The sequence below is a fragment of the Peromyscus maniculatus genome, chromosome 12 (genome assembly GCF_049852395.1).
Source record: "Peromyscus maniculatus bairdii isolate BWxNUB_F1_BW_parent chromosome 12, HU_Pman_BW_mat_3.1, whole genome shotgun sequence".
Taxonomy (NCBI): Eukaryota; Metazoa; Chordata; class Mammalia; order Rodentia; family Cricetidae; genus Peromyscus; species Peromyscus maniculatus.
Window position 1 is genome coordinate 55,168,560 of NC_134863.1, and position 72,089 is coordinate 55,240,648.

Genomic DNA, 72,089 nt, shown 5'->3' on the forward strand with positions numbered 1-72,089 from the left:
CTAAAATTAAAAAAAAAAAAAACCTTTCAATAATATTAAGACAAAAAGAAATCTCAGTCCCCAATGTGGCCACAGGCATGTCTTCACAGTGGGTAGATGCTTTTCATTTGAATGAAATTGCATTGCCCTTCTCTGTAGTTTACATGAAGAAATCTCAGTCCCTAGTGTAGCCACAGGCATACTTATGTAGTGGATTGATGCTCCTTATTTAGTTTCCATGCATCCTTGGGGTGAATTTCATCGCTCTGCTCCATAATTTGCATGTGCTCCCAGCCCCTTCATCACAGGCAGCCTCACCAAGATTGCAAATTAAGTCCTCCAGCCACCGGATCATGGATACCCAGTTAAAATGTTTGTGCTTTCTTGTTTGTTTGTTTGTTTGTTTATTTGTTTGTTTGTTTTAATCTTCCTGGGATTTTTGTATCATGTTATGTAAATCTTAGAAGTGACATTTATGGTGGGCCATAATTTAGTTTGCTAGGAGCCCTCTTTCCCAGTTTGTCCAGTTCACACCTGTTGCTCAGTACGGATTTTTATAGTACACACTCCCTTCTAAAGATCGCTCATGTCACATGGATGTGTTACAAGATCACACTAATCAAAGAGGATTATTTTGATAAAAAAGACAAATAGTGGTGAGCATAAAATAAGGATGCATACATGGAAATAATTACCAGGGAACAGGGAAGGTGAGCCCAGGGCAGCCATGTTGGCTTTCACATGAGAAAATATGCATTACTGACAGATATGAAATTGCTTTATGCACTGTGGCCCTTCCCTCATTCTGTTTGAATGTTGAGCTCCTACCCTGAGAACTCTAACTCTTTTTCCCCTTGCCAAAGGCAGTTTGTGTGATGGAAAACTACATTTAATTTATTGAAAGAGAATGCATATTGTGTAAAGGTACGTCTTTCAGTGACATCTATCTTGGTTATTTCTGTGTTTTTAACTGATTTGTCTTCGCTCTGTTTGTGTCTATGTTAACACTTACTCTGTATCTTCCTAAATAGGATTGACTCATTTCTTGCCAAAAGAATTAGCTTCCTATGAAATTATTCATTTCATTTTTCAAACATAATCTTTTAGGTTTGAATACCAAATCTTATTGGTGAAGGTGTAGCTGTCCTTTTTTCAGGCTATGATGTCAGTAAGTGGAGTGACAGAACATTAAAAATAACTATTAAAAATCAGCAGACACAGCTAATGCCCATGTTGGTCTTGTGATTTCTTTGTCAGGGTCCACCAGCTTTCTATGAGAAAACAACAACAAAAACAGATAGTAAGTAAACAGGTAAAATTACTATATCAAAGAAAAAGGCGGCTGGAATAATTGCTTTGGAGAGAGTTCCATGTCAGACGACATAGCAATATTATGGGATATCGATTTCTCTTCATTTTGGGAGACATATTACAATTTTTTTAACCAATTCTACTTCACTTCTATGTCCTAGATTATTTAAATGGATAGTTGTAACATTCAGATATTGCTGAAAGAGGCAGGCAGTATGGATAGAGGAAGCAGTGTTCTGACACATGCAGCCTGAATCGGCTCTGTGTCTCACATCTTTTAATTTTGGTCTAAGCTTGACTACACTCTCTCTGAAGTGTCTTCTCATTCAGTGTTAAATGCCTATCAGCTTGTGAAATGATAAGGCTGAAATTTCACAGTCCATATGAGGAGTGAGTGAAAAACTCATGTTCTTAGCATCCTTAGACTTGTCTATCCCCTCCAAAATAATGAAACAGAGCTGTGTAGCCATAAGAGTATTCCTGTGTGATAGCTACAAATGATTCTGTGCTCAGACCAGGACCATATCTACATGTCTATGTATTGTTCAAAGACAGGTGTCTGAACACCCAGAATGTCTCATATATTTAGTATATAATTTGTTGGCTTGGCGGGGTTTTTTTTTTGTTGTTCATTTGTTTTTATGAGACAGGATTTCACTATAGCAGGTGAGGCAGGCTGCCCTGGGACCTCCTGTGTAGCCCAGGCTGGCCTTGAACCCACATTCTTCCTGCTTCAACCTCCTATGTTCTGGAATTTCTAGTTCAAACCACTAAGAAGAGCATAAATAACTTTTGAAAGTCTATTTTCATTTTTTTCTAAAATCATTTCTTTTGACATAAACTTAACCTGTACCATCACTAATTTAAGAGTTTGTTATTATCACACTTCTATTTTGCTACCATTTCTTACTAATAAAATATTTTGTGGAAATTCCTCCTTCTATTTTTGGCATCTCTAAATACTTTTTAAGTTCCTAAGGAAAGAAAACCACTATTTGGGACTTTTGCAATAACTGATTATGATATAAGTTGACCTATATAAATGTTAAACAGATTAAATTTCTATATCCTTAGGAGCACATTGTTTCAGTATAATGGATGATCAGTCATACTATTATTTTCATTCTATCGCTTTGAGTATTAGTGAATCAAAATTGCTCTGGAATTTTAATGAGTGTTCATATTCTTTCTGGATGCTCCATTCACTGCTTCTTCTCCTCTAACACACTACCGCATAGTCAGAGATCAAGGCCCCATAAGTGGCAAGCTCTATTGGCAACCGTGACACTTTTCAAATGGACAGAGTAGTTGAGATATCTACATTCTCAGGCCCTGATCTCACAGTTGCTGTCCATCTGCCTGATCACTGGGTTTTTTAAATCTTCTTTACCATAAAAAATAAAAATTGCATTAGGGTTGTGTATCAAGTAATAATTCCTGTGTACTCTCCTCCCCTTAGTCCCAAGGTACTGCTGTACAAAAATCATTGTTGTTTTGTACTTTTTTGTTTTACTTGTCTACACATATAAAGATGGCAAAACCATATAGCATCTCCTTAGTGCTTTAAAATTTTACATAAAAAAGTCATGATACATCTCCCCTTCTAAATGTGCCTTTAAGCTTAGCAGCATATTTTTAAAGTTGAATGATGGTTAGATGTTATTCTCCAGTGTCTGATAGGGATTCATCTCAAAATCCTTCTCAAATACCAGGTTGGTTAATTGTGTCAACTTGACACAAGCTAAGGTCATTTGGAAAGAGGGAACCTCAGCTGAGAAAATGCCTCCATCAGATTGGCTGGTACGCAAGTCCATGGCACGTTTTCTTGATCAATGATTTATACAGGCAGTGACAAGAAACCAGTTTTCTTTGCTGTTCCGTAGACTTTTTTTTGCCCATGGTGGTTCTCCCTCACATAGTATGCCAAGTTCAGTTGTGAACAACCTTTTTATTTACTATTTGTGGTGGCTGTAAGTATCCCACACTGTGAATGGGTCTATTTGTGTAATCTCACAAAACAGTTTTGGGGGTTATTTCTTAGACTGAATAAAATTTAAAAAAAAAAAACTTTAAAAAAATTAAATTTATTTATTTATTTTACATTGTGACTAGAATTTCCCCTCCTCCTCTCCTTCTGTTCCCTCCTCCCACCTCCCCTCTGCATCCCCCCACCATCCACTCCTCCTCTATTTCTGTTCAGAAAGGGGAAGGCCTCACATAGGTGTCAACAAAGCATCAAGTTGAGGTAGGACTAAGCTCCTCCCCTCATATTAAGGCTTGGTGTACAGGCATGTAGGCCCTACACTTGCTTCTTTAGTCTTTGTGAGGTCAGAAGAGCTTTATTTAGGTAGCCTTATTCTTCTGGTACCCTTCATACCTCCTGGTTCTCACACATTTTCTGCCTCCTCATCCAAAGGGTTCCCTGACCTCTGAGGGTAGCGATTTGATGGAGTCATCCCATTTAGAGCTGAGTGTTTGAAGAGATTTCTCTCTCTCTCTCTCTCTCTCTCTTTCTCTCTCTTTGAGTAATGTCTGGCTGTGGGTCTCTGTATTTGTATAATATATACATATATATGTAAATATATATAAAACTCAGATGTCATCGTACTTTTATTAAATGAGAGTTTTTGGTAAAGATTTTTAAAAAAAAACTCCTTGTTCCCACATAAATGTCTGCACTGAGACTTGAATGAATAATTTTGAGTTATAGTAACTGGTGAAAAAATTGTAAATATAAAATATTAAAAAGTACCTTATTTCAAAAATATTGAAAAAAGCTTTCACATGATGTTCTTAGGTTAAAATCTTGCCTACTATGACCTATGCTTCGGAGTATTACAAATGACCTTTAACGGTTGCTGGGCATTGCTTTGAATATGCTGATGAAATCAGTTTTTTTGCAAGATGTTCCATAGGAAAAGGAAACCTTAAACTACCAACCGTGTTTGAACAGATGATGTTTTCTGCCTTCTGCATCCATATTCATTAAACAGAGGTACATGCTCAAAGTTCAGGTATAAATATACATGAAATGGGTTTTCTCTGTGCTTACATGTTAATCTCCACTGGGTCATCATTTCTCAGTACTTTTATGCTATTGCTCAATATAAACGGAGCAATTAAAATATTCCAAAGTCGCTGTGAACTCTGATGAACTTCTGTTCTCCTTACCAGTCATTTTCAAACTAGGATTTTGTAGTTTGCTTTACAAGCATGCATTGTTGCCTAATTCTGGGGGCTCATTCTCTTTCTGTTTTTATCCCTCTTATCCCAATTCCCCCCCCCCCAGATTATGGAAAATGAGTACAAATTGGATAGTATTTAAGAAGACGTTGACAAGATTCTTCATCATTTTGTGCTTCCATGTATTTTTCCTTGACATAGGGCACATGTGAACTTTGAACATTCGCTCCTTTTATGCCCATGACACTGTCCTTAGTCACTAGATTTTTCCATTGACCTTTTAGACCCTTGATGCATGGCCAATCTATTGTTTTCAATAGTTCAATTCCTTTCCCCTAATCTTTTGTCTTCTTCCTTTTCTTTCATCTCAGCCTCTAATCTACTGAAGCGCTTGGAAATAAGTAGAGTTAATGTAAGATACAGAAGATGCATGGCAGTGTGCGCTATCACTGCCTGCGTATGCTTATCGTGGGGAAATCTATCTCCCAAAATCTTAGTAGCTATATTTTATATTCTGTAAGTAGTGTTATTTCAGTCACTCATCATTTGTAACTTCTGAATCACTGATTCGCATTTTCATTAGTAAAGTAGCTGTCATAACCAGGACAACATATGATGTATCTCAAAATAATCTTAGTTCACAGAGTGGTTAATTTGGGTAGGATTCAATTTCCATTTCATTATCAGACTTCATAAAAACTCACTTTTAGTGAGTGGATGTATAGCTCAGTGGTAGAATGATTGCCTAGAAAGCACAAGGCCTCAGTTAGGTTCAATTCCAAGCACCCACCAAAAAGTATTAAACAAAAATGTACACTTACCTGAAGTATCCAAAGCATATCCATGACACTGTTATTTTCTATGCAGTTAAAATTATTATCTTCATCATACATTTTTCTAGGCCAGAAGTTATCTGACATGGGTTAACTATCCTTATTTAAAATTCAGAGTTTATCTGGCTTAGTTTAAAATATCTCTGTCAAGCACTTTGTTCGTACCTTGCATGTTCTCTGAGAATCATTGGAATAAGAGTGTTAGCCCTAAAGATAGGTCCTTTCTGTTATATAGCAACAGTGACATTTATTTGCAGGATCAGCTTAATATTAGACAGGTATCTCTACAAGACAAATTCTAATTTTATTTATCTGTCATCAAAATTTCCAAATTTCATAATTGAGTGTTTAGGCTCCCATTAAGAGTAATACAATTATATTTAGTTTACTGAGAACTCAAAGATCTAGACAGCAATTAATCTCATGCATACACACTTTCACACACACATGCATATGCATTCATATGCACACCAATATACGTATATAATATTTCTAGTTTTTAAGGCATCAGGGATTATTTTCTTACAAATTGTCTTATTCTGTTCTCTCCATTTCCCCTTGTGCAGGCAAACATATCCTACCTGTTGAGCTTGACACTCAACGGCAACAATGGTTGCCTAAACAAGACCTAAAAATGGCAACACTAGTTGACATGCCAACATGGTTGAGGGAATTTTTAGGAATCTTATCTACTAGAAAAACTTACAAGTATGAGTCTATTTTCTAAGCGCCTTCTAATGGTTCATCGTGATCTGACCTTCTGGAAAATCTTCTTGCCTTCACTTTTATGACTATTTTAAAGCAATCATTGCTTATTACACAGACATTTTAGCGTGACTCCTTCACTTCAACAATAATAATAGTTGCCTGAACTTTTTTGCTTAAACATATGCCAGGCACTCTTAAAAACAAGACAAGATGCTGGGGCTGTTCCATAGAATCAGATGTACCCTTTGATCTCACTCAGAGGAAATGAAACACCTTTTTCCCCTCCCACTTCGCACCCATTTACCTCAGCTCCCTCTGTAGCCCCCATGTTAGATTATCGTGTGTCAGGAACTAAGCCATCGCCAGATGATTCTAATTAAATAATCTTGTTGCAGTAACTAGAAGAACATTTTGCTTCTTTCATCTTTAAAGATGCCTAAATGAAAACGGTGTCAGACTCGCGAAGGGGACAAACTCACTTGGTACAATATCAACTCATCTGCTGCGCTCTCTGCATTCATCTCTTGCTACACCATATGATATCCTTGTGTTACCCAGTAAGACTACTAAAAAGATAATCGCTTGTTCCTTTTACTTTCCTTAACATTAGGAGTTTAAAGAATAAAGACCTTACTCCTCCATTGAATCTAAATACTAAATACATCACTTGTGAAAGATTTATATACTCTAAAATGTACCTCTACGTCTCCCACATTAATGCTAGGTAATGGAACAGAACAAAGAGGTTCTCCAATTAAATTAACTCAGGTACAGCAGTGTGTTGTTTGGACAAGTCTGGATCAATTTAAGTGAGTGAGACAAATGATAAATCTACCCACCAGCTATAGTGAAGCCGGGATATGGCCCTTGTGGGGGAAGGATTATTCCTAAGTCCGTGTCTCACCTTGACATTTATTTGCTATAAGTTACAAGCTTACCCTTTAGACAGCATTATGGGAACATTCGTCTTCAGCACCATTGCAAAGCTTTGACATTATCTCTTCCCTGGGCAATAAAAAAGCTTGATTTTTGGATATGAAAGAGTTTATGCAAAAATAAACCACATAACATGTATATTCATTGCTGCTTTCACAATCAGAAAACAGCTAAGAATGACATACAGGACCGATAAGTGTTTCAATAACGAGTGCTTCCATTGTGACATAGTCCCCTTTCAAGCCATATGGCTGTGTAATCTTTTCCTTTAAAAACTGCATTGAGTAAAATTCATCATCTTTTCAAAAGTTATGAGTTGTGTAACTACTTCATTTTACTGCCACTTAGGCTAACTGAATACATTAATTTAGATAAGATTCAATTTCGTAACAAATGGGAATCCTACATTTTCATTACTTCCTCTTCCTCATTTTTTTAATATTCAATCTCTCCACAAATAATTGTTAGCAGCAATAGAGCATCACCTAGAATAGAATTGAACTGCTCTGCATTGCCTGTCTATTTCCTACAAGAAATAATCTCCATGTCACTCATGATAATACAGCTCTGTACTGATAACATTACATAGAGAAGCAGGTGCTGGAAAGGGTGCAAGAATATGCCATACTTCACAGAATTAACTTGCTGTATTTTCTTTCTGAAGCTATGAGATAAGCTAAAAGTAGAGATGGGGTGGGGAGATAGAGACAGAGAGAGAGATGGGGAGAGAGAGAGATGGGAAGAGACAGAGACGGAGAGAGAGAAAGGGGGGAGGGAGAGAGAGAACATTATATTTAGGTGAAGATCGATCTAGCTCCTTCATATATAATAGAAGACAGTAGTAAATGTCCTCAGAACTCAAATGTCTGCCATCCCTATCCTAGCATTACCAGATACTGAATGACTTTTGATAAAAACTTTATCTACGTGTGCCTCAGTTACCCAGACTGGAAAGACATCGACCTCACAAGGTTAATGTGAAGATAAATGAGATAAAACATATCAAGACACATGTTATATGAGTATACATGATTGTTATAAAGCTTTAATGACTAGTAATTGCTGACAATTATTGAACATTTATTATCTGCCAGACATTGTTCTAAATGAGGTATTAATTATGACCTCATTAATAGTAAAGAGACCATGAAGCCTGAAACTTCCTTGTTCATCTTTCCATGAAAGTCAATGCTCCAAAGAACGTTGGCTCTAGAATCTAGTGATGCTCTGAGCATTCTAGATAACTACGGAATTATGAGAACATGTGGAAAGATTAAACTGGGCTAATTTGTAATGCCAGCAACTGTGAGAAGATTCAAAACCAGTCTAAGCAAACAAACAAACAACAACAACAAAAAACCAAACAAACAAAAGAATAAAAAAATTAGAGCATTAGAACATACAAGCATAAAAAGTCCTTTAACTCTATCAACTAGAGATAAATAATTTTGAATATTATTTCTTAACAGAATTATTTCTTAGCTTATACTTAAAAATGCGATCAATCTTTCAAAACTTAGTATGTTTTAATTTGAATCTCTCATCTATCATCTATCTATCTATCTATCTATCTATCTATCTATCTATCTATCTATCTATCTATCTATCACCTATCATTTATCTATCTGTCATCTCTCATATAATTATCTATCATCTATATATCTCACCTATCTATCTAATATATATTTGTGATGCCGGGGACCAAACCCACAACATTTTATATGATATGGAAGACATCTACCACCAAGCTACATCCTCAGCATTGATTATTTAGATGATACTAGTTTTTTAAGTTGAGCTTCAATTTTTGTGTTGCTGGAGGGCTTCTCTCCAGGTTCCCCAAGCCCCGCAGTCCCACAATCCACGTAGCCATCTTTATGTGGCTTATTTTTTATATTACCTTGAGCCTATTGCTTTAAACTGCACCATTCTAAGACTGAAAAGGTGCTGTGGCTGCTGGCTCCGCCCACTTCAGCTTCCCAACATGGCAGTGGTACGTTTTCCGCCAGCTCTGGGAGTCATCAAGTCTCAGAAATAGTGGGTCTAAGCTTTTATCAAAGCAGCGTGTAGCCCAGAAACCTCTTTTTTTTTAAAATACTAGTAAAGACTAAATCTACCACATAGCTTAATGTGCTGCTGGCAGACGCCTCATTCCCACCATACTGCCGGTCAAAGGCACACCAGGAACCCGCCAGTGTTGAAACCTGCATTTTGCGGCCTCTAGCTGCCAGTATGAGACAAGAAGCAGGAACCTGTTTTTGGCTCTGTTTAGAATTGGTTATTAAATATTCTCAGGTTTAAGGTGGAAACTCGAGCCGTTGGGCGCCATTTGTTGCTGGAGGGCTTCTCTCCAGGTTCCCCAAGCCCCGCAGTCCCACAATCCACTTATAAAATAATCACCCAGATGCTTATATCACTTATAAACTGTATGGCCATGGCAGGCTGCTTGCTAACTGTTCTTTTATCTTAAATTAACCCATTTTTATAAATCTATACCTTGCCACGTGGCTGGTGGCTTACCAGAGTCTTTACATGCTGCTTGTCCTGGCGGTGGCTGCAGTGTCTCCCTCCTCAGCCTTCTGCTTCCCAGAATTCTCCTCTCTCCTTGTCCCACCTACTTTCTGCCTGGCAACCTACTTCCTGTCTGGTCACTAGCCATCAGTGTTTTATTTATATAGAGCAATATCCACAGCATTTTTGTTATTATTTAAGTATTAAAAATGAGCTCTCAAACTATAATTAAAGCAAAAATGAGCACTCAAACACAATGTGTTAGTGTTAAATGTCAAGAGGAATTTTTTATTTTCTTTATTTTCTTAGACAAGGTCTTAACAAGTACCTTAGGTTGGCCTGAGACTCCTGCTCCTCCTGTGTCTTGCTCCAAATGTTCTGATTACAGGTGGAGACCACAATGTCAGACTTGGGAAAGGAATGTAAAATATTTATGTGTATATTTACTTTTATATTATATATGAGTACTTGTATGTCTGTCTGTATGTATGTGTATCATGTGCTTTCCTGTTGCCTGACATTGCCAATAGAGGGTACGTTGGATTCCTTGGAACTGGAGTTACACACAGTGATGAGCTAGGAAATGAACCTAGTAGTCTGAGGGTAGAATATACTCTTAACCACTGAACCACCACTTAAATACCCAAGTAGAACTTCTTTCAGACTCTTAAATAACAACAAAACCTTTTGAATAACAGATAAAATTAAAATGCTGAATTATTAAGAAATTCACAAAAGAAGAAATAAATATATTTAATTCTAAACTATTATTTATAATGATATCTGGCATAAGTTCAAAAGACAAATAATAAAATAGAAGATGCCTTGATTGGAAAAAGTTTTCAAGAGCAAAGGAAATTTCCAGTTTTAATAAGATTAAGGTTGCATCTCTATGGTAGATCAGTTGGTTAGCACGTATAAGGCTCTAAGTTTGATACACAAAATTAAAAAGCAAATGTGAGTGGAAAATAATGCCAAAAAGTGTTGAATTTAAAAATCTAAAACAGAATCAGCTAACAAAATCATAGATATAAATAGCTACTATAAATCCCAAAAGATAGTGTGTTAGCCACTCAAAATGTGAATTAAAGATCTCAAATTCTCTGGTCTCACCAGATCCATCCAGCATAAGTATTCCTACTTTGTAATAGCATTGAGAATGCAAGGTGATTCTCAGTTGTACACTAAAGGTTTGTGGAGCAGATGGTATTTCTGCATTAGCCATATTTTAGAGCTATTTTTCTAGATGCTGGTGTACCTTTCATTGACTAAATGCCTGCATATTTCCTAAGCAAATTCATCCATCTACAAAGGTAGTTCTTTCTGAGCCACGAATGTGTTTCTTATCTAACCAATAGGACTGGTGAGAAAGAAAACTCTCAGAAATGTAAACTCATAAGCTGGTAGGGGTTCCCTTTGCCTAGTTAAAAACATAAGCCGTAGGACAGCTAATCAACCTAGGCTATTCTGTTGAGTAAAGCCGCACCAAGAGGCAAAGAAAAATAGATAGGAGATTCTGAGAGATGCCAATGGCTTTCTATTTCTTTTTAAAGCTTTCCACGTGCCCTAACTTCCTTTGTAAATTGATCTCTTCATGATATTTGAAACACAATTATGTCATTATTTAATTTTTTTGCTAACTTTTTAAAACATTAAGTGTTCATAAACTTAAATGCAATAATCCTACTTCTTAGAAATCTGTATTACCTTTGGACATTCTAAAAGTCTAACAGGGAAAAAAACATTTTGAGAAAACATGTTGATTGCATTATTGTTTACTAAAGTGAAAAACAGAAAACAATGTAAAGGGAAAACTATAAAAAAATGGTAAAATTTAGCATCTCTATAAAAGTCAATTTTGATTCTGAGGAAATGACTCAGTGATAAAAGCCAGGAATGACAACATACCCTTGTACTTCCAGAACTAAGAAATGGGGACAGAGACATGAGGATCTCAGCAGCTTGCTGACTAGCCATTGTAGCCAATCCCTGAACTCCAGGTCTCTCTTCAGTGAGAGACCCTGTCTTGAAAAATAATGTGAAGAGAAACTGAGGAAGACACCCAATGTTAGCCACTTAAAATGAGACTTAAATATCTCAAATTCTATGGTCTGACCATATCCACGCAGCATAAGTATTCATACTTTGTAATACCATTGAGAATGTAAGGCGATTCTCAGTTGTACAATGATATTTAACTGATTAAGATTCATTTTTAAAAACCCTGAAAACTATATTATCACTTAGTATAATCTTTTAGATGCATCATTTCCTCTGAAAAATCATTTTAAATTTCCTCAGTGTAGTTGCCCTATAAGCCCATTCAACCATCCATCCTTGCCTTTTTCACATCTGGAAAGAACGAATATTATCCAAATTCTGAAAGATTATAAGAAATTATTTTGATTACCAAAAGCTTTCTCCAACTAGAGAAGACTAGCTGTGCTTTCAATCCAGACTGAGAAATATGACATTTTTAAAACCAGTATTTTTCAGGCAATATCTAATATTTAGGCACTTTAATACATTTTTGATCAAGATATCTACTCATTACTGCCAACATGTCCATGATTCTTGAAGTTGTAGTGTTGTCAATATTAATAAGTTTAGCATAAGGCAACCAATTCTAAGTTATTTCAAAACACACCATAGCAAAAGAATTCAGATACTGAGGAAGTGTGGCCCTCATTTTAGTACTGTCAAATACCTGCTTTTACTTCTGTTTTCTATATTACTCTTGTTTACATTCTCTCAACAGGAGTGAGTTCACTCATTGCTGTGGTCTGGATATAAAATGGCCCCATAGGCTGGGTTCTTAACTAGGGCATTGTTTTTGGAGTTGATGGAAATTTTAGGAAGTTGGTTGGAGGAAGTAGGCCTTTTGAGGTGTGCCTTTGAACAGCTCCTTATAGCCTGGCCTTTCATATTTGTCCCTCCCTTATCTTTTTCAGTTAGTGTGCACCATGCTCCAGCACATGCTCTGACCCCAGCAGCATTCTGCTTAAATTCTGTCCAAGCAACAGAGCCAGCCTGACCATGGACTGAAACCTCTGAGTAGACGTTCTTTATAAAAAGTGTTCCCTTCAGGTGTATGCCACAGTGACTAAAAATCCAACATACCATTCATATACAGACATCATCAGAATTAAAATATCTTGAGGCTGATGTTTATGTTGGAATTGATTGTGCATGTGTTTCCTTCTTATAATATGTCAATTTATCTTGTGTGAAGTTTATCCAGTACTAACATGGTTACCTCAGCGTCTTTAGTAGAATAGTCCAAATTTTAGCCTGTGGCTCTGAGTAGCTTATTGGGGGGGGGGGGATGGTACATCACGTATGGAGAAGAAGGTCTATTTGATATAACTGTAGAAAAATGCCATTGAATTCTGTCAGTACTTAGGAAGAACTGTTAGTTCTTAATGAGTACATTGAAATCAAGGGAAATACGGTGTTCCCTCCCGCTTGTCTTCCCTGCACATTATTATGTATATTAAAATCTTCCCACTGTGTACTTACAGGAAAACTTTGAATAGTTCTCTCTCTTTTTTTTTTTCAAAAACATGCACTGTTGAATTTAAACTCACCAGCACATGCATTGTCATATTCCATCTCACATGCTGTCCTAAGTGTCAACTTAAACATTTCATTTCTTTAACAATCATTTCTATTAGTGTGTGTGTTTTCATGATGTATATGTGTGGGCTCATATGCCATGGCATTCAGGTGGAGGGCAGAGGACAGTTTGTGGAGTCAGTTGTCTTCTCTCACCTTTCAACTGGTTCTGGGTACACAACTCATGTCATCAGGCTTGTGTGGCCAGTACCTTGACCACTGAGCCATCTCCCAAGCCCTTAAATGCTCCATTTCTTTAAACTATATAGTATACATTTCCTCAGTTTAATACTACATTGAATGTAATTTAAGAAGTTAGCAAAAAGGAAAACATCTCATATTTAAAACTTTTATTATATTAGAAACCAAAAGACACCTAGTTTTCAATTCATTGTCACTTATATTACTTTGAGAAACAATTTTTCAAAGTTCCTGATTCTTCCCCAAAGGTCTCATTTATTAAAGATGCCAAATAAAGTTTCTGTGTTTGCCTTCCCCTCAATTTGTACCCCACAACCAGGTTCCTCCTTGGGCACAGATAATATTTGGGTTAGAAAGACAGTTTGAGTTGACAAAGCAACACTCCTGGGGGGGGGGGACTATTAACATGTATAAATGGATTTCCTCACAGTATAAATACTAGCCTGCACCCTCCTGGTGCCTCAGAGCCTTCCTGATGTATATATGCAGGTAGCGAGAAGTGAATCGGCCCTTTGATGATACGGTAATATAATAAAAGTGATCTGGCAAGCAGCGGGTCTTATTTTCTACTCTCTCGTGGGAATGAGTTGCCAATCTTTTACTTCGGCTGATACCTTTGTACCTCTGAGTGCTGATGCCTCTGCAGCGCTGCCTCTGATAATGCACCCCAGTGCTGCTGAGTGTCTCCCAGTCTCCAACCATGCCACCAACGTGATGTCGACAGGTACTGACTTCCATGGCCGGGCCTACAGCTTTCAGATTGGATGCGGTGAATCTTTTCAGTTGAATAATCTCTTTGTTCCATTTCCCTCCTTTAATTTGCTGTAGTTAAATATTAAGGATATTATAAAAGTCCAGTTGTCTGAGAATTAAAAAAAAAAATAGTAAATGAAATCATTTATCTATTTATTGGCTTTTGCTTTGCAATCCCGAACTATTTTCTACATAAGCAAATAGCGAGCTTGAGTATTTTTCATTGTGAAAACTATTTTAGTAGAGATGTTTATGGATGTTTATGTATAAAGATCAAAATGAAATATTCTGAAATAGTTAATGTTAATAGGTACTACTACTTTATATTAAAAATGTATTTCATTTTTGAATTATATTTGTTACTACCTTTAAACAAACATAAACCTTATAAAAATAAACCAAAAAATTCCCAACACAAACCATTCATGAAAGTGAGCTTTAATGAATAAAGTAATTAAATGCTTTATTAAACTTGCATTAAAATACATAGTATTAAACTTAGAAAAGAAAGCAAGATAGCATTTAGAGTTGAGAGATTTAAACTTCCTTAAGACTGAGTTTTAGAAATAACTTAAAATTTGTCTTTACTTAACATTCCTAAATGAAAATGGGGATCAAAACATGTTATCTAGGCACAAGCAAATGTATGTTCTTTGCTAATATATTTGCACTTAATGTAATAACAATTGGTCTCAAAGTCAGTTTACAGATGGATGGAGCCTTGGACTAACAATTTCTTCCATGAAACAGCAATCTGGATTCATCTTTCATTTGTTTAAAATGTAATTGACTCACATGGAGAAATGAAACAAAATTTATATTTGTAGAAAGAAAAGTTTGGGCTTATTTTATGATTTAAAACAATTAAATAACTTTTATGATAATTAGGCAGTTTCTAAACATAAGTTAAGCTTTCTCATTCATCTTTGCCTGATTTTAAATAATGAAGAGATTAGATATATGGACTCTACCAACATGACTTAATCTACTAAAGATTCCCATAGTTTAATTTAAAGGTAATTTTGAGAATGTACTGAAATATATTTGATGGAAAATATAATAATAAAGTAATTTAACCCTATAATAATCCCATAAATAGTACCCAAAATAATCTAAAGGATTACAATACAACCATACTTTTAAAACAGCACATTTTATAGATTGAGAATTAGATAAATTTGATCAGTAAGAAAGTAAAATTTAAGATTAAAATAATGATGTAGCAAAATGATGTAGCTTTTAAGTTCTATTGATTTATTTAAAAATATATAACAGAGCATTTAACCTATCTTTTATCCAACTTCCTAAAATCAGAAAACAAATATAACTCTTATAAATAAAAATAATTTCTAAAAGTTTCCTTAATTATTTTTAAATTATTTATAATTTTTCTATAAAATTTTAGTTATATATGCATCTAGTTAAGTAAGGAATTACAAATATATATTTTAATGAAAGCCCTTAAGCATTAAATACAGTTAAAATTCATTTAATGTTTTTAAATGAATACTAAAATTGTTCTATATGACCATTGTATGGGAAAATTACTTCATGTCTCTCTATATCAGTCACAGAGTAGAAACTTATACAGATATTTACAATATTGTTCTATATTTAGACAAAATACATTTATTCTATAAAAAGATCTCATGTCATTATTATATCATGTACTCCCAATTATATACTCTATATACTATTTATCTGAAAAAATTGTATGTTTATTATAATGACCTAATTATTGCATTATCATAATATATTATATTATAAATTATATTTAGGATATGAGAGAAAAATGAGGAAGTAAATACATAAGGAAACTTTTACTGCTAGTTTTATTATTGAAAGTCCTGCTGTTAAAATGTTGATTTGTGTTTAAAACTTCATATATGTTTTATAGTTTATATCTTATTTCTAAATGCACAATAATTTTAGGAAGTATACATGTATGCATAGAATTATGTGTGTATGCACAACCTTCAGCAATAAAGAAACTTATTTTTTGATTGGCTTTATCATTAAAATTTTTCTATCGATGTCATGCATGAGGAAAAACTGCAAGTCCAACATAATTGGACTAAACGCTATCACAGGGTTCTCATAAAACCCTGAAAACAGCAGTATTTTTATGATTGCATCTACACAAGGGAATACTTACTCTGGCATTTTCTCTTTAGTAAAAGGAACAGTAAATTTATCAGCTATGATTATTCAAGAGTCTATTTAGGTATTCACTCTTCCAGAGACACCTTTCTTACAATACTGTGCTACACAATGATGTTCAGACTACTTTTCAATGGCTGTAATGCAATATCTACACTGGATGGAAGCTACAAGAATTGTACAAATCTCAAAAAGCTGGGGTCCAATCTCCTCTTACTTCACTTCATGGGATACTTGTAGCCACAACATAGACCCATACAAGTCTAGTTCGATGACATCAGATCTCATCACTTGAGACAACCTTTGGCTGATTTTATCTGCTCATTAGAAAACTACCAGTGAGGAAGAAAATACATATTGGCATATAATTTAAGACTTGCATAAATGTGTAATTTTTGAAATGAGTTGAATGTGTCTTCAATCCTCATACATTTTCTTACCAGTCCCGTCTATTTTGTCTTTGATCCAAACTCCTAAATGTTTGCACACGTATTTCTCGATGACAACTATGGGAAACGCAGCGACAGGACTTCATTATTCTGTGCCTTCCTGTCATTATGGAAATCAGCCATCCACCTATGGAGTGATGGCAGGTAAGAAAAAAATATCTTCATATGTGGTGTTGAATTGGGGAAAACGGTGTTGGATTTCCTAAACCAGAGGGAATGGTGAAAGAGTATAACATGAAGTTCTGATCTTCCCTCTTTTGGCTTGGAAGTTAATGGTAGATCTGTCACTTGCAGAAGTGTCCCTTGACCAGAAACCTAGAGGTGGGCCTCATGGCCTTACCCTCCACAACTCTATACTCCAGTGTTTCTGTCTCTTGCATGAGCTTTGTACGGTTTTGCTATCATTTGTTTGCTTCTTTAATTTACTACTGCCAAACTGCTAGATGCTACTTGTGATTGCCTCTGTGGGATTCCCTGAAGCTATGCGGTACTGGCAAGTAGAACCCATGTGGTTACTTCAATTTAAATGAAAGTTAATTAAAACAAGAATTGAAAATTCAGTTCCTCTGCTAAGTCAGCTCCATTTCCAGTGGCCAGTACTCTCGTTTGTCTAGTGGCTACTCCATCAGACACCACGATTTATGGAGCATCGCCTTCATCACAGCTCTGCTTTTGTATACTTGTTCCGTAAAAATAAATAGGAGATACAAACTGAAGACTCAGCCTGATGTTCCGGGACTTTAGTCATGGCTATTTCAGGCTGTGGTGGTCCTTCCTAGGTTGCTTCTGAAGCTTGACTGAGATAGGTGAAGTGGCACACTTTTTGGGAGACGTGAAGCATCCTTCTTTCAAGTATAATGCCAACTCTCTGGTATCGGCATAAGTACATTGAAAGCTTGGCTTCCTAGAAATGAGAACACATGCCCTAAGAGGTCCACTCACCACCAAATTCACTATTTAATTTGGGGGCATGACTAAAGAAAATAATTTAGTCGGTTTAAAGACTGTGGATCGTTGTTCACAGATTTTTATTTGTGAGTTTGTTCTGAAGGGAAATCTTTGGTAAGTCAATATTTGTTATTACAGCAGGCAAACAACGCTCATCCGGGGGAAAGAACAAGAACTAGCAGTAAAAGGAGTGGGGAGGAGAAACAGAGACAGAGAGACAGTGGAAATTTGGGATAAAGGAATCAAATATGAAGGAAGTCTTTTGAAATTTACTCATGGTTTTCCTCCAAGTAAGCAATTATATATGGAGAAACCCAGAGATATGCTGAGAATATTTAAGTGAAATGAAACAAGTAATTTAGTTCATTAATCTGTAATTTCTCAGTAAAACATTAAGATTATTTATTTTCAAATAAAACAATGAGGATATTAGCCTTTCTGTATAAATCCACATCTTAACCATTATGGTAAAATGGAGTCTGATTTTTTAAATATTTTATTTAATTTGTTTTCATACAATAAATTTTAATCGTTTTCCCCCTTCTAAGCTCCCCTTCACCTCCCTATCTGCTTACTTCAAAGAGTTGTGTTCTTAATGATTGCCTATAAACCTTGGTTTTTCTTTCTTTAAAAAGATATTATTTTTATTATTTGTATGGGCACTTTGTTTGCATGTATGTCTGTATATCATTTTCATGCATTGTTCACAGAAGCCATAAAAGGCTATCGGATCCCCTGGGACTGGAATTATAAACAGTTGTAAGCCACCATGAGGGAGCTGGGAATCAAATGCAGGCTCTCTAGAAAAGCAGCCAGTGCTCTTAACCCCAGAGCTGTCTCTCTAACCTGGTTTTACTTTTCAATAATTAAGGGGTATCTAACCTGAGTGCTTTTTCCATCCCTTGTAAAAATCCTTCACTCATAAACCATCTACTTAATCAGTATTCGTAAGCAACAAGAACAGCTTCCCCCGAATTCCACGATATTTGCTGTGGAATAGCAGAATATGCTCAATTATCTGTCGGAGTGGAGGTAGAACGCTTTCTTTGGCTTTCACGGGACCTGGAGGAGCTAAACAGAAAGCGACAAGCCTGTGGTCACATGCTGCTCTCTGCTGGAGGAAAGCTCTGTCACAGTGATTTCCAGGAATCCCTGTGCAACCTCAGTTCCTGTATCTCCTCAAAAAGAGGAGGCTTGTGCCCTTTGACTTGAGTTAGTGTGAAAACCAAACCAACCAACATATACACACATTCACATTCACACATTCACATACATGTATACACTTACACACACACACACACACACACACACACACACACACACACACACACTCACACACCAGTCACAGACCAGTGGCTAATTAGCTCTTGTCCTAATTCCTTTGGGCACCACCTCCCTTGTACTGAAGAAAGTGGCCCACAGTTATCTAGACAGTTTATTGCTAGCCTTGGAGTCCGATAATGTAGCCTGCACTCGCACTGGGGCAGCAGGCCAGGGTCCCGTCGAGAGGCAGTTGACTGCTCTCTGAACACCCTCTCTCCCATTCCGTTGTTTTTTTTTTCCTTTCTTTCTTTTGCTTCTTCTTCTTCTTTTTTCTATCTCAACATAGTCACAGGAAAGGGCCTGTGAAAATGACTTTCACCATCCCCAAAGTCTGGTTTAGTGACATCATGAACCCAATTGTCATACCAAGATTTAGAGGTATCATTGTAGCCTTCAAATTGAATTATATTTTGTCACTAAAATGAAGCCTCACCATGGTGCACAGAGACTGTATTTGAATATTTCTGAGAGAGAGATGTCATTAAAATATTATATACTTCATAATTTGTCAGAACGCCTGGTTCTTGGCATGTATTCAGCATCAGCATGCACTTCATTGCAGATTAAATCTTACACAATCTGAATTTTCCTACATTCATTCCCAGGGAAGCTGCACAAATTGAGTCATAAAATACCGCCATTCAAAAATGAGGAAGGCAAGGTATAAAACAGACGACGGTAGAAACCCAATCGTGTCGTTTGAATTTTCTGAAATGTCAGCCACTCCCTCAAGGTCCACCGAAGCATCTTTATGGGCAGGTTTGGTGTGTTTAATCTGTGAGGGGACCGCTGCTAGAATAACTGTTTTCAAAGGGTGTGGAGAATTTTAATACGGCTATTATACTGCCCAAACTCTGATTATTTCATTTTAGTATTTTGTTAAATTAGTTCACAGGAACGGAAGAGATATAGTGATTTTTGTCAGGTTGGTGAGGAGGATTTAAATCCTTAGATGAATTCCCTGTAACAGTCCAGGCACCAGCAAGCTAAAGAGAATGATTGGCTGGGCTGGAAACAGCAAAAAGCGTCACCATGAACTAATGAGACCTCTCTACCAGGTCCCTGTAGAAAGCAGGTTTGTGATAACTCGACATTCTTCTCTTTGCTCTCCTCGTATAGACATGTGGTCATTTACATCTTCCTGTCTACCCCTTAGTATTTAGCTCTAACGTCAGCAGTCCACAGTCCAAACCGCACGAGGGAATTACAAATGTTCTTCACAACCTCTGCTAGAAGATCCGGAGGCGAGCACACTGCCGGCAAAGAATGCTCAGCACTCGGGCTCCTGAGTCTCTTGGGCTGCTTGGCTTCTCAGCTTCTAAAGCAGAGTGAAGTTTAGGAGGCAAGTGTGGAGGCTGTTCTGTCCACCATCCCATGGTAACTCAGCCCACCAGCCTCGTGGCAAAGAACAAGGACCCATCTGGGCATGGGATATAGCAGCTAATCCTCGAGGTGGAGGGAGAGTTCTTATTGAAAAAGTACATGTTACGCAGAATGGAAAAGAAAAGGGTTTCTGTTTGGGAATGAAACAAAGCCATAGAAATCCCTTCATTCATTCCTTTTGTTTTTCCCTTTAACTTCTTGCCTTTTGTTTTTTCTTCCTTCCTCCCTCCCTTCCTCTTTCTCTCTTCTGGGTCACCCTTCCTGTTTTCCTTTTCTTTTGTCCCAGGTTGGTAGGGTTGTCTAGGGAAGAATCACTCTGAAGACATCGGGCTTTTCCCCAGTAAAGGCCTCCCAGCAGGACCATGGTACCTTTGCCTTCTAGATGGTTCACAGCCGTCTTCTGTAAGGAGCTGGAGTGAAGATACCCTGAACTTCCTCTGCTTCAGCTACCTTCTCTGTTCTTGGAGAGCAGTTCCGGGCTGTGTGGAAACATGGACATGGGTGTGTTCCAATTAGACTTATTTTGTCAAACAATGAACCCATGTCTGGCTCAGACAGTCTGTTGAGTCCTCAAAGAAAGGGAAAAAATCAAATTTGAGCATATGATACTCTTGTCCTGTGTTTGTGAAAAGGAAAGAATAAGTAGAAATATTTCAGCGTTCCTGTGCACAGTTACGATGTAGGCATGGATTCCCATGTCTTTCTGTTTCCCTTATTTGTTCTTTTAAGGCCACAGGTTTTTAACCTGAGATGCTCACAGGTAGCCACATACAGGGGAGCAATTTACCCCAACACATGAAAGGCTGAGTCAACAGCTTACAAGGCAATCTCTACTTCTGTCCCACCTTGCCTGCTTTGAAAGATTTATCTGTCTTCTGCCATGTCTACCAAGCAGAAAGACACACAGAACAATTCAGAGGGGCCAAGATGGATCAGTGTGCACTGTGAAAAACTGAGCGTGGAGAGGGCTCCAGCATTTCCAAGCTTTCACAGGGGTCCTTGTCCAGGCTAACAACAGTATTGCTTTACCAAAGTTTTGAGAAACATTTTTGAGATTTCTGCTGCCTGGGCTCACTGTGTACTTCAATAATCTGGGATTGAAAGGTTTTGAAAAATAGCTTGCTACGCATACCATACCACCACTCCCCATGCTCCACAGAGTGAGTCATAGGCTAGGAGCAGAATTCTGTCTGATTGTGATGGTTACTGCTAGAGTGAATTGTTAAGGAAGGCAAGTTCTATCAAAATGATGATCCAATGGATATAATTGTGGAAACTTTATGTAATATTTTTCATTACACAATAAGAAACATGTTCTGTGTTATACCACATATCTCAATCTCACTCTCACTGTGGTTACTAAACCATTTCTTGCTCATTTTTCATGGACTCCATTCAAATACCTTTTCTAGATGTATTCTTTCTGTGAGTGTTTGTAATAAGGAAACAACCCTTGAATTTGCCTGGAGTGACACACTGCTAATGTACTTTTTAAATCATTACAGTTTTGCCTGAAAGAGATTGTGTAGAGGCAACCAAATGTGTTTAGATTCAGGGAAACTTTGAAAGAAAGTTGTTTGATTTACCCGAGTACAGACTGGAAAATAAAGTAGCATTTTTTTTTCTTAGTGGAATGTGGTTCTTGTGACCTCTGCGTAGTTAGGACAGCTACTAATCTGAAAGGGAGTTACTGTTTTCTTTACACAGAGACTGGATAATTCATAAAAGCAGCATGCATTGAAAAAAACAAAACCAAAACCAAATAGTTTCTCTCTTGGGTTGAAGAGATGGCTCGGTGGTTAATAGCATTTGCTGTTCTTGCAAAGGACAGAAGTGTGGTTCCCAGCACCTACATGGTGGTTTACAACTGTCTCTGACCCTAGTTTCAAGAAAGCTTCTCACCATACTTTCATAGAAGCTCTAAACTTACCTTTTGTTTCTCTGGCTCATTAAATCAACTTAACTACATTTATGTGTTTTAATCTAAGTTTTATCTGTCTTTATCAAATTTAAAAGACATGCTTACTTTTTAATGAAAGTTAAGCATTTACCATCAAAACAGTAGTTTTTATAGTGCCGTAAGCTTCATTTCCTAATTACAAGAATTTCTCAGTATAGCATAGAGTCCAAATACTTCACACTTTGGTTATAGCAAACTCTACAGGCCACTTTTTAAATTAATTAAGAAGACAGAGATTACTGCATACAATCTGGTTAGAATCAAGCCTCAGACTCTCAGGAATACATGTCTTTTTACAAGGAACAATGGAATCTTACACCCTGAGAGAGAACTAGAAAATAATGTAGATATTTAAACTTGTCTCTTGGTCCTTTGACATTGACTTTGGTTTTGTTCTTCTGGGGAAGGTGGGAGGTGAATCACCTCATACCAACTAACAGCTCACTCTGGGTCCTGCTTTAGCACACTGAACATATGGGAAGGTGTAAAAGTTAAGACTGAGTCAATGTGGCATTACACATAATCCGAGCATTTGGGAGGCCAAGGTGGCAGGATTGTGTAAGCTCAGGGGCATCCTTGGCTGTACTACAAAGTCCTGCACTGAAAACCAATTGGGAGTTTTTGTGGAAAACAGTGGGTTCTAACAAAGTGATGTTTGTAGAGAAACAGACATCATTACCAACAGTCCTTTCCTCTCTCTTTCTCCACAGGCAGTTTAACCCCTTGTCTTTACAAGTTTCCAGATCACACCTTGAGTCATGGGTTTACTCCCCTGCACCAGCCTCTCCTGGCGGAGGACCCTACAGCCTCTGAATTCAAGCAGGAACTCAGGCGGAAAAGTAAATTGGTTGAAGAGCCAATAGACATGGATTCCCCAGAAATCCGAGAACTTGAGCAATTTGCCAATGAATTTAAAGTGAGAAGAATCAAGTTAGGTATGCCTTTGATTACTGTGATGGGTCCAGCAACTTAATTCTCAAATCCTTACTCTATTTACTGGGAAATATTTTATACTCTGCTTGAAAGCCAAAGACACTTCCCATTCTCTGTCTCTCCTGTACACTTAACTTAGTCAAATTGGGAAAACTAAAACACATCAAAATTCTTTAACTCCTTGTAAATTCTCAATAGGATAAAAGCATGGATTTTTTAAGTTCATGTTATTTCCTAAAATTTAGCCTACCTCAAGAGTAGCTTTCAAGTATCTTCTTTATTTAATATTTTATTTGAAAATTTGGGTGCTTCATTCATATGACTTGGAGTGACGAAAAAGTGTAAATGGCATTACAACATCTGCTTGTCTTTCTTCTTCACCAGTGGTAGTTTCTTGGGTATCTTTCTAGAGATACCTTATACACCTAGAAGCAAGTGCATACATTCTTTCATACAGACATATTTTGGAGATCTTAGAGTTTTTCCAGAGTTGACTTGGGGGTATGTATGAATCTGTTAACTACCCTCCTTATGAATATAAATACACTAGTTTATTTAGCTAGGTCTCTTACATGGTTTTAATCTCTTAGTAATGAAAACAATGCCACAGTTAGAACTCTATAAATGCATTCTTGCATCTATATAAACACATGAACAGAAAATGCTGGAACTAAATTATTGATTAAACAATGTAGGTTGAGAGGTGTCAGATTCATCTGTACAAAACTTTACCATCACAAATATGTCTTCTGTCTCCAGCAGAGGCAAATGACCAGATAATTAAATAAGTAAACAGTGGTTGAAAGATCAGTATGCTCTTTATCTTTGGGACCTTTGAGAAGACAAAGGGGCATGACAGTATAGTGTTAGCTAACATGTTAAACTTCATTTTACATTATTGTTATTCATTACTGTTTGATAATCATCTGTATTTCTTTTCTGTGAACTGTCTATTCCACGCCACTGCTCTTTTTCTATTGAAAAGTGTTTTTAGAATTGAATAACTATAGTAACTAATTGTGGCTCAGATTCATAAAAGAATGTATTTTTTAATGGGTTGAAATGAACTGGTGGAATGAGCCATAGGTAATTTGTAATGACATTTATTGATGCACATCATATGCACTCATATTATACATAAAGGTATATAGCCCTAGGCCCTGAAATAATATGTACTGAATACATGTAATAAACAGCAGGAGACATCATTATCATACTTATTTTTGGTTCTGCTAATATTGCTTTGGATGTTTAAAATTATATGTTGATGGCTTATTTTACCTTATTTTCTAGAAATGTTTGGGGTAATTGATAAGGACCTTTTGCTGGGCGATAGATGCCTTACCAAATAATGCAGTAAATGTGTTTGGAGTTATGCATAAAATGTGGAACAGTAGCCAGCCTTTTTGAATGAAGTGTTTTAGCCTCAATCTTAGTTTTATTTGGTGTAACAATATATTCTTGTAAGTTTTATTCATACATAAAAATATGTTTGATCTATCACTGTACATTTTGTGCTCTACAATTGATGGGTCAAATATTTTGAGCATGTATCATATTTGATAATCATGATAAAAAGATCAAGAATTTCTAAGTTCATTATCAAGCGTTATGACATGCACATGGTATCTGTTCGTGCTACCATTATCTTTACATGTGAGTCCTTTTGACTTTAAGAGAAAAAGTGATTTATTAACTGGAGGACCATCTTAGTGTACTTTACAATTATATGCTAAACCTCAATAATTCTAAATTGTAAAACTACAGAATTTTTAAAGAGTAATTCACTAAGATTCAGTGTGCGTCCTAATGGAGTCACACTGGTCTTCCCCATGAAGCAGAAGCTAAGGCTGCCTCTCACCCTTCTGCAGGATACACCCAGACAAACGTGGGCGAAGCTTTGGCTGCTGTGCATGGCTCTGAATTCAGTCAAACAACCATCTGCCGATTTGAAAACCTGCAGCTCAGTTTCAAAAATGCATGTAAACTGAAAGCAATACTATCCAAGTGGCTGGAGGAAGCTGAGCAAGTTGGAGGTACAGGAGTTGGGGTGGGGGGATGGCAGGGGTGGAGGGGTGACAGGGGTCAGGGGTGGGCAATCCTGTGCAGCCTGTGCTGTGGTGTAGTCACAAAATGACCACTAGGGGCAGCAGGATGTTTGCTGAAGCTGGAGGTTTGAGGGCTTTTTAATCTCTTTGAAATGGAAAATAAATTTGGTGGATAAAGGAGGGCGGGAAACCAATGTAATACAAGTGTAGAAATAAATTTACTGAGGACAGCAGGAGCTGCAAGGGGAAGCTTTTTAGAAAACAAAGTATCAGCGTCAAGTACTGAATATTCTTTAGCATCCACATTTCTTGGCCTTTACGCTATCCTGGAGTAACTTACAGGAACTACTTTTATAACCCAATATTAGTGTTCACACCAGTCTGTTAAATAAATACCATCGAAAAATCTTGGTATTTTAATACACACACACACACACACACACACACACACACACACACACACATTGAAATTAAGACTTGGAAGCATTTACAAGGAATATTCTAACAAAAATGGAACGTAGAGTTTGTAAAAATCATCTTTATGAGATTTACATTTATTTCGTTTTAATCCTTTTTTTAATCGAATGCACTTTAAAATTGCGTAGCTCACCAATATTTAAGACAGAAATGGGTAGCAATTATAGTTTGCATTATTTCATATGGAAAAATTGAAAGCTGAGAGTGCTAGTCTAAGATGACTTTCTCTTTTATTCTCTTTCCCACATTCCAGCTTTGTACAGTGAAAAGGTGGGAGCAAATGAGAGGAAACGGAAACGGAGAACAACGATCAGGTATTCTGTCGAGATAACACATTTACTAGAAAAAGAAAAGCACACTGTTCACGTGGAGTCAACATGGAAGTGTAGTGTAAGAACAACATAACCCATGAGGTGAATGGAAGGAACTGAAGAAACAAAAATGTTTTAAATTGATGAGAAATGAAGTTAGAATTTTTCAACATTTGATGGATAAATACGTATTGTTTGATCGGCTGTATTGACACAGGCATTTTGGCTAAAAATGGGAAGCAAACAATTCACAGATGTCCTTGTAGATACAAGTTCTTGCTCTGCTAATGCAGTATCTTAACTAACAATAGCAAAAGGAGTCACCAGTGTGTCAGACTAGGGTCTGTCCTGACTCCTTTAATGACAACCATGAAGTATAATTTAGTGATACTTTCGCTTCTGTGAGGTACTAACAGGAACTAGCAAAAGGCTTTATCTCCAGCAGTTGTGGACTACACATTTCCTGTATTATAAATGATGGGGATGACCAGGCCGTGATGAGGAGGCAGGGAGCAGTTGTCTTTTGAAAGGCCCACAATTCCTTTTCTTTGTCAAGAACCTGGTGCCCCCTTGTGGCATACAGTGAGAGAACCTGGGTTCTCTACTTTTTGCCTTTGATTTTGGGTAAGGTTATCTGGACTAAGACATGCCTCTGCGGAAAAAAGTCAGATTTGTCCTTCACGAGTTTTTTGTTTTGTTTTTAGAATCTATAAGTTATTCCTTTGTGGTAATATTTAGAAAGATAAGCTTCATTTTATTTTTCCGAAAACTTCATTGAAAGACACACAATTTCATCCCCAACTCTATCCTCTCTCCACCTCCCACCCCCAACTCTCTCCACCCCAGTATTGCAGCTAAGGATGCTTTGGAGAGGCACTTTGGGCAACAGAACAAGCCTTCCTCCCAGGAGATCATGCGGATGGCTGAAGAACTGAATCTCGAGAAAGAAGTCGTAAGAGTTTGGTTTTGCAACCGAAGGCAGCGGGAAAAACGGGTGAAAACCAGTCTGAACCAAAGTCTCTTCTCTATTTCGAAGGAGCATCTTGAGTGCCGATAAGACGTGTGTGTGTGTGTGTGTGTGTGTGTGTGTGTGTGTGTGTGTGTGTGTGTTAGCCATTTGTGTAGCAGTTTTCCAGCAAAATCAGGAGTTACTCACTTGGTTAGCTTCAGGAACTAGATTAAATCACCAACTTCTGCAGTCTTTTAAAGACCCAATGACTTAAATTGAGATATTTAATTGTTCTTAGAATTCAGTGTTCATGTTAATCCTAAGACTATAACAGCTAGGAAACTCTCCCCCCAATACCTCGTCCATCCTGTCTCTGCACAGAACACACACAGAGAGACTGGGTGGGGGTGACAGCAGTGTATGTGTGAATCTTTGTTTTAGTTTAAAATTTCCTTTCTAAGCCAATTTATTTTGTTTTTAATTTTTTAACAAATAAGGACAGATATTTACAGATTATTAACCATGGAAAGTCCAAGCTGAGAATGTACTGATGTGCCTGGAGAGCTGGCTCAGTGGTGAAGGGCATTTGTGCCTCTCCCAGATAACCTGGGTTTGATACCCAGCACCCACATGGCTCACAATTGTCTGTAACACCATTTCCAGGGGGAGTCCAATGACTCTGCTAGCCTCCATGGGCACCAGGCTTGCATGTGGTGCACAAATATACATGTAGGCAAAAAACTCATACACATGCCACTAGCGCTAAAGATTTTTTGAGTAAGGTTTGAAGAGCCAGAGGCAACTAAGGATTTTACCATTGCCTTCAGAAATAATCTTCATTCAGATTCTATTGATGTCTTTGAAGTTAACATTTAGGACTGGTTCTTAAACAAATGGCTTTTTATTTTTTTGAAGATTTATAGGAACATTTAGGCATGATGTCTGTATTCTTTCATAAACATGAGCTTTCTGCTGTTCTGCTATGGAAAACAAAAGTTTCCAGCTTCTGCTTAGTGGCAGAGAAATCCCTAATATGCTTCAGATACTAGGTTCAATCCTGAGCACAACTGAAATAGAAAAACAAAAAATATATACTTTAGGGATTCCTGACCTCTGTCACTAATCTATCTGTCTGTAAGCTGTAACAGGGCAAAGCTACCTGTCTTGCTTGCTGTTATTTCTCCAGTGACTAGAAAAGTGCTTGCTTATAGTAGGTATCTACAAACTGGGCCAAAGGGATGGGTGTTACAGTGGACAACTGGTACAATCAGGAAGGGTGCCAGCCAACTTAAAAAATCTGAGTGAGTTTTGAAGTCCCGGTGTAGAAACTCACTTGAGGTCCCCTAACAGTGTGTCAATTTGGGTATGGGTCAATTTTGGTCTGAATGGTTACATGATTTCTTATTAATAAAAGTTGGAAACAATGACTTTTCAGTTCTCCAGATTATAATGAAGATATTTATTGAATCTGAAAATGAACTCTGAAACTTGTAAGTAGAAGCAATCTATAATGTGATGTAAATCTGGAACAGCAACTTTGCCATTTTGAATGTCAGTCTGCTGGCAATATTCATCTAACCTATTCTGCATAACACAAGCTGAAATTAGAAGAGGATTTAATAGTTAAGTACACTATCTAAATAAACTATATCATCCAGTGTCACATAAATTTTTTAATTTTATTTATTTATTTATTTGTTTGTTTGTTTATTTTGGTTTTTTGAGACAGGGTTTCTCTGTGTAGCTTTGTGCCTTTCCTGGAACTGGCTCTGTAGACCAGGCTGGCCTCGAACTCACAGAGATCCCCCTGCCTCTGCCTCCCGAGTGCTGGGATTAAAGGCGTGCGCCACCACCGCCCGGCTTAATTTTATTTTTTAATCACATTTATTCATTTATTTTACATCCTAGCCACCGTTTCCCCTCTCTCGTCTCCTCTCATTCCCTCCCCCCACAGTACTAAAGCAGGGCCTGGTGACAGCCAGTTTGTGGTCTCAGCCACTATCACGGTCATCATGGAGGACAAATTCAAAGTCGGCCTGGCTACAGAGTGAACTTGACTCAGTAAGACTGTATCTGAAAATAAAAAGAGAAGAGGGCCAGGGGCATACCTAAGTCTAGCACACACATGTATTTTCCAAACAAATTATCCAAACCGAGGCACAGGTGCCCTGTCTCATCTGTGTGGGATGCATCTCAAGAGTTCCAAATGATTGTTGTGCAGATGTAAGTTTCTCTGGATAATTATTATTTTTTAAAACTGCCTAAAATACACATTAGTTTGCAAATGGCAGTATCAATGCAGACATGTGCACACATACATATGCAAAAATCTCACATTGCACTTTGAAACCTTAAATAGAAGCAAAATTCAATGCAATATAAACGTAGACCAGTTGCCATTTTATATTTTAAATATGGATCGGATGGTAATATTTAATATGACAAAAGTGTATGATTAGAACATAACTATGTGTTTATAATGTCATTTTTCAAGTTTAGACACCATCAGTAGACTCATTTACATCAATTTATTTTGAGACTACTTTCTAGCCATATTTAATATTCTATTGGATTTTAACCTTTAAAACAGAGAGTCCTGCCGGGCGGTGGTGGCGCACGCCTTTAATCCCAGCACTCGGGAGGCAGAGGCAGGCGGATCTCTGTGAGTTCGAGGCCAGCCTGGTCTCCAAAGCGAGTTCCAGGAAAGGCGCAAAGCTACACAGAGAAACCCTGTCTCGAAAAACCAAAAAAAAAAAAAAAAAAAAAAAAAAAAAAAAAAAAAAAAAAAACAGAGAGTCCTGTCGTATGGAGTCCTAAACTGTTATTAAGGAAATGACAAATACAATTTACTGATCAGATTCTGAGGAAGAAATATCAAAGGCTGACTTCATCTACACAGACTTTCTATTTCATGTCCTGTGGGTAGCGCAGTGTATAGCTCTAGGAATCCAGCAGGAAATCATTAAAATGGAAGGATCGGTTCATCGCTTATACCAACATTAAACGGTACCTAACAGAAATGGCTGAGAAACACACTCATACAATGTACCTTCTATCTCTAATGGTGGAAAGGATTTTTTTTAAAAGTATTTTCAGAGTTTGGGGATGGGAAAGTGTGTGCCTTCAAGGTCTGAAGCAAAAGAGAGGATTTGTGTTGGTACTTCATAATCTTTAGGCTTCACAATCCTTAGGCTTCTTATACTTCTTTTAAAGGAATTAAGTTGTTAAAAGAATCATTTTACTCAGCTTTTACAAAGACAAAATGGGAAAATTCAGCTATTTCTGCTGCCAAGAAACCTTTTTGTAAAAAGGCGAAAATTATAGATCTCTTTTCAGACCTGGACAAATTTGCTAAACTTAAATCGGAGTAATTTTAACTTAAGTACATAGAAATCAGGCCAGAAATGTAGACATTGGGCTTGTGGGGAGCATGTATCTGACCAAAGGAAGGCTGTTTCTATGGACATTCAAAGGGAAATAAAATATAAATGACTGTGAAAAGTCAAGTAACATAATGCCACAGACAGCTGGACTCTTCCCTCTGGTTCATATAATTCAGTTCTGAGCCGCTTTAACCCAGGCCCTGCCCACCAGGCACTCCCTTCAAGCATCAACTAACTGCACTCTGTGTAACACAACCTGCCTGCCACGTGGTCATTTCATGCTTCCTAACACCAAGTGTCATCATTTGTAATGGCATGTTGTTGGGGGGCCCTGTTGGTCAGAGGCCGCAGTCTACCATGTCCTGGCAGCTTTCTCCAAGCTCAGCAACATGAAGGACTCCCTCCCCAGCTAGGTTTCCTTCTTTCTACCTGCCCTTATTTGGAGGATGTCTCTAGGCCTGGATGCTCGACTTATCTCTAGCGTGATATTGGCATAGTTCCCTGCTAGACGTTTTCCCCACTGCTGCTTATATATTCCATATCCTTGAGTTGTCTTGCTGAAGGCATCTTCCGGAGGCTTCTTCGTTGTATCCACAGCCATCTCCGAACCCCGTTCCCAGCTTCTGCTCCCTCCACTCCTGTGGACCGGTGGCCAACGATCCCCAAGGAAGAAGGAGAACCCCAGCATGTCCATACTATATGACATTCCTCTGGCACTCTGAAGTCTCCTCCATCCATGACCTGGGATGGACCCCTTTTTGAAGCAGCGACACTGCTATATTACTCTGGTCCTTTTCCACTGGCAAGCCCATGCTAAACAAATCCTACTAAAAAACAAAGATTTTAAAAAATGATTTCTGGTTTGTTCAACCAATAAAAATCACCATTTCTAAAGGAGAACAAAGTTACTGACAGATTTACTATGATAGTAATGTGCCCCCAAAAAACATTTATTAATTCAGTCAAGTCAGAATAATTTCACTATCAATTTTGGGTCCAAAGGTCTCTATCTGTATTTGACAAAATAGAAGTAAGTATTTGATACTTGTACATTTGTAAATATAACTCTGAAATGCTCAGGTCTTGGAAACTGCAGGAAAGAAATTATCAGGTCCATTTCATTGGAAACTACTAGTTGTTGGGCTTGCCCCATTGGCAAACACCAATCCTGTTACAACTTTCAGTTCTTAAAAAAAAGGCATTTTCTGTGATTTTATAAAATTTAAGTAGTACAGCTACCTAATCTTCCTTATAGAAAAATAGCAAAAATTATTCTGTTTAAACTACTAGATATATGCAAAATTTCTAGTCTTAACAGCAATAAAAAACAAAGTAAAGGAGTTAAGAAAAAATGGGTAAGAGCAATAAATCTTTATTGAGTTTTTTTTTTTTTCCCAGACAAAATAATCTTAAAACTCAAAGCTCCCACATGTAAACAAGAAAGTAAATTAGGTTAGACAGCATTACTATGTACATCCAAAACATGTTTGGGTGCAACACCCGATGATACAGTACGATGATGTCTGGACTCATTCCCGCTCAGGGATACCGTGAATTGTGCACCTCAGACCGTCAGGACTGAGGCCTACTCTCCGATGGTTGTGGGTTCTGAAGCAGAGGGTGGAGCTTCTACCCCTTGCACATATCCGTGTCGAGGATAAAGTTGCAGTATGTATCTGCCTTTGTTATCCAACAGTCCAAAGGGCCATCCCTAGGGATTAGCCAGCTTACACTGATTGGAGTTCCTACAGTTTCTGTGTTGGGATGTGTCAGAATCCATATATTACAACATCATTCTTCAAGACAACCTAAGTCTACTTCTACTTCTACCTCTGTGGCATCCTCCCCTTTCTCCTGCTCTCCATATCACACAGCTAACTTACTTTTGAAAGTACTGCTAAAACAATGATGCACTTTAGGCAGTAATTTCTGACAAAGTTGCAGTTTATTTACCAAAAACAAAACAAAACAAAGATGTTTTTACTTTAGAAATCTAAGTCAAGTATCGTCATAGTAGTAGTACTTCATTTAGAAGAATGGCTTCAATTTAGAGGGTTTAATGTGTATATTAATACAATTCAAAATTCAACACAGACTAAGTTATAATTTATATGGAGAAAGTCTCAGTTCTTGGAAGAAAGGGTGGTTTCATTACTATAAAATGTTATTAATTCAGTGTCTTCTTTCTTCATTTTGCTAATTATACCCACTTCGCTTTTATAAGCTTTACAAGACAGCTTGAGTAACTGTTCTAAGTCTCAACTTTACTTTAAAATGTAATTCTTTTTTTGCCAGTTAAAATAATTTAAAGATGTGCACAATATGTTTGTGCTATTTAAGGCAGGTGCCAAGCACATTTTGAAAGGTAATAAACTTACCAACTAGAATGTTCTCCCAAAGGGGGAAAAATGGAAGAAAAGTAAAAGCTCATGACGGTTTTTAAGACAGATGTTTAAATAGCACTCTTCTTTAGATGTTTAAAAATAAGTTGGCAGCTGCACCACCTGTGGTCTTAACATAACTGTCTACAAAGGACAAGCAACAGATACAGAATTAACGATATACCTTTAATATGTTTTACAAGTCTCTTTAAGTTGGCGCCTACTGGCACTGAAAAGAGAACTCTGGTTTCGGTGTGAAAGATTTAGCACACACCCTGACACTAAGTAATGACACCGTTTCTCTAGGCCATGCAGAAAAGAACTCAGTTTGCACACATCATCGACCTTAGCGGTTCTAGTCAACCCAACTGTTCCCATTTTCTCATCACTGGCATTCTTTGGCAAAAGATTCAAAATAGCCATGGGTCAGGACACAACTGTTCACTCATGGTCTTCCTTGTAGCAAAATGACTATGGTTTGTAAAGGGAATCGACACCGGACCCACTTTAGATCAAATAATTGTAAGAGAGTGAAATAGTATGGCTTCTTGATCTAATCCACCCCTAGAGCTTTGAGTTGCCGTTCAATCTCTTCATCGGAGATTGTAGCCTTTGAAGTGGAGGCAGATGGTAAGCTTCTGGCAGCTGACGGAGCTTTGGCCATCTATATCCCAAACAAAATGAGAGAAAAAAAAGTTAGCAAGCATCTGAATGAGGACAGAGAATGCACTTTCTGCTGACACACACCAAAACCACGCAGGTAGCATTAATGGGCCAAGCAAAGCAACTGACCACAGTGGCAACAGCCGTTCTCATTATGAAAAGAAGCTGTTCTCACCTTTCCAGAGATTTCAATTCCAATTTCATCAAGAACTTGATTCACAATGTCCTGGCTTTCTTCTTCATCATCAGAACCGTCAAAGATGTCATCAAGGGTGTCATTGACTAGGAGGGAAAAGAAAGGGGAACCAAGCGATTATTTTCAAATGTGTTACAAGGTTAATTTACATTTGTGAGCTATAACCAATATATACATATTTTTGATGATGAAAAAGCAAATTTAGTGGGACCAACAAACTAGAGAACTTTGTTAACCCATATACTGATAAATACCTTTCTGAGCCAATACATTAGGAACAATGCCATTTTTAACACGCAATCCCGTGAATAAACAAACCTGAGCAACACTGGGATCACTGCACAGGGCCCTGAGTTCGAGCTCTAACACCAGAAAAAAAAAGGATAAAGTGATTTATAAAACTAGATCTTGAATAAATAAAACCCACGTGACAGTTACAGCTCCAGGCTCATATTTTTTTAAATATGATTCCACAAATGGTATCCACTGAGCTATAAACCTAACCAAGAAAGAATTTGCAAGAATCAAGGTGTTTGCTAATATTTGCATTATTTCTTATGTTAACATTCAAGATATATGTAGAATATTTTAATAAAAAGTATGGTTGAATATTCTATTAAATTTGTCCTAAGAATAATCAATTTTGCCCTGCAAGTTTATTAATGCTATCACAATCTTTCCTTCCTTTCCTACTCAAAATGTGCACTGAAAGAGTCTGAGTACGTTAAGTGATAGAGGCTATTTTTGGTTTTGGGAAAAGCTGGGATTATATATTTATTTTGAATATGGGCACACATGTGTCTGCCATTCAGCACACACACAATGGAAGAACAGTTGATAAATGAAGACTTCTTCTTTATTCTCAAATGGAAAACAAAAAGCAATAGATTGTATATGGAATAAACATTCAATAACTTCAGCAAAAAGAGAGCACATCCCACCAGAAGCCACCTGTAAGACAGACCTGGAGGAAAGAACAAAGATCCGACCCAACAGAAATATACACAGAAGCAACAGGGACAATACAAGGAAGAGGAATCTCTTCTGCTTGCTTGGTAATCAAAGGTAGGATTTTGAAAAGGACAAGAAAGGGGTGTGTGTGGGGGGGGGGGAGTGACCTACGACAGGAATAACCCAAAATATTCAGAGAAAATGAAAGGGAAAATAAGACAGGTAACCTACTTTGATCTCCTTGTAATCAAACTGGCAAGTGGAATTCCAGCTACAGACTGAGCATCTGTTAGTGAGACAGTATAGTATCTACAGGGAGTTCTTGGCATATCCTAGCTTACTATTGCAATAGCTCACAACCTACATCATGGGCTTATGAGCTATGGCTCCCAGGGGATATCACATGAAGTAGTGGAGCATCTGGGGAATGACCACAGCACAAACATTTTCAACCTTAATGTGCTGTGGGATATTCTGTATGTCAAATGTGTTTCTCTGATTGGTTAGTAAATAAAACATTGATTGGCCAGTAGCCAGGCAGGAAATATAGGTAGGACAAGCAGAGAGAAAAATTCTGAGAAGTAGAAGGCAGGGGGAGAGACTGCAGCTGCCGCCAGGACAAGGAAGATGTAAGGTACCAATAAGCCACGAGCCACGTGGCAAAGTATAGATTAATAGAAGTGGGCTGAATATAAGAGTAAGAGCTAGACAATGATAGGCCTGAGCTAATGGCCAAGCAGTTTAAATAATATAAGTGTCTGTATGTTTATAAGTGGGCTAAGGGACTGCCTGGGCTTGGCGGGACCCAGAGAGAAAACTCCAGCTACATTAATGTTCCTTTCAACAGAAGATGGAAAGCAATGTTATGAGACATCTCATGTAATACCTGAAATCACAGGTCTTAAATCCAACACTGGAAGAAAAGTTAGACTTATCTGTGATCTCAGTGCACATTAGCTTTTGGTGGGCCTGATATTAATAACAAAGCTTGATGTTGATTATAATAGTGAAAATTTGGCTTGTTAAACAGTAAAAAGTAAATTTATAAAGGGCTAAAAAGCTTATGATAAACATGGAATATCATAGAATATTATTTCCAAGCATACATTAAGACATAAATTAGATTCAAATTAAGATCTCCCTTCTTGTATTTAGTTCTAAGCAGCTTTGAGAGCAAGTCATTTTGCCTTTCTGTGGCTCTGAATTCATACTGGCCTATCACATCGTTCCTAAAAAAGTGCTTTATTTTTTGTATATGCTTTTCTTGTATTTGTTTTGTTTTGTTCTGGTTACTCCGTGGTAAGCAAGAACCCATTGCAAGAACCTGGTCACGATGCTCCAGATGTAAGCTTCTAGAGTATTACTTCAACAGCATGTAACCTGAATAGTAATGGCAGCAAGGCAGGTGAGAAACCAGGTCTATGAGTGGTTCTCAACCTGTGGGTCACAACCCCTTGGGGGGGGGTCAAAGGACTCTTCCAAGGGGTTGAAAGACCCTTTCACAGGGGCTACATATCAGATATTTACATTTCAATTCATAACAGTAGCAAAATTAGAATTATGAAGTAGCAACAAAATAATTGTACGGATGGGGGTCAGCACACCATGAGGAACTGTGTTAAAGGGTCGCAGGATTAGGAAGGTTGAGAACTACTGGTCTAAATGAAGAAGTTCTACAGAAGAGGTGAAGAGGGACAGAATATGAACGAGCACTGCAGAAGCACAATCAGAAGACAGCAGACACGTGACAAAGATATAAACACTTGCCACATTCCCAAAGCTTGAATGTGGCCAAGTTTGAGCAATGTGGCATGAGCTTGTGGTAGTAACCCACCTATATGATGTGACTTAAGGCCCACTTCACGAAATGGACCCATATTCCAGACTCTTGGGTGACTAAGGACCTGAGACAAATAGCCCAGGGAATTAGGATAAAACCAAATACTAGTGTTACACTAAAAAAAAAAAAAAAAAAAAAGTAGCAATACAATGACTCCTAGTGACCTTCTGCTATATAGGTAAGAGCCTTGCTCAGCCATCATCAGAGAACCTTCCTCCTGCAGCAGATGGAAACAAATAGAGACCCACAGCAAGACAGAATGTAGGGTAAGAGAACTTGGGGCACTCAGCGGTAAATGGGATGTCTCCATCAAATCCCTCCTCTCAGGGCTTAGGGATCCTTGCAGAAGAGGAGGGTTTGATGGTTGGTTGGTTTGTTTTTCAAAGGCATGAAATAGAAAGTCAACAACTCTGAACCATCAATGAAGACACTCACAGTATAATCATCACCAAGAAGAAAAGGAGACACTCTCATATAGAACAGGAGACTATTGGCTAGTGTGCTGATGTAGCAAGTTTAAAAGGTGCTGTTTGCTGCTACATTAGATGACTGAACTAAAATGCTAGCAAGTGAGTGACGTTAAACCAGTAGAGACCCACCCAGACCCACCCAGAAAATGATAGCACGGTGCACAATGCTGACACACAAATGTTTCACTATTGACCAGAGTGTGCTGAAGGGCCACTCAGCCATTATTAGTAAAATAAACAGTGGGGTCATTTTGTTTGGGAAGAAGTTTGGGGTCTCATAAGCAAATCTTAGTTTACAATCTCAGGAGATTTAAAGAATCAACAAAGTAAAACATACTCAGTTTCAAAGAAAACTTGTCAAATAAACTGAAAATTTGGAACAACCCTGTTGATGAAAATAAAGAGCTTAATAAAGATGTATTGATGATAATAGGTGATATACTAAAACGATTTTATTTTTCGGTGCTGGGAAGCAAACCAGGGCCTTAAGCGTGTTAGGGAACCACTGTGTAACTGAGCCCCATCCTCAGCCCGACACTAACACTATTTTCCAGAGAGAGTGCGTGTCTGTGTTATACTGTCATGACTCTGAAAATGAAGAAGGCGTTCATGGCTGCATGTGCTCTCACTTCCACAAATCCAGGAAAGCACAGGGCAGAAATGTGCTATAGCCTCAGTAACAATAGCTGGGTGGAGGCCACTTCCTCTTAGTCACCGTTTTGTTTTTTTTTCTTCACAGTATGTTTGCAATCTAAAACTTAATGATATTTTGAGACATAAAGCACAAGCACGCCTCTCCTCTCACGGGGCAGGTCTCCAGTGTGACAAATACATTGAGACTGTGAAAACTACTATTTTATACTACCCAGAAAAATTAAAAACTGGTAAGGCCATTCGCTGATGAAATTATGGCCCAGTATTTTTTTTTTTAAACTGAAAACACATTTTTTTTTCATACAATATAGTCTATTCACGGTTTCTCTCCCTCATCCCTCCCAGATCCTTCCCACCTCCCTAGACCTCTCCAACTCCATTCTGTCTTTCTCTCTCTTTAAAAAACAAACAAGCCAATTAACAACAAACAAACAAACAAACAAAAGTAAGTCAGAATGGAACAGAATTGGAAACTATTATATATAAGCAAGAGATGAGTAAGGTAAAAAAAAATGCCCAGACAAAGCATTCTGAGACGAGACCCCTGCAAAATCAGCACTGAGCTCATTCTGAGTTGGCCTTGCACTGCTGGGCTTGGGGGTGGGCTGCCTCTAAGTGCAGTTGGTCTAGGCAGAGACTTCACTGGAGAAAGCAAGTTTTCCTTTGCAGGTGCCTGTCAATGAGATACCTTCTTGGTTGGACAGGGGAGATCATGTCCACTTTCCTTTCCCATACTGGGACCCCACAGCTTGGGCCTGTGGAAGCCCTTGCATGCTGCCATGTCTCTGTGTGTTCACAGGCAGAGCATATTTACACCTCCCCCACCCCCAATTCAGTTAAAACACTGAAGGAATAGTGAGTCATTACACAGATGTCTATCCTGCTGCTGCCACGTCTGGCTTCACTACCTGTGAGCATGGGACTGCTGGGACACGGACTTGGTTAACTAGGGGAGGAGAACACTACACGTTTCTTAAACTTACTCATTTCTTCAGTCATTTCCATTTTCATGTTCTCCTTCTGGAAATTCTGCATCGTTTGTAGTGTCTTCTGTGGATCCATCTTCTTGTTGACTGCTTGCATTGTCTTTAAGAAATGAAAAGAGTCACGGTAGCTACGTAATTAGTTAGGAAAGCCATCTATGGAGTAAGTCTTCAGGCAGCGACATCAAATACAGTCTTCTGACTGAGCCAGGGTTAAGTCAAATTCAAACACTTGTCTGTGGAAGCTAACACCTGAAATCCATTTAACAAGAGAGACTCCTCCTCTACTACAGCTCTGTCAGCACACTGACCTTTATCTCCTGAAAGGTGTGCTCGCCCCTGGCACAGGACTGTCACCCTCAAAAGCGCTCCTCTCTGCTCTAAGCACTTTGCATGCACTAATCTTAAGTCAAGTGACATTTGAAACACAAGAATTTCATGTGGTACTTCCTTGCCTTCCCCCCATTACAAATGGCAAGCAGAGGCACAGGTGGCTCAGTAATTTGCATAAGGTCAAACAATTCTGTGAAATGTCACCTGAGTGTGAGCAAAGTTTTAGAGTCCTGCAGACACTCTATCTCCCATTAGCTACATCTTACAGAGGCGACAGGCTCTGTGCAGGCAAAGTCCTGGCTTAGCCATTTCATCTGAATTGCTTGAGTACTTGAACAAACACTTGCTGACCAAATATGTTCTGAAGACATTTAATTAGAAATTCCAATTCAGATACCCATACGTGGCAAAAGCACATTAGGTATCACTTCTGAGGCTGTCATTTACAGAAAACTACAAGGTAGTTGTTCCCCTCAACACTGGTGCAAAGTTCCCAGTCTAGCTATGTGATCATCATATGACCAAATTACTGAGACTTTTAGTTCTGGCCACTGTAAGACTACAGAGGAGATCAAAACTACTGCTCTTGTGTATTTTCCATCAGTGACAGGAAAGATCAGAGTCCTTGAAACCAACAGTTAAAGCACTGATCACATACACACACACACAGAGTGTATGAATGTATATATATAAACACACACATATAATTAAATTTAAGTTCCTGAAATGCAGAAGTTTCCATTTACAGTATTCATACGTGTGGTTCTGAACATTTACAAAAGTGAATCAAGAAGAAATTATTACTCAAAAAGTAGTCAGAAATTATAATAAAAAAGAAACCCCCAAATTTTTTGACAAGAACTTTGATGCTTCAAGTAATCTTTGGAAAATGTGAATGTCCTTACTTTTTTTTTTCCCCCTTTTGGGTTTTTGAGACAGGATTTCTCTGGGTAGTTTTGGTGCCTGTCCTGATCTCGCTCTGTAGACCAGGCTGGCCTCGAACTCACAGAGATCTGCCTGGCTCTGGCTCCCCAGTGCTGGGATTAAAGGTGTGTGCCACCACTGCCTGGCTGAATGTTCTTACTTTATAACATACTAATAACTAAGCTAGAATCAATTACTTGGATAATCTAGTATTGTAACTCATAATACTATTAACTAAGATTTTTGTACCACAGATGTACAAGAAAGTGCTTTGAAATCTAATTTGAATATCAGTACTTATATATCCCCGATAAAAAGACACCAAAGCTCCCAGTTACCTTTGCAGTGGTAGACATGGCACCGGCCATCTTCATTTGGGAATTCATCACTTTTGTTTGTGTGGACATAGACGTGACTTTTGAGCTGACAGCGAAAGTTCTTGTCTTCTGTTTTCGTAGATGGACAAGCTGCTTAGCTAAAACCCTGCAAGCGTCTTTATTACCTATCTTGGCCATCTTCTTAATTTCTAATTCCTAAGAAGACAAAGAAGATGAGGGAATACAATCAAGGGGTAGTTCTCAGTGATTAGCTTGATGAACATATCTAGTAGGCATAAAGTCATGGAGAGGAAGCATGCTTGAGAGGCTACATCACATGTTCACACAGGAAGAACTGTGACTCTCATTTGTGACCATAGAGCAAGTTTATGAAACAGTACATGCACAGCCCAGGAGAAAATACCAAGTGAACATCCAAAAATAGGTAAGAAAAATAGTATGACAAAGAAAATGCTGAGATAGTAAAGTTAATAATACAGATAACTGCACTGAAAAAAATCTCCACCTTATATACCACTGAAAAAGAAACTTCTGGAATGTATAATAGCAAATCCAGCTATATGCTATCTCAAGAAACCAATCTTAAATGTAAGCACAAAGGTGTCTTAAAAAGAAAATATATATCTACCAAAGTCTGCAAATCTGGATTGGCTATACTAATATCAGATCAAATAAATTTAAGAACAAGAGATATTGCCAGAAGTAAAAAAAAATATCATCTCATAATGATAAAGGGACCAAAACATAAAACTTTCAGGTCAGTCCTAAGTGTGTACACATGTGTTAACTGTGTTTCACAGTATGTTGATTACAATTGATGAGACTGAAAGGAGAAATAGTCAAATATAAAATGCACCTGAGTCACAGATATCAACCCTTCTCTTAAACAGACTGCTAGAGTCATTTCAACTACAGTTGTTTTCTCTTAACCGCAGCCATGTGTCAATTCCCAGAGAGGCCTGAAACTGCACTATTACTGTACTATGATGTATATAAACACAAACACACACTCACACACACACACACACACACACACACACACACACACACACACACACACACACACATATATATACACATGTATATATCATAGTCTGCAGTTTCTATGTATATGTGTGTGTGTATGATATCTTCTGCCTTCCCTTTAAGGAAAATAATGTACATTCTTTCCTCTGCTATATGTGAACTCTCAGCATCATCACTCTTAACAGTTTGGAACTGTTCTAAAGTAACATTAGGATTACTTGGCCGCAAGCACCACAGCAACTGATCTGATAACTAGTGATCAGTGGGTGGGCAGTGTATACAGTGTGGACAAAGAAAGAGTAGATTCAGTTCTTGGGTGGGACAGAGGTGGGTGGTATGAGATAGCATCAAAAAAGATAGCAACTTGTAGGTAACTAGGGGACATAAAGTAGAGGCAGGGGCAATCTGGGAGGAGTCAGGGGGATGAATACAATCAAACCACATTGGATGAAATTTTCAAAGACTTCATAAATGTATATTATAAAAACGATTCCAAGACAGGAAATGAAGACATAAAGCCTTCCTTATTCATGATGCTATGATCCACTGATGTAGGACTCTCATGCATGTATAAAAGGCTACAAGAATAAACAATCCGAGGAGGCTTGTAGGATCCAAGATACACATAAAAAACTTGGTACACCTCTAAGTATACCAGTCAAGAGAGAAATATAAAAACTCACGGACAGTAAGACTTACTGTTACAATGTTAATTCTTTCCAATAATTTACACATGTAATGTAACACCAATCAAAATCTAGTCATTTCTGTAGAAGTGGCAGGTTTGTTCTAAAGTGCCCTGGAAACATGAAACACCTGAAATACCCTAAAGGATTCTGAGAAAAAGGAAGCCTCGAGGTGAATGGTGAAGTTTTTTCTAACTCTAAGTCTACTATGAAATGACAGTAAGGACAGCAGCACGGCCCTGGGCTTGAGAAAAGTCCTATCAGTCCAGGAAGAGCCACACTTGGGAGTCTGGCTCACTACCAGTAAGGCAAGGAAAGCTGCTACCCAGGTTACACATCTCCATGTACGCGAAGTGCACCCCTTTAGCTAGCACCAGAGAAACCAGGCTCTCACAGCACCGATCTCAAGAAAAAAAATGTAATGGCTATATTTTAAGTGTTCTAGGAGAAAACATAAGAGAATTTACTATTGCTTTTTTCTTATATATTAAAAGTTAATAGCCACAGGAGAAAATTGTAATTGTCTTCATCTTAATAACTAACTTTTGTGTATCAAAAGACGTTTAGGAAAATGAAAGACAAGGTCAAGAAGCTGCGGAGCATATCTGCGAAGCGAACTCTTAATGAGGAAGCACTTGTACCCAAGCACACACAGCTATTGATCAAAGAGTCAGGAAAGGTGGTAAGGGCAGGAGAGACGGCTCAGAGGCTATGAGCACTTGTTTGTGCTTGGTTCCCAGTATCCGTGTGTGTGTGTGTGTGTGTGTGTGTGTGTGTGTGTGTGTGTGTGTGTAGAATCACAACTGTTATAATTTTACCTACAAAGTTATTCCACTCTCTTCTGACCTCACAGCAGAAGAGACCACACACACGTACACACACACACACACACACACACACACACACACACACACACGCGCGCGCGCACACACACACAAATAAAAAATGAAACTTTACAAACTAGTCTGATGAAGGAACATGAGTAAAACTAGGCATTTTGGCAAAGAGTATCTGTAAATGGGCATGAGACTCATTAAAAGAGAAGCTCAGCATCACTAATGATGAGCGAGGTGCGATTCAGGGTCACCATCCACCTCCACAGAATGGTTCAAATGAAGGACTGCACTCCAGCTGCAATCCAGCCATTGCCAGTGCGAAGAGAAAACAATGCAGACGCTTTGCAAACTGTTTAGCACTACTTTCTTATATCAGGTAAAATATGTACCTCACTTCCAGTAATTAACTAGAAGAGATGAAAATGTACAAGAAATTCATTTGAATACAAACAGAAACTTCAATTAATGAAAAAATCTGGAAAAAAACATTTGCATGCTTGAGTAGCAAACAGATAAACTAGGAAACATGCATAAAACAGAACAATACCTATCATATATGTGGAGGCAATGATTAACCTCAAAGTTAACTGTGCTTAAAGAAACAAAAAGGAGTTCCTTGTGATTACATCTTTATACAATTTTAGAAACACAAATGAATTTAGGGACACCAGTATTATTCTCACTGAATAAAGGGAGACAGTAAGGACAGACAGGAGGGATTTCATAAGGCATCAGAAGTTTTGGGGAACAATGCCTGTGTTTATTGCTTTCTCTTTCAGGGAATATACTTAAAGTATCAATGGTATACTCTAAATATGTACAACTTATTGCATGTATCTTACAGCTCAGTAAAGCTGCTTTAAGATCGGGGCAACATGCATGTAAAGATATAGCATAAAGAAAATTTTAAGATGAGCCATAACCATCGAATTAAAAATAAGCTGTCATGGAACAATCATCTTTAAAAGACCATGTAAGACACCTATTATTATTTATTACATGTTTTCTGTGACTTTTTATTTTTAATGTCATCAAGGAGGTAGATCCATTTTAAGAAATACTTATTCCTAGACATTCATAATCTTCATGAAATGGAATAATTTGATTCTATATCAACAGAAAACAGAATTCTGATAAAAGCCAACAAATGACACAATAACAAAAGCAGAACACTCAGCAAGGGATGAAGTGTGGCTGATTTCCCACAGGTGAATCCCTTACCTCTTGTTCACTGCCTGTTCTGAGTTAGGTAATTATTCAACACTAATTCCCCAGTGTGTTTTAGAGTTTTCCTGAACTTCAGTGTTCTACTCACCAGCTGTTTTTCTTGTTTCTCCAAAGCTGCTCGATCTCTGATTATAGCCCTCTGCGTGCCCCGCAACTCTCGATTCTGTTCCTTTATCACATCTAGAACCACAAAAGAAAGTTACAACTGTAAGAATGTCCTCAATACCGCTTAAAATGCTGGACTAAGGGAATGTAACAAAAAAGGAAACTTTTACTAGATGCTAATTTTTTCTTTCAATTTAATATACTGCAAACTAATCAAATATTGAAATATCTATTATAACCATAGATTATATAAAGAATAGAAAAATCTGTTCAAATATGCAGTGCTTAAAAATTTATCTTAGAAAATTATTATACAATTTCATATTGCACATGTAACAACCTCCCCCAACACACACACACACACACACACACACACACACACACACACACACACAACCTTTATACCTCTCTACTCCAGCACTATATGGATTTCAGAAAAGAACACACATTATATTGAATCCTTTTTTGTATAGTTAAGTCTTATTGGTATGAAACAACAGATTTTCAATGAAGCAAATGCCAATTTTAACTACAACTTACAGAGTGAGAGACTTACAAAGACTTAGAGAGAATATTCTCAAGCTATACATATGACAGAGGATTGATATCCAGAATGCATATGGACCTCACTAGCCAATAAACAAAATTCTCGACACTAGTTATCAGGGGGATACATATATAAGATGGAAGTGGACTGTGAGGATGACTATTAAGGAAAAGGGGAGGGGCCAGTGAGGGTGTGAAGAACTCTCACACACTGCTGGTAGAAATGTAAATCAGTACAGACATCATCAAAAACAGAATTGAAATTTCAAAAAAATTAAAACTTTAGCTACCAAATGATTTAACAGGTCATTTCCAGTTATATAGTCAAAGTAAATGAAATCAGTGTAAGAGAGACATCTGCACTCACATTTTTAATGCAACACTATTCATAATAGTCAAGAAATGGAAGTAAACTAAGTATCCATTACCTGATGATGTAGAAGGAAAATGTGGTATGCATTCCTAATGGAATATTATTTACATGAATAAAATTCTGTCATTTGTGACAACCTGGATGGAGCTGGAGTCCTTTGGAACTGACGATCATTAGGTAAAATAAGATGGGTAAAGAAAGAAAAGTAGCACCTGATTGCACTAATACGCAAAATCTAAAAAATGCTTCCACAGATCTGAGACTAGTATGGAGGTTTCCAAAGGCTGGGGACTGAAGGAAGGCAGGAAGAGGTGGAGACTGCATTCTATCGTGATTTGAGTGGAAAAGTCCCCAAAGGCTCATGTGTTTGAAGAGTTGTCTCCAGCTAGTGGCACTATTTTAGGAGGTTTGGAATCTTTAAGAAACGGGTCATGCCGGGTGGTGGTGGCGCACGCCTTTAATCCCAGCACTCGGGAGGCAGAGGCAAGTGGATCTCTATGAGTTCCAGGCCAGCCTGGTCTACAGAGCAAGTTCCAGGCCAGGCACCAAAACTACACAGAGAAACCCTTTCTCGAAAAACCAAAAAAAAAAAAAAAAGAAAGAAAGAAAGAACAAAAGAAATGGGTCTGGCTAGAGCAGTGGTTCTCAACCTGTGGGTTGTAACCCCTTGGGGATTGCACAGATATCCTGCCTATCAGATACTCACATTAAAATTCATAACAATAGCAATATTACAGTTATGATGTAGCAATGAAATAATTTTATGGTTGGGGTCATCACAACATGAGGAACTGTATTAAAGGCTCTCAGTGTTAGGAAGGTTGAGACTCCCTGGACTAGAGGAAGAATGCTTAGGGGTCTATTAGGTTATGGCGCAGCATGCTTCTGGTATGAGCTCAGTACTTCCTAACTACCAAAGGGATGTGACCAGCCACTGCACACCCCTGCTGTTCCAGTGCCAAGGAACTCCTTCTGCATCCCTTTCCTGCCACACAAACAAAGAGCCAAAATGTTCCCCTTCTAAGCGGCTCCTCCCAGGTATTTGATGCTTTCACAATACAGTTCTAAGTCAAATTGGATGTGAGCAATAGTTTCGGTGTGCCACTATACTGCAGAGAGCCGTGGGAGAGTGCCCATTTGAAAAAGCTAAAGGAAAGAAGTAGGAAGGGTCTTACCATCTGAGTAGACAGGCACATTTAACCAAGCTTAAACATTACACAATGTATGTATGTATTGAAATGACATCTCATTTACCATGAATCAACAAGAATTTTAACAGGAAATCAGTAAGTTTATCTACTGATAGCTACAGTGTGAGGGATGGACGCCAACCCCCTCCCTGGACGCCAACCCCCTCCCTAGAACTCAGCGGTGGAGGATTCTATCAACTGGACTATCAAGGCTTATCAGGGAGGAAAGCAAGCCAATGTTTTCCAACTGGGGACCACACTGTTGTGCTCCCAGGATGGTAGAGTACCCAGAGCAGCTGTAGAAACACTATGCCCTGTCTTCCACCTAAGAGTCTCTTCACGTCCCTCCCCCCATGTGATATTCTTCCCAATAGATCATAGGAAGCAAGGAAGACACTTCCCTGAGCTCTGAGAGCGGTCCCAGGAAACTATCAGCATGAAGGGCAAGCTGTAGACTATGTGGTCAGAAAGAGTCAGGCCCTGGGCACATGACTCCATCTACAGCAGAGCCGTCTCTGAAGAGTCCTTATATCACATGTGTGTTCTAAGGCTGTTTAATCAGTGTCCACACTAAAATGTTGAGACAGACACTCACTTGCTGTCTAAGAATCAGAGTCCAGGCTAGATAAGGACATCTTCGATTAAAAAAAAATATTATAATGAAACCCAACAGTTTAATGAAAGATAATTCAATTTTACTTTAATTTTATGTAACTATGCATACATTAACTGACACTGTATATCATAAAAAGAAAAAAATAAAGAAAATTAACTACTGCATATTCCACAGCCTTAGAGTTGTTAATAGACCTATTAATATTTAAACAGTGCTAAGCTATAAACTCAGAGCATCTAATGTTACATACTAAAACATAATCATAACACTTTAAAACATATTATGGTAAGTAGGAAAAGACAGTAAAATGTCTTTTCATGTGAGGCAACAGCAGCAGTCTATAAAACAAACAAATTACTCCGCCATTTTCTTATGTACTCCATATGTGAAACACACATTTAATGGTTCGGTCTTCTGGATAATTCAGAAGGAATAACATAAAAAGGTTGAGATATTTTTAATGTTTTAAAGGTCAACTTTATTTTTCACTTGATTTACTTCTTAGATTGGATTTCATTCTAAGACACAAGTTCTTTAAGAGTAGGAGATACATACAGTGAGAAAAAAAATCCTGAGATGTCTAAGCTTAATTTCAGGGGTGGAAGATGAAAGAAGGAAAGATGGGGTAGATTAAGTATCAGCAGTAACGAAAACTGCTTCATATATGGGAATGTGTTAAAATTGTGTGTGTGTGTGTGTGTGTGTGTGTGTGTGTGTGTGTGTGTGTACGTGCACATGTAGAGGCAAAGTCAGCCTCACTGGTTCTTTCTGAGGTGCCATCCACCTTGTCATCTGAGCAGGGTTTCTCCCTCGCCTGGGGATCCCTAAAAGAGCTTCCCAGGTAGGCAGGCTGGCCAGTGAACCCCAGGAATCTCTCTGCCTGGTCTCCTCCTCTCCAGCACTGCCATTACAAGCGCTGCCACCAGGTCTGGCTTTTATGTGGGTTCTCGATCGAATTTCCTTTCTTCACACACTTTACTCCACAGTCCTATGTGTTAAAACATGAAGTTCCATCATTAAGCTCTAGGCAGCATGTGTCCTGCTTGTGGCCCCAACCACTTCAAAGGTAACAATTACTTATTACAGGATGTGCTATACCTGAACTTTGCCCAAGTCAACACCACCCAATGCAGGGCTCATGTAAACAGTCATGCTTTCCTTCCTTAGATGTTTCAGTTCAAAATACAGCAGCTCTAGGCCTGTGGACAGTGTCCAACTGCTCTCCAGCTTTGCAACAGGAAGTTGCAGAATCCTGTCTCAGGATGTGGTCCTTTCTGTCTAGCTCAATAGCCCTTTTATTTCAGAGATTCCTCAGGCTCAAGAGTTTTGGTTTCAGCACATATAGTGGTATGTTTATGTCTGTATTGCCACAATGCCATGTCAATATATTATCTAAGAGTGATCTTATGATACTCAAAACTTGTGATATATAAAGGAAAATGTCATCAAGCATATTTAACTTACTACTTTAAGATATAATAAGATCTATTGTTATTGGGAAGGATGACTGGTAGAATTAAAATCTAAACAATGACTGATATCTTTGTACAGTGAAGACATGGATCATTGAAATAACAAGCATCCTGAATGTGGGGCTCCAAACAGTAGCTGCTCTTGGAAGCAATCTCTGTATGGTTATATGCCCTCCCCTTGCCCTTGGCTTCCCTCTACCTCTTGCAAAAACTGCAACCCTAATCTTTCCTGCATTCTCATTTCTAAAGAAAAAAATGGTTATCAGATATGAAATTATCATTCCTCAGAGTTCAGTAGAACCTAACACATGCAATAGCCTTCAGATAAAATGGGACTGTAACCCTTCCTTATGTTCTAATGCTATGTATCAGTTAATTTTAACCACAAGAAAAGCTGTATGTCTATTTAAACAAAATACCAGAGGTCACAGTTGCTTATACTATTCCCACTACAGATTTAAAAAGTCAAAGAGGGGACCCATACTCTGGTTGAAGACAAGCTCACTCAGTATGCTGCTGATGGTCTTCTCCCTCTAAGGCCCCTTTTAAATACTTCCATTCCCCAAGACTGAATTTGGTAACTATTAGCCTCGCCTTCTACCTTCTCGGGGGATCCCTTGCTGACTCTCTCCTTCTAGTACTGTCTTTTGAATGGCAAGCATCCAGATGTAGTCCAATAGAACGTTTCTATTTTTAACCTGTGCCATGACAATGGCAGAATCAAGTGTAGGCCCCTGCTGACATGGAAGAGACACAGTGCTTCCTTCCCATGCATCCCTTGCTTCTTTCTCTAGGCAACAGGCTGTGTCCTGGAGTTCTTAAGAACCACCCCTTCAGCCACCTTGGAAGGCTGTTGTGATGTACTTCACAATGGGTGGCACTTGCAAACTGCAAAAATGTCCGAAGTGTGTAAGTGATACAGTATGCTGCTCCCTGTTACTATTCATTCATTCAGAGCCAGAAAGGGTTGAATGTCACCTAACCCTCTGTCACCCAGGTCAGCTCCATGTTGGGTAGTAAATGCCAATCTCAACCTTGTTAGGATCTTTTCCTAATGAAATGCAAGTACCTACACCTGGGTAGCAAGATCACAGCCAGATACAATCAGAAAAGGTCTTTTTGACTTTTTAGGATCCAAATCAGTTGAGTTTATATGTTTAGAAAATTAAGTCCAAAAAATATAAATTTAAAACAAAAGGGTTGCCAGGAGGTGATAGCACAATCCTTTAATCCCAGCACTGGGGAAGCAGACTGGGGGATCTCTTTGAGTTCAAGGTCAGCCTGGTCTACAGAATGTGTTCCAGCACAGTCAAGGCTACATAGAGAATCCCTGTCTTGAAAAACTAAAAACTAAAAATAAATAAATAAAATAAAAAAGTAAAAAATAAGATAAAAAGGTCTCTCACTATACTTTTCTACTGAGATTTGAAGCCAAGTCCTAACTTGACTTACCGCTCACTTCCAGCACTCTGATCATTTGCATATAATTTGCACATTTGAATATAGAACCAAAAAGTGATAATAAACTATAAATAGAATCATACTAATTTGTGACTAATAGAGAATGAAGTACCCTTTGGGAGGGAAAGGGAAAGGTCTGTTTCAGGCCTAAGGGCAGCTCAGGATTACTGTCAGGAGACACCAGCATATCAAGCCTATCACATCAGCTGGGACTCTACCTGGTCCCTAGAGGGTCATGCTGCGCCATCACACAGCATGCCGTGAGGTCCTCAAAGGCCATAGGGACTTTAGTCTGAAAACAGAATTTTATACTTTGAAATGCATTCCTTTGGGAAAAAATCATTTTATTTCAGCAATTTTACTGCTTATCAGTTATCCTAACTAACTATCACATGAGATGAGGGCAAAACCTAAACAATCTGCCCTGGAAAGCTGACTCATGCTTGTTGCTCTTGTAAAGGATGTGGCTTTCATTTCCAGCAGCACAGCTGTCTGTAACTCTAGTCCCAAGGGTTCCAATGCCCTATTCTGAGCTCTGTGGGCACCAAGTATGCACATGGTACACATACATACATGCAGGTAAAACACTCATACACATAAAGAAATACAATAAATCTTAAAAGAAAAAAATGAAACATCCCTCCATTCTGCTTTATTGGAAGACACTCTTTGAGACTTTTTCTGTAAACTGCAGCAGCTAGAATCAGGAGCAAGAGTGGACACCAGGGCAGTGGTACTAGTGCTGTCCAAACCCAGTAATACCTGGGGATAGATGCCCTGAATGTGAGTTCAGCTAAACATTTGGTAGAATTAGACAAGGAATAGAGGGGAAATTGGTCCTGAGTCTGCAGATATTCTGTCTTCTAGAGTTAGTGAGAGGAAGAAACCTTGAGAAAGTGGTATACACTCACAGGCAAAGAATACAAATGAAGGAAGCATTGGGGAGCAGTTCCTAGAAGGCTCTAAAAACCAGACTGACTCAGGCAGGAGAGAAAAGTGAGGAAGAATCAGAATTTCCCATGTAAGCAAATCAAATATTTCTCAGGCTTTAGGAATAGTGTAAAGCAACAGCTTGGTGGGGAGGTAGTGTCCACTTAATTACGTTCTAATACCCAGTACAGCAAAAGCAGGAATGATGGCAAGATTCAGGACAGGAGCCCGCCATGCCAACAGCTTTACTCCAGCCAGAGAGATAAACAACTCAGGCTCACAGGTTTGAAGAATGGTATGTGAGGAGAATGGGGATGGGTACGATCCAAGCACAATACAGGCATGCATAAAAATATCATAACAAAACCCTATTATTTATAAGATGAATTAACTCAATAAAAGAAATAGGTTGAAGTGAAACAGTAGGACTTGCATGGAAGGAAGAGGTAGACAAAATGAGAGAGACAAGCCCTACGGCAGCATAAGAGGCAAATTTTTATTCCATCTACCACAGTATCAAACATCATCAAAGTCTTAAGAATCCATTCAAGCAAAGTTTTCAAATACCAGCTTCTTTAACTGCTCCGGAAAGCTTCTGGGATGGGCATGTGCCAGCAAACCTAGTCTAATTTGTGCTTGTCATGAAGTGGGGGTTGGGGGGAGATAAAAGGGAAGACATTTTCCTAGAGTGATCTCTTCTGAAAATGCAGAGAACTTCTGTTAAGAAGAGTAAGAAACATCAAAGGCTGGTACTTGATGTTGGTCTAAAACCAGTTAAGAAAAAGTGTATGACAAGCATACTATGCCTTTGAATCCCACATTCAACTCATTGATTTTCTTTGCTATGTCAAGAATGTAGGGAAAATAGAGTGTAAAATGTGAGATCTACAATATTCAGGGTAATAATCACTAAGGGGACACTTAGCATTCTATGCAAGATCTGAATACTGTACATAGCACAATGCTGTTGCTGTCTTTTATCCTAGAAAGAAAGACATTTTTCTGAAAGGGATTCAGTTGCTAGAGGTGGTACTTTCCTTCTTAATGGTTCATAAATGTGGGACCACAACAGACTTCTTGGCAGACTTATTCCAACTTAGTCAAAACCCACCAGTTGTGGATAACCAGCACATATGAGTGATCCAAGAAGGCAGAAGCCAAGAAGCTCTGCTCCTTCTCTATTCAGCATTCTTCAAACTCACTGCAGGGCTCACAGCGAGTAGTAGCACTGATAGACACATCAGCAGGCTCAGGGTCTCAGGGTGATAACATTTTAGGGTTGTGCTCTCTATACTATAAACTACTAGAGAAATATTTTAATATGGCTGAAGACTGAAACCAATATGGAAGGCAGGAAACACTAGAATAAGCCCTCTTTGGTAGTACAAAAGAAGTTTAGTTCCAGTGAAGGATGGTAGGGATGCAGATGTCAAGTGTAGGAACAGAAGTGATGTATTTCTTCTGCAGTTTGCATGAGGGAAGGCTTCCTGAAGGACAAAACTGGAGGAAAGGAAAAGAGAATTCTCGGTTCATGGGAATCCTAAGTAAAAATATGTCAGGATAAAAAAGACCGATTTTCAGTATACAGATGAATAGAAGAACATTACTGAAGGATAATAAGACTGGGACATGGCAAAAATGAAAGCATGTCAGAACAAGGCAAGGTGGGTATTACTAAAAGAGCTTATTGGGTACCAGAGATTCATTGAAAAGTGTACTCTGAGGAGCAGCAGCCTTGAGTTGCCATAGAACAATCACACAATCAAGTTTGCAGATAAAGGATGTAAAGAGCTGAGGAAATTAAAGCAGAAGGCTGCTGTGCTGAAGCACAAGACAAGGAGGATCAGAATTAGAACAGGGAGCTACAGACACACACAGGAACGTGTCAAATATCCAAGGGGTAAAGGGGGAAGACTTGAAATTAGTGACTCAGTAATCATGTAAAGGAAGGAGGTGAAATCAGCATTACCCACACTGGAAGACTGGGCCCTGGAAGGAGAGAATTTTAAGACAGAGTTGTGTTCCTCTGGGTTCTCTGGTTTCTGTTGCTTTAGAAAACTATATGCGGACAGTCAGCAAATTAGTGGATATAATGGTTTTAAACAAAAATAAAAAAAAAATTTTAGATATAATGGCATGTAAATTATAAGTAACATGAAAAACAGATGGTGTAGTGAGAGATTATACAATGGTAGCCCAAGACAGACCTTAACATTTGAGGGATAGTTTTTAAAAAGAAAAGAAAAAAAAGAAAACTCAACTAAACACAAAAACCCAGGGTAAAGGAAAGTTCAAAGAGTGTTTGGGAGCTGGAAAGCTGACTCTGCAGTGGAGGACCAAGTTCAGTTCCCAGCACCATGTTGCACAGTGCCTATAATTCTAGGTCCATAGGATCCAATGCCCTCTTCTGGTCTGTGCAGGTACCTGCAAATGTGGCATTTACACACATGGGCATGCGCAAACACACACACACACACACACACACACACACACACGCACACGCACACGCACACGCACACGCACACGCACACGCACACGCACACGCACACACAGCTATAAATAAGTCTTTTTTTTTTAAAGTATTGGGTTCTAAAAGCCAAAAGAAAGCATTTTGAGGAAGAAATTATAAAGATCAAATTAAGCATAGGCCTCAGAGATAATCATTAAAAATGGCTCTTTATTGTGATCTGTGATGCCCTAAGCAAGAGTTGTGTCACGTCATGATACACAGGACACACTGCTGAGAACGGAGGAGGGAGGCACTCCTGAGGAGTAAGCTGAGAGGATGCATCACTTCTTCAAGAGGCTGACATAGAGGCCGGGAGATTCTTAGAAAATGTTAAGGTACAGGGACCTTCAAAAAAGTGGAGTCATTTCCAAGATAGAAACTAAGCTTTTATTACTACCTCAAAGAGAACAGTCCGGTTTATAGGCAAAAGTGAAAACACATGGACAACTTCATAAAATTAACAAGGTCATCGTCAGCATGCCATGTGGTCAATCTCTAAGGAAAACCAGGCAGTGATTACACATACAAGGGTGAGCTCCTACTTCCGCTACTGAGTACATCTTCGATCCTGAGCAGCTCCCTCAGGTCCTCTGCACCCAGTTTCCCCATCAAGACAAAGGCGGTGACAGCCGAGCTTCTACCACAGGCTTCATGAGAATCGAATAAGCACAGCACACACTCTCCTAGCACAGCACTCATTTCTAGGAAGATCGGAAACTGTCTTCACTGCAAATCTCATGTAAAAATGACAGTGTTGCAATAACTTCAGCAGTTACCTATTTCAGCTGGGCATGGTGATGTATGCCTCTCATTCCCCCCACAGGGGAAGCTGAGACAGTGGGTCACCAGGGCAAGCTGGGCTACAATGTGAGACCTTATCTCAAGCCAGGAAAACAAAACAGAAGGGCACTGTGTTTCCCAGTTCCGGGATCAAACCCACTGCCTTGTTCACTTGCTCTATTGCTAGCTCCACCCCTACCCCCAGCACTTCAGTTGTTCACAGGCAGGAATGGTTACCCGGTTATGATGAGTCCTGATGGAATGCTGGCCTAACAGGTTCATAATTCTCTCCAGTAAACAGGTTACTATTTGTCCACACAGAAGTAAAGACACTGATGATAAACAGATTATAAACAGTGTATGTTCATCTAATACAACTCAGAAGGTAGAAATCAAGTGCTCAATGGTAATTTCAAATCGGAAGGAATCCTTCTTCTCTTCAGTGGCAGTGAGCTACACCTCTCATTAATTTCTGTAACCAAGTGTACACGGCAGAGACTTGTTCATCTTTGTGTCAAAATGAATTAAACATAACTCTGAATAGTAATGTGTTCTAATGTTGTCTCCCTTTTTAATTTACATGTGCAGTGGTCTTTAATGATACAGTATATAATTCTTCCAGCCAATCCAGAGACGAAAAGATTCAATTATTCCACAGATCCACAACCAGCTACCTATTTCCCTTATATATCAGAATTTCATTACTGTGAGAACAGACACAAAGTCAGCATACAGTAAAAGATCGTATGATCGATAATGTTGCCCAGGGAACTGAGAGCAATGCACAGAAATACACTAAATTTCATTACATAGTATTTCATAATGAGAGGAGTGATGCACCTTTGATACAAAACAAGAGCCCTGTCCTTTAACAAGGAAAACAAACATCCGTAAAGCTCTAAAGTAAAATGATGAAAATGTAAACCCACAATTAAGGCATGAGTAAATGAATTGAATTAATATGCTAATTTAAGAAGATGTCAAGTCTGCAAATTGGTACACAGAGCAAATGTACACGGGATCCAAATTTACATTCAGAAATGTCACACACAGACTTTTAATTTAGTGGTGTTGTACCTAGCAAAGTCCTTAGGACTTTTCCCCTAAAAGTCTGTTCAGGAAAAAAAAAAAAAAAAGATTAACTGTTGTTTTTAAGACTAACTCAACTGCAGATCAATGTGCAGTCATATACCTTCCCTGCACACCTTCACTGTCTCTTCCCACCTCCTCCAAACTTCAAGTGTAAGTCACTAGGTAGTCAGAAATACCAGAAAGCACAAAACTGAGGTTTGCCTTTGAGGATATTTAACAGACATTAAGACTAGAATATTTGGAGCTTACTGCTAAAAATGACTAATTTGTGCTATCAAAGTGAGAAAGGAACCCACTTTTTCCTGTGCTTAGTAAATTCTCATTATCGCTATCTAAAATTATATGTATATATATGTATATAGTAAAGATTACTACTATATAAAACATGTATAGTAATAATTCAGGAGGGAGTAGAATACAATAACTAATGAGTATCACAGAACCGGTACCGAAGCAGCACCGGAAAGAAAACAAAAGTGTCAGGTTAAAGATTAAACAATATTCTCAGGAAATCACCCATCAAACCCATCCCATGTATTGTGTGATGTCACATGGCAAGTTAACAGCTATTCCAGACGCTGAAAATGTTGCTTCTCAATTAGTAAAAAGTCAAAACAATGACAAAAAAAATGGGTCACACAGAAGAAGCAAAACTGCATTATGCTGTTTGATGGAGATAAAATGACACCCCGTGTTGAAATGAACGGTCACGTAGTAGGGTAGAGATGGTGTCTTTGTTATCTCCCCCCTCCACCCCCCAAATCTGGCACTGTAACAGTGAACACAAAGAAATGAAGGAGTTACCCCCAACTCAGGGCTGAGCTCTGGGTTTGTACCAATCACAGTCTAGCTACCACTGCTCCTTTTGTGGTTGGGTTAGAACCTTTACAAAGGCGTGATTATTTGCTTGAACCAACAACCACCTGGGCTCGACATGCAATCAAAAGCCATTTTTAAACAACTTGGTGTGACTTTAACACCTGGGGCAGCCACGTATAACATACACACGACACCACTGCCTATGAATGTCTCGAAACTTGTACATTCCAGTGCATACACTTTTCCCCCTCTTCACAAGATGGCACTGAGCCACCTGAAACGATATAAGCATCTCTAAAAATGCGAACTTCTACGTAAACTACACATCTCCCACTTTAGTTGGCAAAAGATAATCATATAGGAGAAATCTGCACTATGGACACTAAACCCGGACCCTTCCCTTGGTCGTATTTTTTCTACTGGAGTCTTTCCTATCTGTAATGCCGAGGTATATCATCTGTAAAGGTACAGGCAGCAGGGCCCCCAAGTTCATTTCGGAAGTGGACCCCGCTGCTACCCGCTGCCTGGTCCTCCACTAAGCACACAGGCTTCCCTTCTGAAGTCAGGGCGTGGGACGTCTCCGCGGAAGGTAACAACACACCAGCGGGAGAAACCACCCAGAAATTCATCAAGTCGCCAAGTCTAACGACGCCCCAGGGCCAGTCCCGCTCTGCCTGCTCAGAATGCTCAGAATCCCTTCGAAAGGGGGAGGCGGAAAAAAAAGAAAAGGAAAGAAACCGAGGGTGGGGTGAGCGCGATCGGGAGGACGAACCGCCCAGGTGAGGCTGCGGAGGGAGCCGGAGTGACGCAGCCACGGTCACCTGTGGGGCCGCCGACCTGGGCCCACCCCGGGGCTGGTGGGGGGGACGGGGACAGCACCGAGCCGGAGCCGGAGCCCCCGATCCCCTCCCGGGGCGGTGGAGCCGGGCCTTGAACTCACCGTCCACCGTCTTCTTCTTGAAGAGGGACGCCATGGTCAGCGGCCGCGCCCGGGCGGCCCAGCTCGGCCCGGTTCGGTCCGGCCCGGTTCTGGGGAAAGGACAGTGAGGACGGAGCCTGGGGACGGCTCGCAGCGGCGGCGGGTGGTGGCGGCGGCGAGGGCGAGCGGAGGCAGGGTCTCGGGACACGACCTGCGGCGGGCGTGGCTCCGCGAGGCTCCCGCGACCGCGTCCTGGGCGCTCAGGTGACCGGGAACTAAGACACTTTTTGGAGAAGTCACTTCTAGGCGGCGCCTGCGCATTCTGCGGGGACGCCTGCGCACTGCGCGTCTGAAGCCGCGGCGCTGCCCTCACTTCGCAGGCTGCCCGCTCTTCCCGAGTCCGGGTAGGCGAGCAGCCCAGATGCAGGCTGGCCGGGCAGGTGTGTCTCCGTGCCTGCAGGGGTGCTCGGTTGGTTTCTGTGCTAACTAACCCTCAAGCACTTGTGAAACCTGCTCGGCTCTCCCCTCCTTGCTCCAGGTTGCTGGAATTAGGGACCCCGGGAGACGTGTCGGGGACTGCCGTCCTGTGATTGCCTGACTGATGTCAGGAGGACTTCCCACGCCATCAGTGCAGGGCCCTGGAGGATGTTCTCTGAGTGCTCTGCTGAGCTTGCCCCCAGGACCTCTGCTCCGACCGCCTGGAGACTTTTGCTTCCTGCCCCGCCTCCTGCGGGACCCAGCTGTACCTGCTGCCCGGTTCCGGGTGCCTCCACCAGCCGGTGTGTGTCCCTGGGGATCTGGGGTCTGGAGATTGTTTGGCCAGGAAAGGCGTGACGAACAAGTTTTTCTAATGCCTTTTAATGCTCTTGGCCGGAAACGAGAGTGAAAGTCGACTTACATTTCTATTTTTGCTCAAACGTTGCCAACTCTTTCTAGATGCCCTGTAAATGGCTTGGGGAAAACACGGAGTCACACACACACACACACACACACACACACACACACACACAAATTGGCTATACAGTGAACCTAATAAATTGCTATACAGCTCTAGATTGATATTTGATACCAAAAGTCTCCATGCACAATTATTTGTATTCCTGAGTGTTTAAAATAAACACGCAAAATAGAATCTCGTACATGGAATATTTTTGTGTACAATTTTTTTTTTCTTCATAAGACATCAACATCCTCAGAGAACACTGATAACCCTGATGTTGCTGCTACTCTTAGTCAAATTTAGCCAAGAGTTTGTTAAGAAAACTTTCTGGGGAAAAACAGAAGTAAGCAAGGTACATGTTCTTTTTTCCTTCCTGTACCCAGGGCATGGCCTTTTCTCATGGAGACGCCATGGGTGTGTGTGTGGCGGGGGGCGGTTGTTACCCTGGCTGCCCATAGTAATGGATGCCATAGAACTGTGCGCGAATGCATGAGAGGCCATAAGCTGCTGTGTGGGTAGGAACCTCACTCCCCCTCTGCAGTCACCCTTGTTTTATTACACTCCTAAGCGATCCCCCCCACTGACCCAATTGTAACAGTTGGGGAAATGCCAAGTACTTAGCAGCAACCATATGGAAGACCCTCCAAAAGTGCACAGCGGGAGGCAAAGACAGGGCTTGCTCATTACAATAAAGATAAAATAGAAATATGTACCACTGAAGCTCGGCACTCTAATAGCTTGCTGCGCCCGTAGTTTGAAACAGGCTGATATCCAGTTGATATGTCTCAGTCTGGCTGGCATCGATTCCATTTAGTTGATGGCCAAACTCAATGCCTACCTATTGTGCATATGACTCCTTATGTAAAGAACATGGTACATTTAAATGCAGTTGAGGAACAAGCTTTAAATTGAAACAAGATTTATTTAAGTCCCCACTGTCATATACAAATCTGTTAAATCAACACACATATATAAGCATAGTATATTATAGACTTGAATAGTGTTCTCTAAATCTCTTTTTGAAAAGTAAATTAATATGCTGTGATAATATCTTTATGACCCAATATTGTTCTTCCAGGTTGCTCAGACAGTGAAAACGATATGCGTCATAGCTTGCAATGTGTTGGGGATATCCCAGGAAAAAGAACAAAAACATGCCCTATACCCTTTGACTCATTTCCCTGCTAGTTTTCATCTCCTCTCTCTCACTTGGGAAGGACTCAGCTTTGACTCAGCATGAGAAAAGAGGTCATAAAACCACACCTATTAAGTGGCATGACTGCTATGCCCTCTGAACTCCTTGCCTCTGCTGTGTTTAGGAATAGATGGCTGCAGACTGGTTCCCTTTAAATACTCAAAAAATCTCTGATTAGAATATTAGTAAAGTGCTTTTAAAATATGAAGTAGTGAAATTTAGCTTTGGCAAATATCTTTCTTTCACACCCTACCAATACTACAACAATAAGTCTTGTTTGCCTTGTTTTGTGAGATAGTGAAGCCAATAAGACAGCATTCCACCATTTTGATTGATTTTGTTCAGGTTTTTGTTCTGTTTGCTTCGTTTTGCTTTGTTCATTTTGAGACAGGATCTTATGTGGTCCAGGCTGGTCTTGAACTGGCTATGTGGTCTCCAACTTCTGATGCCCATGCCTCACTTTTTGAGGTGTCCAATTTTAGGCATATACAGGTTTTATTAGTCAGGGCTTCATTCATGCTATGCAAGCCTCTCCCAATGGAGCTATCTCCAGTCTTCTGTCGGTTACCTCTGTTGTTTTCCTTCTTCCAGCCTCACTGCTTCTATTGGTGTCTGTAGAGTGGAATGATGCTGCTTTCAACATAAATCAGATCATGTTCTTTTGTTTGTTTTTGAAAAGAATAAAGATGTAAGGGTTAATTGTGACTGTACATTTGACTAGAGCTAGAATTGCTCAGGCTAAAACCTCAGGGCATATCTATGAAGGATTATTTAGATTTCTTTAGACTCTGGGCATACCTGTGAAGTGTAGTGGGTAGCCACTCCAGCTTTGGTCTGAAAGTTCCAACCCCCATTGAGGTTTTGGTAACTATCACACCCACAAGGCAGGGTCAATGCCATGCTCTCTTGTTGTGGAACCCGGACGCGATGGAGGAGAGTTCTCCAGAGAACATCGCTGGACTACTGCTGCGTCTTTCCCAGAACCCTCAACCTACCTATTCCTTCATTTGTAAGTTACGCCATTAAATAAATCTCCTTTTAACTACGTCCAGTGGCCTTAATAATTTCACCAATAGTGAAGGATGCTCTAGTTGAGATTAAGTGCCAGACATTTTTGTGAGAAATTATATAGATTAGGTTAATTGAAGTAGGAAGACCCACCTTAATCGTGGGTGGGACCATTCCACGGGCTGGGATCCTGGACCTGATGAAAATGAAAGGGAAGCTGAACACAACATCCATCACTCTCCTCTGACTGACTGCAATGCCATGTGGCCAGCAGGCTCCCTTTCCTTCGATCAGCTTCCCAAACATCATGGACTTCCCCTAGCACTATAAGGCAAAAGAAATCTTTGCTTTCTTAAGTTGCTTTGGTCATTTTTTTTTTTTTAGCAGCTATGAGGAGAGTAGCTAACCCAGAAAGATGGGCCTTGTTGTGATAAACCTGATCACAAGATACTTAGGCCTTTGTAACTAGTCTGAGAGAAGAATGTGGAAGAATTCAGAACAATGAATGGCTAGAAAAGCTCTTGAATACTGTAAATAGAACCTCCCATTCTCATGGGAGCCTGGAGGACAAGATTGCTGAGATTAAAATAGACAGTGGATCCCTAGCTCATCAGGTTTCACAGAGGAACAAAGAATATCAAAATCTGCTAGGGCCATTCATATGATCTAGCAAAGCATCGAACTATATAATCTACATGGCCTAAGTACTTGAATAAGGTTGACTTTAAAGGTAACGGCAGAGGAGTTTGTTTGGTGGAAGAAACATCAAAACCAGAGAGCATTTGGGTGGTGGTGCACTACTACGTACTGCACTGAGGTCTACGGTGAAAAAGAGCCCAACATTCCACAGAAAACACGCAAAGGTACAGTTTGCCATGGAAGGGAGTATAAGCAAATATAAAGTTGTGGCCAGCCTGAGAGTCACGATTCTCTCTGTCCCTTCAGCATTTTCTACTGACCCAGGCTTCAGCAAACTGTCTGCCAGGCAAAGTGTGCCTGCTGGTGGAATCGTGGCATCACTCTTATCTGGGTGTTATTTGGGGCCCCACTATACAGGATAACTTTCAATTCTGACACTGTGGACCTGGGGTAAAGCCTGTGGCCAAGAAGGCCATAGATCCCAGAGCTACTATTCGTTTTGTTAAATGAATGAACTGCCACCTAAATAGTTACATCTAAATATTTATATTTGTATCTGCAGATTAGTGCTGCTGTCAGCATTGAACAGAGAAACTTCTTTGTTTTTGAAGCAACTTCAGAGATTCATAACTGGTCATAATTCTGTGAATAAGAGACTACTGAGTGCTAGGCCACTAATGGCACACCTGGATCACTCCCCCCAAGGCTCAGGAACATTGCAAAAGACGGAACAGAAAGAATGTGAGAGCTGGAAAAAGAGAGGCTTGTGATAGTTTATCTTAGTGGTTCACTTGATTGGGTTTGGAATCAACTAATAGGACATGTGCCTCTAGGTCCATCTGGGTAGCACTTGCCTTTGGCAGCCCAGGTCAGAAGATGTAAAAAGGAATGAATGGCAAGGCTGCATTTGCCTGACTGTCTTTACTGCCTGCTGGTGCTGGCATCTACTCTGTTGTGGGTATTACTGCTACCATCATTTACTGATTTCAGAATCCAGATTTTTCTGGCCTTCCAATATGAACTGAAAAACCTCAGCTTCACCCCAAATCCTCCAGGCCTTCAATGCCAAACTGGAAGTCCTAAGACATCCAGCCTCACATGCTGAATAGCTACTAGGTTCCTAGTATCTCCAGCTGCCAAGAGCCACTGTTGGCTTGACCTATTCCATGTAATATAAGCCCATATAATAAATCCCTTTTGTAATATATTAATTCTACTATTTCTGCTCCTCTAGAGAACCCTGACTAACACAAACATAATGATATGTACATATGTAAAACATACATACACCCATTGTACTCCTACTGACTGAAGTTCCATTATTAATCATTAAAAGTCTAAAATTTTACAAGTCAAGTTAGCCTCTTGATTATTTCCCTTCATGATGGGTCACTTAAGTGGAAAATAATTGTTTGGGTGTGATTTCAGTATGATGAAATCCATCAATTTTCTTGTTCCATGAATCACATTTCTTTTTCTTTACTCTTTCTTTGTTTTTTTTTTTTTAACATTCTAATTCTATTTCTTATTGCACACTCTGGAATCACATTAACTAACAGATCACATTGTTTTTCTCAATCATATCAAATTTTCATTCAATGAAACCTTTAGCATTATTTTATTTCATTTTTATTTGTTTCATGCGCCATATAGAGACATCCACACCCATTCACTTATTGATTGATTAATTTACAAACACTTGGGAGTCACTTTAGATATTTGTGTATTCACTCATGCTAAGTGTGATTTTCATTTAACTTTCACTTTGAAGTGTACTTTGCAGTCATAATCTTTAAGGAGACATCCAGTTCCACAGCTATAGGGTACACCATGCTTATGAAATATTCAGGCTCCATCAGCCCTAGCAGGTACAAAGAATGAGTTGAGTGTAGCCCTCTAACTTTTTCGTGTCTCCTCAAGGGTAATCTGAAATTCACTGGTCTCTAACAGAAAGCACAAACTGAAGGCCTGTGACGTCCTTTCCTATTGCTGTGATAAAACACCATGACCGAGGCAACTTACAGAAGAAATAGTTTAATTGGACTTGAGATTCCAGAGGGACAAGAGTCTATGATGGCAGAGCAGGAAACTGAGAGGTCACATTTTCAAACCGCAAGCGTGAAACCAAGAGAACAACCTGGAAATGGTGGGAGTCTTTAAACTCTCAAAGCCTACCTCCAGAGGCATTCTTCCTCCACCAAGGCCAAAGGTCCCTAAACAGTACCAGCAACCGGGGAAAAAGTGCTCAAATACATGGGATGGCATTCTCATTCTAACCACCAGACCTTCTCTCTGACAGCTGCTTCCTCCCCAAATCTTTCTTCTATTTCTATTCTTCTTGAATTTGTTATTTTTATAAGGATTATAAGCCTTTTCTCTTTGGCTCTGGATTTTATTCTCTTTGGAGTCAAAGGAAAAGTCTAGTCAGACCCAGTAATTTCCAATTAAAACACACACACACACACACACACACACACACACACACACACACTCAAATTTGTCTTTTTTCTACTTTACTGATTACCTCACATTATATTCTGTTTTATATTTTATAATGCTATATAGCACACAATGGTTTGTTCATAAGCAAAACTAATAATTATATATCAACTTATATAGCATTTAAAATTGCTTTTAGAAATAAAATCCTTGGATATAAAGAGTCATGATTTTTTTACATTTCTCTCTCTCTCTCTCTCTCTCTCTCTCTCTCTCTCTCTCTCTCTCTCTCTGTGTGTGTGTGTGTGTGTGTGTGTGTGTGTGTGTGTGTGTACACACATATAAACATGTGCATGTCTGCCATGGATAGCATGTGGAAGTCAGAGGACAACTTTGGGATCCATGTCTCTCCTTCCACCAAGTAGATCCTGGGGAATGAACTCAGGTTCTCAAACTTGGTAATAAACATGTTTACCTAATAAGATATCTTGCAGGCCTCAGTCATTTTTAAGAGGGCTCTCTCTTTTGTTAAGTGCTACACCTAGTCGTAGAGGCATACAATGCTTAGTTTCAGGAATGGTTGGATAAGAAAGGGGGAGAGAGGAGGGAGGGAGGGAGGGAGGGAGGGAGGGAGGGAGGGAGGAAGCTGTGTGCTTTTTTTTTCCTTCTCTCACCTTTTCTTAGTACCTCAGGACCCACTGGGCTGGCTTCCTCTCTACTTCTCCAAATACAGAACAAGATGCTAGTGCTTATTCTACCTGTCCAAAGGACAACACATAATAACATCATCTAAAACACATCTATCATTTTCATACATTTCAAGTAAAATTATATGTGCTATATTTTTCTACCTCTTAGTATTTTAAAATTGAGATTTTTTTTCATCCCATAAGCTCTCTATTTATGCTTTCAATAGTCCCAGAAATTTACCTCTCTTCTCTCTTTTTCACATCCTTGCTTTAAAAAAATTATACACCATAAAAAATGAGTCAGGCTATTGAGACGCTTAGTCAATGAAAAGCTAAATGAGTGTCCTAAATGTGTGTGGCTGCACATCATTGGTTTTATAGTCTAAAAGAATTCATGTGTTACTTGGTATATGTAACAACATGATCCTTCCTGAGAAATACACTAAACTTTGCCCTGAATTTCCTGATGTTAATAGGAGTTGCACATGGGTAAATCAAAACAGAATTTGTGCCCCCTGGCACAACAGCGTATGTATATATTTGCTCCTCAGTTCAGGAAGGGCTCTAGAACACAGAATTACAACCACATGAAATAGAAATGCCCTTAAACATGGGGGCAATGGGCTAGTTCTTCAATAAAATAAATGTGTAATTGCTAGGTCACTTTATATTTTCAATGGGTAGAAATTAAGGGATACTCTTCATGCTAGAGCATGCTAAATTACTAAGTATGAATAATTGACTAAATGAAAGACACTGAACTTTATACACAGATAACATGTCTTTTAAACATGTTTTTTTTAAATATTTTTCTCCAAACTACATATAAATGATTTCTCTCTTCACTGTTTTATAAAGTCCTGTAACATATCTATGGAAGATCTACCTACGAACTGTGTTGTGCTAGTAATGTATCCAGAGGGACCTGAAAATAAAGTAGACATGGATTCTGTTTAAAGGGTATTAGTTTAAAGGCCAATAAAGTCATTGGGAGGTGCATTCAGAATTTAATTACAAAGTATGATGTGTAATCGTACAACTTAGGGTCACTAACAAAATTAGGTAATTAATAGAATTTATGGATAAAATTTGGTTTACATATCTGTCCAAAATTGGGAATATAATCAATTTATTATATATTTAAATATATCCCAATATCTAAAATACCATCTCTTAGGTTTGTTATATATAAGAAAATGTTTCAAAAGCTCAAAGATGCTTAATGTAAAAATTTCAAGCAACTTTGGAAAGCAGAATTGTCATTTTCACATCATAAAAGTAAAATACCTGGGTATTATTTTTATATTCAAATTTTAAGTTAATCATTTGTAAATTAAGACCCATTCATTCAATTTGTTGGAAATTTATTGGTAATATGTTGTGGATTTTTTTCTATCTGAGGTTACCTTTTAAAAGGGTCCTACCAACAGTACCAGACTCAAATTAGTGGATTTATAGATGTAGAGAGCTTCAAAAATATCTCTGAGTTTATTTGAAATGAGAAACTGATATATAAGGAGTATTGTCATAATTTGGATTTGGAAGTGTCTCTCCAAAGTGCTCCTGTATCGAAGGCTTGCCCTATAGTTGGTGATGACCAGCCACTGAGAGGCGATTGTTTCAAGAAGGTTCTCACATTACCAATTAATTCACTTACGGATTCCTATTTGATAGCATGATTGAGAGGTAATGGAAAATTGCACGTAGGACCTAATTAGAAGAAGCAAGTCACTCGGGACATGCCCTGGAGTTTACATCATGTCCTGGGCCCTTCTTTATCTCAGCACTCTGCTTCCTAGCCCCATGAGACAAGTGGTTGATCTCCACCATTATAGCCTCCCCTCATGTTCTGCTCTACTGTAGGCCAGAACCATGTGGTCAAGCAGCTGTGCACTACGACCTTTGTAACTAGGAGTTCATATCAGTTCTTTCTCCATTTAGAGCAGTTTTCAGTTGTCATAGTGATACAAAAGTGACTAAAACAGAGACATTTCAGATTTTTTACCAAAAATGCTAACGTTCTCTACTGTCTAAAGTTTCCATGAGCTTTGTGGCTTAATGAATCCAATTCTGATTACTTTATAAGTACAATAAGTTCTGGTATAAATCATTACTACCATTGAGAAGCAGTTACCAAACTTGGGGCCCACAACCTGAACCGGCAATCAAGTCTGGCCACCCTTCCTCAACCAGACAATGAAAAGAGACAAGGTAAAAATGGAAAACATAAAAAGGGAGGTTTATTGGCAAGAGGGACCAAAAGACCCAGTGAGCCCAAGTTGGTCTTTGGGGCCCTGAAGTTTAAATACAGGGCCAAAGATATGCAAGTCTAGGCAGCATCTATCAAGGTGTGGTCCTGTCACCACTGATTCATCATTATCTGGGCTTCAGTTTCTATAAGGGAGTCTGACAAGTTGCTAGAACTGTGCAAAATCTCTCTCCCTAGAGACAAGTCCTCCCTCTGCCTGGAGTGTTCTCCTCCCTCCATGTGATTCCCACCATGTGACACAGTTCTTTGTGGTGCATTGTTTCTGATGTCTGATAGATTCAGAGACACAAGTGTCCTTTAAATATCTTAATTTCTACCAGGCCAGTTACAAAGTCACCTGTATTCTTTGGCTCTTTGTATCTTTATCTTTATGGAAGCATCTTGCAATGTCTCTCTGACTCTGACACTTCTGTACTTCTATATTTAAGGACTGCAGATTTCATTAGGAAGATTGAGATGGTCAGGATATTTTGCTTTAATTAAAGTCGATTTTTTTCCAGCCAATATATTCTGATTATGGTTTCCCCCTCCACCAACTAACTGTTCCTAGATCCTCCCTCACTGCCTACTCAACCAAATCTACACCCCTACTTTCTCTCAGTAGAATAAAAACAGGCATCTAAAACTAATAATTAAATAACATAAAATAATATAAAATAAAAGCAAACAGACCAGAGTAGGATGAAGCAAACTAACTGCCAGGAGAAAAGAGCCAAAGAAAAACCACAAGAAACACATAGATGTGGAGATACACACATTCACACACACACACACACACACACACACACACACACACACACACACACACAAATCCTATAAAAACATAACACCAGAAAACAGAATGTATTTGCAAAAGACCTTTAAGGTAAAGAAAGAGAGAGAGAGAGAGGGAGAGGAGGACGGAAGGAAGGAAGGGATGATGATAATGTCCAGACAAAGCAGTGTGTGAAACAAGAAACCCTTTGACATGCCACTGAGTTTTCCTTTTGTATTATTTCAAAAGAATGCTTAACAACAAAGACGATCTCTCCTAATGATCTAAACCATTGCCCTAAAAACAAGCTGTACAACTAAACACATAACATGGTTAACTTTAGTCAAGTCGCAATATCCGACTTTTAAAAGGACAGTGCCTTCTTTTTCTGTGTCTTGTGTGTGATCCATTACGTAGAAATGCAGACTAAGCCTAGGGTTGTGTTACCAAGGGATGTTGGGAACTCTCTCGTTGGGGGTGATAAATACAGTGTTCCATCTGTGTAAAACTGCTTAGGTGAGACATGCCTGAAGTCAGGAGCAGCATCAGATGATCTCTGGGGGGTCCCTGCCAGCTTTCTGAATCTTTGAGAGAGATTTCTAATCAGCATGTTAATGAGTGCTTTAAATCTGTATTCAGGTTTCCTTGAAGATAATTATGAGAAATATGAAGTGGAGAACAGCATCTCCGGGTGAGTGTCTAATAGAAGAAGAGGAAGAAAGGAAAGTGCAAGGGATTCTGCCTGAGAAGAAAAAAAAATAGTAAGAGTGATTTTAAAAGAGTGACACGAAATATAGGAGAGAAGGCAATTGCCTGGAAGGTGAATGGCCCAGAGGTCCCGGTAACAGCTGGGAGTTCCAGAGCTTCTGTTTCTATTGCCTGTTCTTGTGATGTTTCGCTGTGTGACTCAGGGCAAGTCACTTGACCCTCGTTTCCTCATCTGCAAACAGACGAGTCCCTCTGGTTGTGCTTGATCACCTAACTAATATGAAACTACAGGAATTGAACGAAGGGTAGAATTTCATTTTGGGCTTCATCACTGCTGTGGCGATGACAGATGGGAATCATATGAAATCCGTTAGCCCCTGTGCTTCATTAACCAACAGGAAAAAAAAAATGCCAGAGTGACATGGATGTTAAACTAAACTTTGAAAACTCTTTAGGGAATCTAAATTTTGCATATTGTGTAGATAATATATAGCAATAACTTCTTGTGATTTCTGCATTGTGGAAAGTCGTTTTTGATATGTCCTTTGTGTTTAACCATCTAACTACTCCAGGGTTGGCCCTGAAAGAGGAATAATTAGGAAAATACATATCTTCTGTGCTTAGTTGTCAAAGACAATACCTTTTTATGAACAGTGAATTGTGTATGAACAGTTCTGTGAGTATCAACAGGAGTGTATTGATCAGAATTACGTTTCTTGCTTCTGTTATACCATTTGTAAGTTTAATTTGAATTATCTTTCGTAGCAGAAAATGTGATTTACTCTGGTTGACTAAGCTGGGAAGTTTCCAAATACAGCACACAGAATGAGATGCTTCAGTCCATCTATTTCCAATGGCATTTTTTCTTTTCACAGATTACTGTTTGTTTTGATAAGCATGAACTAATAAAAAAATCAAACAAAGAAAAAATGAAATATATGCAAATATAAAAGACAACATGTTCTAAAATCAACCAGTTTATCTTTCTGACACACCCTTCAGAAAGGACAATAATTTCTTTTAAACAAGGGTGCTATAAAATTAACTGACATTTTATCTGCATCCAATCTTACAAACATGTAACATCCTTCCAAGGTAGGACCTCGGAGTATTATCGATAGCAATTATTTAATTTTTAAAACTTACCATATATTCTCATTAATGTGGAAGACTTAGAACTACCCTGAAAAAGTACCTGACATTTTTGGTTGAGATTGAAATTATATTCAGGCATTTTTCTTCCAAACATTAAGGAGAGGGCCGGGATACCAGAAAATACTGCTCTATGTGAGGTCTGGGAGATCGTAAATCCTGGTTCCAGCTCTGCTATTAGCTTTTAGATGGCATCATACCTTTGTTTCACCATCTGCACAGTATGAATAATCATATTTTGCTAACTCACAGGTGTGTTGTAAAGAATGAGTAATAAAAAGTAACTCTGAAAATATAAACGTTCTCAGAGCCAAGACAACAGGGAAAACAAATGGTTAAGAGACACAACACAAGTGTGTTGAAATTCCAATGAACGATGAGCATCTTTCTAAACCAGAAAACAGATATATTTTCTAACAATATTCACATTCCTACATGTCCAGGTGACCTAATGTATCAAATCTGGAAGGGACAACAAAGGCAAAAAATGTGTCCTGATGCCAAGATGTGTTTGGTTAGATTCTGGAGGGCTCAACTTAGTAGATCTTTGCTCTATGTTTTTGTGGTATTTAATGGTGACTGGCAATTTTAACTAAAGAACAGAGACACATACTTTACCTGAGGAGCAAAGAGTACCGTTGTACTGTACTATAAAGAGTCAAGGAATTTCTTTCCTCTTTTGGTATTGACATTTGTTAACTGACCCAGGAAACCTTTGTGTCCTTGTACACTCAATTCTCAAGGAAACCAAATTCAATGTGTACTTGTGGATATTGTTTATTTAGAATAGAGTTCATAGGGGCCATAAGCATGTCTGATTACTAATAGGCTAGTGCCAGATATCAGATATGAAAAAAAGTCATAGTGAGCCAAGAAATCAACCAAGTTGGTGACTTCTACATACTTATTATTAAATGCTAGCAACCACTGGACTTGAAAAAGCAAAGAAAGATACAAACTTACTTTCTTCTCTTTGTGCTTGAAGGAATGTTTCTTATCAGCTATTGTTTTTCAAACATCTTTTTGTCTTAACCCTTTTCATTTCATGAAGAAAATTGGAGTTTGAAAATGCAGAGCTGAAAGTTATTTTTCATTTGTCCCCCCAAAGGTTTTGCTCTTGAAATGACCACTTAAAAAATAAAACAATATCCTTTAGCTTCTTCCTTCCATAAAGTTTGAGCTCCTTGTAAGTAAAATAAAACAAACAACACACGCCATTGGTTTAAACGCATGGGTTTAATGGTAAGAAAGTCAGGGGGAAAGAGAATTTCAAGGATGGGTAGTCAAAACTGTTAAAACCGTGCACAGTGGGTGAAAAGTACAGAGCAGAGAAAAGCCATTCTACCCTGTGATTATCATTTGTGACATTCAGAAATGCAGTTCCATTCATGTGGGGGTCAGAAGGTCAGAAGACATCGAGTTTAAGAGCAAGTGAGACTGAGAAAGACGGGCAGGCAGCAAGGGTAGACTACACCTCAAAACTGACAATGGGATGGAAGGAGCTAGATTATGAGACACTTAAAACAACACCTTCCTATCACATCTCACAGCTCTGGGGTAGGTAGTTCCAGAAATACCCTGTTATTTAGAGTATTTAAACATGCATAGTTTACACAGAAGTGAGAATCATGGCAAGCTTTATTTGGGGTTCAGTCTAGCCTAATTTTTGTTAGCTTTGAATGGGCACTCAGAAGAGGGTCTATCTTTTTTTATCTGTTTCTTTTTCTCATCTTCTTTCTTCCCTTTCCCTCCTCCTCCTCTTTTTCAACTTCATTTCATTCTTCTCCTTCTCCCTTAATTTATCCATCCTTCTCATTTTTCTAGCCATGAGGGACCAAGGCCAATTGCATACTTTGCCCTCGAGGAGAAGAACACTATTGATTTGAAGCTTCAACCTGTCTGTCCTATATAGTTTAAAACATATGCTTAGTGTAAAATATGAAGAGTAAATGCCAATTAATATTGATTACTTCAAAGGAAGTGAACAAAAGGAGCAGGAACTGTATTTTCCCCAACAGATATATTTATAGCAACATGAAACCTCTCTGTGGATATGGAGCAGTGAGAGACAGTAGCAACATTATTTATCAAACTAATCTGAAGCTTCCGTACACCACAGTTACCCAGGATGCCTTCTTATACATACAAGTTTGTTAGTCAAAGAATAAGAAAATGAGGTATATCCTTCGAAAGGAAAAGGACTGTCTTCTCCTTGCAGATACAAGCAGAGGAAATCTTTTTTTATTAATGAACACGTAGTTTTATGAAAAACTAGATAGGCTAGCAGCTGTGTTGCTAACTGAACCTGTTTACCTCTGTGAGTATTTTATAGAGTGACATCACCTACTGGAAAAGAAATAAACAGGGGCAATTACAACTTGGGATCAAAATAGAGAAGTTTTAGAATGTTCATGATGTCAAATTCCTGAAGAAGCAACAATGTTTTGCAGCTTATGAGCTGCAGTTCTTTCTAGCATTTCATTAGCTGATAGCAACACACAATCACCACTGCCTAAATCTTGATGCAATTGCTATTCCTATCATCTGCATTCATATTGTCACTTGAGTTATGTGCATTGCTGAAAATGTCATCAAAAAGATTACTTTGTGAATCAGCACTGAAACTGTAAGTTATTTTGTACTCAGAAGGCCATGGAAACAGCAGTGGGGCATGAATTTGATATTAATAAACCAAACACTCATCAGAGGAAGAATAACGCATGAGTCCATAAATTTATGCAAACAACAAACAAAGCTCCAGTGATAACAACATAAATATAAGATATCCATGTGTTTACTACGGAGCTGTTGGTTAAAAAGTGGGTATCATATACCAAGAGATGCTGTGGGAAAGGGATTTTACTATCTAGCTCAGGAAAGACTGATGAAATTTAAGAGCAATAATAAACTACCATGGCTAGTTTGATTATAACACAAGATTACCTTTAAAGCAATTGCCAGCCAGAAACATATTTAATGTAGCATTTTTCCATTTGGCAACATACAGTTGAACATGCTTGCCTTTCTGTGAGCAGTACTTAAACGGTAACTTGCTCAAAAGTCCTGAGTTGATTTTGCCCACTTATTTTGGCAACAAAAACAACCGCATAGATATTTTGAAAGCTATTTTTATAAATAGCTGATGGATAGTCACTAACTAAAATAAAAACTCAAGGAGTAGAGCATTCATGCTAAAGAAGACATCTTCAAGGTCTAGTTGAGGGAACATAAAGTAGGTGGGTTGTCAGCTCAGCAATTCTCTCTCTCTCTCTCTCTCTCTCTCTCTCTCTCTGTGTGTGTGTGTGTGTGTGTGTGTGTGTGTGTGTGTGTACATGTATATGCACTCACACAAATAGAAAGTAACATTTTTGGGGAAATATTTCAGATTAAAATTTTCAGTCCAACAGCTGTGTTTGATCATTGTAGGCATGGATAACCTCACAATTGCCATTCTCCATCCATGTTCATGATCTTCATCTTTTTATTGTGTGTAGTTCTGATGGAATAGTTGGTAGGTAGTCAAACAATTTTATGATTTATAAACATAATGTATTTGTTCAAACTGATATATCTTGCTTTTCTCGGTTAACTCATCTCTGCATGAGATGAGTTATTGTTAAAG

At 38.9% G+C, this 72,089-nt stretch overlaps 2 protein-coding genes across 3 annotated transcripts; one reads left to right on the plus strand and one right to left on the minus strand.

Moving 5' to 3' along the window:
• Positions 1-13,757: 13,757 nt before the first annotated feature.
• Positions 13,758-28,654, plus strand: Pou1f1 (POU class 1 homeobox 1). 2 transcript variants are annotated; one of them, XM_006981625.3, is made up of 6 exons: positions 13,758-14,001; positions 16,712-16,783; positions 22,964-23,188; positions 25,058-25,222; positions 25,965-26,025; positions 26,869-28,654. In XM_006981625.3, exons 1-6 carry the CDS (start codon positions 13,860-13,862, stop codon positions 27,077-27,079), a joined length of 876 nt encoding a protein of 291 aa, XP_006981687.1. In that variant the 5' UTR covers positions 13,758-13,859; the 3' UTR covers positions 27,080-28,654. The 2 variants fall into 2 exon arrangements, with proteins under 2 accessions (XP_006981687.1, XP_006981688.1); XM_006981626.3 differs by having other exon boundaries at positions 13,812-14,001; positions 16,634-16,783.
• Positions 28,655-32,280: 3,626 nt separating this feature from the next.
• Chmp2b (charged multivesicular body protein 2B) lies at positions 32,281-56,996 on the minus strand. Its single transcript, XM_006981627.4, has 6 exons — positions 56,696-56,996; positions 43,951-44,042; positions 40,088-40,282; positions 38,493-38,595; positions 33,574-33,680; positions 32,281-33,399 (listed from the first exon to the last, which is right to left on the minus strand). Exons 1-6 carry the CDS (start codon positions 56,727-56,729, stop codon positions 33,289-33,291), a joined length of 642 nt encoding a protein of 213 aa, XP_006981689.1. The 5' UTR covers positions 56,730-56,996; the 3' UTR covers positions 32,281-33,288.
• Between the last annotated feature and the right edge of the window lie 15,093 nt (positions 56,997-72,089).

Coding starts and splice junctions, on each gene's coding strand:
- Pou1f1 (XM_006981626.3), top strand. CDS start 13,860: ATGAGTTGCCAATCTTTTACTTCGGCTGATACCTTTGTACCTCTGAGT. Junction 14,002..16,633: donor CACCAACGTGATGTCGACAG/GTACTGACTTCC, acceptor TTTTCTTACCAG/TCCCGTCTATTTTGTCTTTG. Junction 16,784..22,963: donor CACCTATGGAGTGATGGCAG/GTAAGAAAAAAA, acceptor CTTTCTCCACAG/GCAGTTTAACCCCTTGTCTT.
- Chmp2b (XM_006981627.4), bottom strand. CDS start 56,729: ATGGCGTCCCTCTTCAAGAAGAAGACGGTGGACG. Junction 38,596..40,087: donor CCATGTCTACCACTGCAAAG/GTAACTGGGAGC, acceptor CATTTCTTAAAG/ACAATGCAAGCAGTCAACAA. Junction 33,400..33,573: donor GAATTGAAATCTCTGGAAAG/GTGAGAACAGCT, acceptor TTTGGGATATAG/ATGGCCAAAGCTCCGTCAGC.